The 72,089-nt window shown below is 37.7% G+C and overlaps 2 protein-coding genes, 1 long non-coding RNA gene, 1 other non-coding gene and 1 pseudogene across 4 annotated transcripts; 1 reads left to right on the top strand and 4 right to left on the bottom strand.

Annotated features, from left to right (window-relative positions):
* Window positions 1–24,573: 24,573 nt before the first annotated feature.
* On the bottom strand, window positions 24,574–25,574 carry LOC115982764 (annotated as a pseudogene).
* Window positions 25,575–32,690: 7,116 nt separating this feature from the next.
* On the top strand, window positions 32,691–32,762 carry TRNAN-GUU. Its single transcript has one exon. It is a non-coding gene; the product is annotated as a tRNA-Asn (tRNA).
* A 6,373-nt stretch (window positions 32,763–39,135) lies between these two features.
* On the bottom strand, window positions 39,136–40,174 carry LOC115981244 (late embryogenesis abundant protein D-7-like). Its single transcript, XM_031103406.1, has 2 exons — window positions 40,121–40,174; window positions 39,136–39,471 (listed from the first exon to the last, which is right to left on the bottom strand). Exons 1-2 carry the CDS (start codon window positions 40,172–40,174, stop codon window positions 39,136–39,138), a joined length of 390 nt encoding a protein of 129 aa, XP_030959266.1.
* An 18,012-nt stretch (window positions 40,175–58,186) lies between these two features.
* Window positions 58,187–58,981, bottom strand: LOC115981242. The gene has a single exon (XM_031103403.1). It carries the CDS (start codon window positions 58,979–58,981, stop codon window positions 58,187–58,189), a length of 795 nt encoding a protein of 264 aa, XP_030959263.1.
* A 1,235-nt stretch (window positions 58,982–60,216) lies between these two features.
* Window positions 60,217–70,886, bottom strand: LOC115982765. The gene is made up of 3 exons (XR_004089726.1): window positions 70,565–70,886; window positions 61,439–61,527; window positions 60,217–60,316 (listed from the first exon to the last, which is right to left on the bottom strand). It is a non-coding gene; the product is annotated as an uncharacterized LOC115982765 (long non-coding RNA).
* Between the last annotated feature and the right edge of the window lie 1,203 nt (window positions 70,887–72,089).

The raw sequence follows: 72,089 nt of genomic DNA, 5'->3' as shown, positions 1-72,089 counted from the left end.
CACTCCCATGAGCTCATCCACTAAACTGAATGTTGATTCGTCTGGATTCGAAATAAGTCCTACATTGTATAGGAGCATCATAGGGAGTTTGCTCTATCTTACAGCCAGTAGACCGGACATTGCTTTCAGTGTTGGCGTTTGTGCCAGGTACCAAGCTAATCCGAAGGAATCTCATCTGACTGCTGCTAAGCGAATCATTCGATATATGAATGGTACTGCAAACTATGGTCTGTGGTATTCAAAAGACTCAAATGCTTGTCTTGCTGGGTATTCAGATGCTGACTGGGCTGGCAGTGTAGACGATCGGAAAAGTACTTCAGGCGGTTGTTTCTACCTTGGTAACAATCTTGTCTCGTGGATGAGCAAGAAGCAGAATTCAGTGTCTCTATCTACTGCAGAAGCAGAATACATCGCTGCTGGAAGTTGCTACACTCAGCTTCTTTGGATGAAGAAATTACTTCATGACTATGAAATTCCTCAAGAAATGATGTGTGTCTTCTGTGACAACAGCAGTGCCATCAATCTTTCCAAGAATCTTGTCCAGCATTCAAAATCTAAACACATAGAGATACGTTACCATTTCATTCGGGATTTGGTAGAGGAAAGAGTTGTGTGTCTTGAGTTCATACACATCGATAATCAAAAGGTGGACATCTTCACCAAGCCTCTCGATGGTTCACGGTTTGAATCACTCCGTAAGACCATTGGTGTTGGTACAATTCCTTGACTCTCTTGTATGTTGTGTGCTTCACACATTTATAATATGATAAGTTTGTTTGTGTTGGGGCACACACTTCTTTGTTAGCTCTTTGTGCAACATGTTTATTGTTTGTTTGTCTATTTGTGAATACTGTTGCTTCTTTGTTTGTTTGTTCAATCATTTTCTTTTTTTATGTCAAAAATCCAAAAATCACATAAAAATTAGAAAATCAAAAAGCTTGATTGACATTGTTGAGTTTTTGTTTCAAAACTTGTTTTGCCTTGTACCTTTGTGCTAATGGCTTTGTGCATTTTCGAGCATTGCTTGTTTCTTTGCACTCATGTCTCTGTGGGAGAAATCTTGAAATCTTTGTGATTGTTGTAAATAGATCTTCAAACTTGTCATGAATGATTAGTGAATGGTTTTGTTGATCTTGAGACATGCATAGACTTGTGTCTATATATCTTCCCACTCTTTATTTTTGATTTGCTAAAAAGAGCTCACAAAATGTAAATCTCCAAATGAAAAGAGATATTGAGCTGCAAAAGCCTGTCGCAAATTCTAGTATTTGACTAGGAAAAAGGGTAAGCGACCTTATATTAAAGTGAATGTTTATTCAAAAAGCCAAAGGCTTGTTCTTTAAAGTGAATTATCATATATCACTCTCACAATGAGAGATGATTGCCTCAAAAGATCAAAAAGATCAAATGTTATGATTGAAAGTGGAGTCAAATGTTAAGCTCCAAGTTATATTATCAAGTTGTGTGGGAGGTCATATATACATATTTCTATAATTGAGATGGGTCACATGATCTAGTGCTAATTGTGTATGCCTTGGTTGAATTGATCATTGAAGCTTCACATTAGACGAAGGACTATCTCATTGTTGATATCCACACACAACACACAAGTTTATGTTCAATAAATGCCATATTCATTTGTGTGATTGTACTTGATGAAATGTGTTTTCACATGCTCAATCTTTGTTAATTCAAGCACAAAAAGATTTTTGAGTGTTTTAGGTGTTTTTGGAAAGTATTTTGTTTGAAAAATCTGAAAATTTCAAAAATCCAGTTTTGCCCTGTTTTGGTGGCTCAGTCGCGGGTATGTCAAGTCGCGTGCCTCAGTCGCGTCTTCGCAGGTCATTTTTGGCGACTTGTTCATGAGTGGAAGGTCCAGTCACGCGGTTTACTCAGAGATTTTCGTGGCTCAGCTCGCGACTCACTCGCGGGTAGACCTTCCAGTCGCGAAAAACACTTAGAAAAATTTTTCAAATTTTTGTCCTTGAGTGTTTTGGCGACTTGATCTGGCGATTTTTTGGCGACTCGTTTCAGTCGCGAAAATCGCGTGTTTTGGAAATACAGGGGCAGTTTTTAAACTTTTTGTTTTTCCCTTGATCTCTTTGTGACTGTTCATTGTCTTTCTCATCTGCTCTTACACATTCACACCATGCCTCCATTTTCGATCTCCATTGTTTGCCTCTTTTCAGCTCAAAATCATCGAGTAACAGGTATGGTTTTTCTGTCTTGAACTCTATTCTACTTGTTGTTATGGTTTTCCCTCTGGATTATTCGCATTTGATTGTGATTTTGTGATGGGTTTTTAGCTCAGCTATTACTCTTTGTCCATGCTTAGCTTATGGAAGCTTTTGTTTCTGTTTTGAGCTATTTTATTTTGTTGGTTTTGTTCTTCATCATGTGCTTAGCTAGGGTTAGCTATTTTTGTCTGATCTGCTGTTGATGTCGTGTTTCAATATGATCCTGTGTGGTATCCTGTTGATGTGTTGTTGAATGTGGGTCCTTTTTCAGTTGATTATGTGGTTTTATTTGGACTCCCTCTACTGTGTAGTTCAATTTGGGCCATTTGTGTCCCTTATTGCTATTTTCTGGCCATTTTCATCCAGCTATTAGGGTTTCTTCATTGTCCCTAAATTTCCACTAACCCACTGCTAATAAAGTCTGTTGGATTGTATTCTGCCATTTCCCTTGTTCAAAATGCAGACTAGTCATGTCACCATTCAAGAAAGCTGCTGTGAAAGGAGGTAGTTCCAAAGGGAAGGAACCAGTAATTGATGTTGATTATTACCCACCTCAAACAAAAGGGACTCGCTCTTCATCAAAGAGATTCGATCCCAACAAGTTCAGATCATATGCAGCCTATCAGTTTTATGAGAATTACTTTCTACATGCCACACCATTACTAGAAAGAGCTGTGGATCAGCCCTCACTTCATGACACTGAAATTCCGAAATGGTTTGCTCACAAGGATTGGAACTACCTTCTCTCTGATCTAGATGACGCATATGAAGATTTGGTAAAAGAATTTTATGCTAACGCAATTGTGGAAGGAGATGAACTTAAGTGCTGGGTTCAGAAAAAGAGCTTTTTTGTCTCTCCTGCATATCTGGCAGAAATTTTTCACATCAACAGACCAATTTTCCGACATTCACCGGTTTATGATGATCTCTGTCCTGATGAGGAGCTTCTCAAAGAAAGTCTTGGTCAAGACTTGGAGTTCTCACCCAATGGGAAATCCATCAGTGTTTCCTCTCTTCCTCCAAAACTGAGAGTGCTTACAATTGTGATGTTTCACAATTTGTACCCTTTATCAAGCACTGGGTATATGAACCTCGGACGTGCTTTGTTTCTTCATGATCTAATCTCTGATGTGGAAATAGACATCTGTGCTCATATCTTTCATGTTCTGCGCAAAACGGTTCTTCGAACTGAGTCTCGGATATGCGTTCCTTTCTGCAATCTCATTTCACGGATCTTGAAGCTTAAGGGAATTTATCCAACGGCAGAAGAATCTCCTATCTCAAAACCAAGTCCAATCAACATGCGTACATTCAATGCAAGCATTGGACATAGTCGGAAGAGAGCCAAACCAGAAACTTCTGCATCTCACAGTGGCTCTCATTTCAGCTCTCTCTCCCTAGATGAGAAACTTGATCGCATTGTATCCTCTGTCCACGAGTTAAATACAAAGATGTCTGGACTCACAGCTTCTCTACACCATCAAAGCACTCGATGGGATATGAAGTTTACTTCTCTTCAAACTCAATTGGATCAAATTCAGAGAAAGCTGGAAGAGGATGAATAGCCTATTCCATGACAAAAAGGGGGAGTGATAGGCATGATCAGAGGGGGAGGATATTACCTAAGGAGGAGTGTCTTTACATTCTTCTTCAGTTTAAGTTTTCACTTTAAGTTGATATATTGTGTTTGTAAACTGTTATTCAGGATGTTTTGTGTTTGTACCCATGTGCTTTTGTAAGCTTTTAGGGTTAATGTTTTTTGCATAGTTTGTAGGCTTTATGGTATGTACCTTGCTTATTGCAGCCTTTATGCTATGTTGAAATCAGTACTTTAATCTAAATGTCCTGCATTTTGGTTTATGTACTGTCACTCTTGTGCCCTTGTAGGATTGTTCCTAGATGCATATACCTTGTGTACTATGCATTGGTTGAGTGTTGAACATACAAGTATCTTGCCTTGTGCTTGTTAACTTGTATGTCCTTGTGTTCATTCCAAGTGTGAATGAGCACTGTGATCACTACCTTGTCGTGTTCACTTGGTTGATCAAGTTATGGTTTGTTTCTTAACTCCATCTTTGCTTGATCACATATTGCCTGTTTCATATGCATTTTATGATTTTCTGCTTACAATGATCATGGTGTATTGTTGTGTTTCAAGAGTATTATGTTCATATGATTCAAGTGCTTCACAGCTTCTAGAGTTAGGTGTGAGTGAGTTTTGTTCAACTGTTCCCAACTCATATGTTAAGTCTAGAGTTTGTTTTAGGGTTATGTCACGGAATAGCCAAAGGGGGAGATTGTAAGGTTGAATTTATTCAACCATCTAATTGGCTTTATTCCGTGCCAAATTTGCTTGTAATTCAGCATTTAGTAACCCTGTATTTAGGTGGGTTTGATGTAAGGGTAGTGAGTGAGATAGAGTGAAGATTGCTCAAGAGTGTGCAAGAAAACAGAGACTCGCGGCTGGGACTCGCGGGTGACTCGCGGCTGCAAGCCGCCAGACGCAGCACACGTGCCAAGCATGCTGGAAGATGAACAGTCATGCAAGCTGGAGCACTACAGGACAAAACAGGACAACTGGCCATACGGTTATCTCGCGACTGGATCTCGCGACTTAGTCAAGCCGCGAGGTCAAGCCGTGAGCCACCCCTGTTTTGTAAAACCTGACGTTTCACATTCCTCTCCCACTCCAGTATAAATACCCCTTTTACCCACAATTGAAAGAGCGCTTCCAGAGAGAATTTTGAGAGAGAAACCCTAAAGAAAAACCAGATTGATTCACCCACAATCTATACATTAGAGTCTCTTCAAATTCCTCAACTCTCTTCCTCTCCATTTTCAAATCCTTGAGAGGCATTATACCAAACCTGGTTCTCACCATCATCATCACTGTGAGACAACTATTTGGATTTCTGGGAAGCAGTTAGGAAGGAACCAATCTTCATTGGTTGATGCTACGGTCTAGTAGCGGAATCCGGGAAGCTAGAAAAGAAAAAGGTTCGGCGCAACCTCGTTGGAACAAGAAGCTTGGAGGGCTTAGGTGCACTGGGTAGATTAGGCTTGGAGGGTCTATTGCTGTCCATGTATCCCAACTGTATTTTCTAGTGGATTGTTTACCGCTTGGAGGGCAGCGGAGAGGTTTTTCGCCGAGGGCTTCGGTTTCCTCTTCAATAACACATCGCGTGTTGTCTTTGTGTTTGCATCTTCCTTCCTCTCTATCTTTGCCTTTTTATTATCTGCTGTGGATTAAGTTTTGTTTTGGCTTAGATAGTTTTTATCAATTCCATATTATAGCATATGTTAAGTTTCCGCACTTTAGTTGTTTGACATATTGCTTGAATTGGTTAAAGTGTAATTTGGGAGTCTAAACGTTCAAAAGTGTTTATACACGTTTTTGAACTTTCACCCTCGATAACTCCTTGACAGATCCTCGATCCATCGAGCTTCTTTTTGCCTTGGACACCTGCTTGATAGTTGCATCTGTTGAACCCTTTAAAGCTCGACACCTCTCGACATCTCTCGATCTGTAGAGAATTACTGAGGTCCTATATATAGGGTCAACGCGATTCTAAACTCATTTCGCTTGATCTTTCTCGATCTCTCTTGACTCCTTACCTCCCAAAACCTCTCTCACTCACTCTAAACAAACCTCTTCCTTAAAAATTTTTCAGCCTTAATCAAGTTTTTCTTCACTTGGTCAGTGTCTTAATCCTTCTTTTTCATGCATTTTCATATCTTTTGACCTAAAAATTGGGGTTTTTGGAAAATGTTTGGGATTTTTCAAATTGATAAGGTTTTTGCAAAAATTTTGGGATGGGTTTTGTAGTTTTGATCTTAAAACTTCATGCATTGCATCTCATTTGCATTATAACAATGTTCATGCATTCTTAGATGTGTGTTTACGTTGTTGCATACTTGTGTGTTGGTAGGATTGGATTGGGCTAAGCTCATGATGCAATTACCTTTGCATGTCACATGTTCATGCATTCCCATGCATATGTTCTTTCTATTCAATATATTCTCCTACTTGAGACTTTTCTGATTGTCTCTTTCTCCCTCTCTCTCTTCTGTTTGCGTTAGTCTGCTTCTATGGCACCCAAAAGCAAATTTACTCCATCCCGAAACCCTCTTCGTTTCGAGGCATCCAATTCTTCTGATCCTACACCTTTTTCTATTAGGTTTCATGATAAGAAGGCCAAATCGGTGACCTTAAAATCACCCGGTGAGGTTTTTGCCGCGTAGGTTTTTCCCATTCAAAAACAAATCACTGTGTCGATTTAATTTCCGCCGCATACTTAGTTTAATTGGTAATTTGTTTGTGCTACCACGCATCTTGTATGTTAATTTGATTAATTAATAAACTTGACTAATTAATCAATTAATTCATCACAAGGAGTCAATACATTTTTGGCCTTTCAATATGGTACCTATACTAAAATAAGATAGTTCTATAAGTTGAAACTAAAAGGAAAGCATTTGAAAATTGTTAAAAGAAAACAGTTAGGATCCAAAATAATTGACAGCACAAACGACCCAAATTGTGTTATAGGCAAAGCCTTAAAAGTTTATGTACTTCCCTGTGGTTGATACGAATAAATTAAAAGTATACTACAAAGCAAGGATATATATATATATATATATATATATATATATATATATATATAAAATTTATTTTTGGGGAAGGAGAGGAGGGACTAGAAGATGAACATATTCTGCCGCTAGTGCATAAAGAAACTATTCTACTTAATCTTCTAGAGGGTCTCATGGCTTAAAGAAACAGGAAGATGAAACTTATTTCGGAGTTTTTTATGCCTCAAAAAACTCAGCTCGTGATGCCGGCTTGAAATGATCTAGATCTTGAGCCCTTAAATTCGTAAGCGATCTGGAAAATATTATTGATATTTAGAACTTTACTTCCGTTTTACATTTTGGAAGCTTATTTAATGGCTTCACAAAACTTATTTTTCAAGAAAAAATATTCTTAAAGATATCGTAATTTATAAAATAACATAATAGGACTTTATTTTTACTAACAAACCCTTATTTTTCAAGAAAATAAAATCATCTATCTTAAAATTTCGAAAATTACACACAAATTCAAAAATTAACAAGCAATAAAATTAAGCCCTGCATCTCGTTTTATATCAAACCCCTCCACTTGAATAAAACTGGACCTCAAGTTAGTATGGAAATTCTTTCTCCAAAAAAAAAAAAAGGAAAAAATTTAGTATGGAAATTGAAATCTTTCACTTCAAATAAAAAGATACTTTGAATGCTTGACAATGTTCAAAACCTGTTAAATTTATTTTCCACAATCTTCATAACTCAGAATTTCTTACCCTTCAATTGGTTTTCCAGATTAACAAATAAATGATATAAAAAAGAAAGACAAGATCATATTAGAATTTTGGTGTGGTAAATATCAATGTAGGAAAAAAAGAAGAAAAAGAAAGTTAGTGTTAGTATGGTAAGTGAAAAATACGGTTTACATATATTACCTGGATAATAGTAATTTCGAGAACTATTGTATTTGTAGTTGTAAAAAAATGACAATAAGCTTATATGTAGTATGACATCCACTAGGAACAAATGGCTTAATCCGGGTGATTCAAAAATTCCATATTTTCACTACCTTAGTAAAATTAAGCAATCAAAGAATTGTATCAAAGGTTTTCTGGATAATAAAAGAAAAAGATTGGAGGATGCAGAGCAAATTAAGCAGTTAGTAGTGAATTTCTACCAAGGACTACTTGGAACTCCAAATGCTACATCATTGAGAATTAGAGTTCATGGCTATAAGCAGAGGCTACTGACTATGAAATTGGGTAGGCTCTATTCTTCACGGGAGATGATAAAGCCTCTGGACCGGATGGCTTCATTGCAAAAACTTTCAAGCAGGTCTAGCAGACTGTCAAACCTGATGTGGTGGCTGTCATTACATCCTATTGTCAATTCTAGAAAGCTTCTCTTTGAGGTAAACTCAACCCCTATTGCCTTTGTTCCTAAGGTCCCAAATCCCTCAACAATGGCTGACTGTAGACTAATTGAATGCTGTAATGTAGTCTACAAATGTATTGCTAAAATCCTTTTATAGACTCAAAGGTTGCTTGGGTTTCTCAGTAATCTCTAATCAAACAGCTTTTATAAAAGGAAGAAACATCTCAAAAAATTTGTTGCTAGCCTATGAACTTGTAATGGGTTATCATAAGAATAATTCCCTTAGTAGATGTGCCATCAAAGCTGATTTGAGGAAGGCTTATGTTTTTTGTCACTTTGTGACTATTTATCCTGATGTATTTGATAGCTGCTGCCTACCCAATTAATTTTGTTATCTAAGTGAGGAAGTGCTTCACAAACACAAGCTATGTAATTGGCGTAAATGGGAGCATGATTGGCTATTTCAAGGGAGGCAAAGGCCTCAAACAAGGGGGGCCACTTTCCCCTTTCTCTTTGTCATTGTCCTGGAGGTCTTCACTAGAACAATGCAAAACAAGGTTCAGAAGAGTAGCCAATTCAAGTTTCACCCTTATTGCAAGGATTTGCAGTTAACTCACCTAAGCTTACAGATGATCTTTTAATATTCGCTGCTACTGAATAATCCTCAATTAAATTAGTGACAGCAAACCTTGAAGAGTTTAAGTACATGTCTGGTTTGTCAATAAATCCCAACAAAAAGTGAATTTTTCTTCTCAGTTGTACTGTGCCTCAAGCCATAAGAAGCACATCCTAGAAGCATTGTAATTTAAAGAGGGGTTTTGCCTGTTAGATAAATCTTTCTAATTTGCCCCCACACAAAAAAGAAGTATATAATAGTGAACTCACTGGGCATGGCCACGACACGAATCATACCATGGGTTAAATGCTATCAATTCATGTATAAGGGGGAGAGTCACATTGTTGACATCCAAGAGGTTGGTCTTGGTTCTGTATCTGCTGTTAGCTCTACATATGTTGATCTTGGTTCTGTATCCTTTAGCTGGGTCTATCGTGAGGTGAATTCAGCGGCCCATGAACTAGCAAGTGGTCTAAGTCAATTTTATTTGGTAGTTCTACTGTTAAAGGTGTAATTGTAAAGGAGGCCGACCCTTTTGCGTAGTTTTCTTTTCTTCTTCAATAAAATCCTTTATTCACTAGAATAAAAGAAATCCAAGAGGTTGGACTCGATCATTAGAGTTTAATTCACTTTCTTTTTAGAAACAACTTCTTAATTTTTATACATGAATATTGGCTCTGTTTCACAAGAATTTGTACCCTCTTCATTAAGTAATCACCGCTCTGGGTTAATGCCCACATCAAGAAAGGTGGCATCAATTTTTTCATCCAGCCAGCACCTAGAAATTGAATCAATCATAGACTAACCTTAGCTTTCCTTTGATGGTGTGTGAGACTATGGAAGTAACACGTGGATGAGATTTCAAAGGGAGTCAACTATTGAACCATATACAGACCGATTTGTCATTCCCAATTCAACAAGATGCTATTCTTGGAAATTGTGACTTCAAGTTACATTCTATGTGTGTGTAAATGTGCGTACAACAAAGTGTGTGTAATAAGTTTAGCCCCTTTTGATATCATCTTTGTCTATTTTAGAGTGCTCTTCCAAGCATAGGATGCTTTTGAACTCACCTTTGCCTCAAGCACTTGTTCCATTTGATAAAAGTTTTTCTTTAAAAACTTTATAAAACAAAGATTGATGATTATGAAGCCTCACCATGTTTGTTAATGCTTATGTATCTTTCCTTTTTTGGGTCAATTAATACTAATTTATATTAGTAATTCTCACAATCTTTACTTTTCTCATTTGGTGGTATGTAAAACCTTTTTTTTTTTTTTTTGGTGATATTTTAAACTCAAATTAGAGACCCTCCACTGTGGGGGGAAAAAGAGAGAGAAAAATTGATCCTATTTTTTAATAAACAATACCAAAAAAAAAAAAAAACATAACATTTCTATAAGCCAATAAGATCATGAGATTTTTTTTTGAGTTTCTGCCCTAATTATTGTTGTTGTTATGTTTATGTTTTTTGTAAACATATTATTTATGTATATCTTAACTGGATTGATATCCATAATAGATAGAATACACCTTTTTTTTTTGGTCAAAAGGCTTGATATTAAAATTAAAAAAGCACAGTACAAACAGAGAACATTACAAGTTGGCCACAGTGGCCAATGTCATGGCCACAAGCCTCATATCAGACCGGCCATTTACATCTGAAGCAAGCATTTTAACCAAATCAGCAGAGGGTGGGGCATCAAAAATAACAAAATCTTCCCTCATAGAGCATCCCCTTCTAGCCAAAAAATTGGCGCATTTGTTCACCTCTCTAAAAACATGGACCACCCGAGCCTGCGTGAACCTTGCCAAGAGGGACCTGCAATCATGTAACAGAGGAGAATGTTTTCTATTAGAACAATCAGTGCTATTGATCATCTCCACTATTACCTTGGCATCAAGCTCTATTTCAAGAAGATTAATTCCCAGCTGAAAGGCTAAGTATAGGCCATCTCTTAAGGCCCACAACTCAGCCATCACACTAGTTGTAACTCCAATAGATCTTGAAAAACCTTTTATCCAATTCCCCTGACAATTCCGAATAAGACCTCCACTTCCAGCCTTACCCGGGTTACCAAGGGATGCACCATCAGTGTTTAACTTATGCCAACCCGGCGAAGGTTTGGTCCAGCTGACAGAGATAGTAACTTTGGGTGCTAACTCCTTGACTCTACTCACGCAGTAAAAATATTCCTTAGCTTGGCTAGTGCAGACTCTATCTAGAACCGAGTTTGGGGTGGTGTTGTCAAACATTACATTGTTACGGTTCTTCCATAAAGACCATACATCAAACAAAAAAACCGTAGGCCAAGGGACGACACTTTTATGCCCCACCATGCTTAGACAGTTCACTTTTAGCCAACTATCCAAATTTTCAATAAATGAACTAACTAGTGAGGGAGGTACCTCCAATTTCCTCCAAAATTCTCGGGCAATTCCACAATCCCGAAGTAGATGCACAATTGTTTCATCTTGGCATTTGCACACTGGGCAAATCTTGTCACAATTAATGCCCCTTGATGCCAAGACATTTCTCACAGGAATACTACCGTGTAAGCATAACCAAAGGAAGTTAGTAATCTTAGGTAAAATATCCAGTTTCCAAATCCACTGCCCATGAAATTGAGTGTCTACGATCTCTCCTTGGTTAGCAATTTGATAAGCTGATTTAGTGGTGAACTCCCCATCTTTTGAGTACTTCCACAAGAAAGTATCTTTCCCATCCCCAAACAAACGTATTGGGACAGCTCTAATCCTATCTTTAATACATTCAGGGAGTTTGAAAGAAATGCACTCCCAATTCCAATCATGGCCACACCTCAAATCAGCCACCTTCATGGATTGCTCCTCTTGCCTTAGAGGCCCTTCAATCATTGCTCTAAGGGAGTCACCATTGATCCAATTATCCACCCACACACTAACTCCTGAGTCGTTTCCTATTCCCCAAAAAATTCCTTTCTTGAAGGTGGGAAAACCGAGATTAATAGCTTTCCAATTTGGAGAAGAAGGGAGTTTCTCCGGATCTCTCGATCTCACTCTTGATGCGGAGCAATATTTGCTAAGGATTACCTTTGCCCACGGGGCCTCTTGCTCTTGATACATTCTCCAATTTAGCTTTGATAACAAAGCGATATTTTTAGCTCTAGCCCCTTGTATCCCTAAACCCCTTTCTTCCTTGGATTTGACAATTTTATTCCAACCCACCATGTGCATTCTCCTCTTTTCATTAGTCGAGCCCCATAAAAAATCTCTATTAATTTTATCTAACTTCTCACAAACATGAACTGGTAATGCTACCCATTGCATCACATAATTTGGAATAGCGGACATGACTGATTTGATAAGAACAGCCCGACCAGCGAAGGAGAGGAATTTAGCTTTCCAACCAGCAAGCTTGCTCATGACTGTCACGCCCCAAACCCGATACCCGGATTTGTGACCATGACCGGCATGCTAATATCAAGCCTAAACCTGATATTAACAAGAAGCAACTTAACTTTTTGAAAACTTTTACAAAATCTTTCCTCTTTCCTTTCATTTTTTTTTCTTTACTTAAATGATATAACCTTTCACTTGACATTCAGAGCATCTACATTGTACTCCAAAGAATAACATAATTCACCAGTTACTCAAATTCTGAGTTTCACACAATACGTCTCTTAATACTTTAAGGTACACAACTTTCTCTAGATCCTAAAATACACAATACTACAAAGCTAAACATCAAATTGCTAATTTAGGATCTATACATATAAAACTAAACCAGCTCCTTCCAAAACTCGACTAAGGCTCCCTCTGCTCCAAAATAAAACCTGCTAACTGAAAGAGTGGAAGGGGTGAGCTACACAGCTCAGTAAAGGTAAGATATATGAGAATTCAATAAGGATGCATGTAAATCAGATCATTTCATTCTATGAATACTCGAATAGGAGAATATCTTTTCATGGTATTTAATACTATTCATAATAATAACTTATACGCTCTTCATAGAAAACAATTGTTCTCCTTTTCTTATTAGGTTAACATTACCAAACCTTTCGGATTAAACTTCTTTCATTTCCTACAAAGTCGCCACATATATATTTTCATTACAAAATAATTATTTTAACTTAAATCAGATAATCGGCAACTTTGTATTAAACTAGAAACATCTTGACTAATAAGAAAACTTTTCTATATAAACTTCTTCTCATAAAATTCTATATCTTTCATGGTCATAAAACTTAACATTTCATAAAAACAGATATCTGATAACTTTTAAACGTAAACTTGTATTTTCATCAGAAGCTTTATCATTATAATACAACAGAACTTCAGAAACTTTTATCTTTAATGAACAGCTTTCTTTTCATCAGAAACTTCTTGTTTTCATGAGAGCTTTTAACTTTTCATAATGCATTTAAACAAAATAATTCTCTCATGATTAATAACATAACATAGTTGTTTATATCATATTGGTTAGTCCATATCTGATAAGCTGTACAGAGAAGGCCTCATCACATTTGGGTGCCCCCGTGTGTATGATATTGTCCCCTTTGGGAGGCCTGATGGCACATCCCTTCTAGGTTTTGTTCCTCCCCGCTGTCCGAACACATTGGGGAGAAGGCCTTAATCAGATTAGAGTTACAGGCAACCCCATTTCCTCTACTTTAAATGGCCTAGAGTTACGGGCAGCCCCATTTCCTCTACTTTAAATGGCCAAACAGATAACATTTTTCCATGGAAAGCCAATAATTAACCCCTACTGGCTGAGTTCAAATTATCAGAGGACATAACCCAAAAACATTTCATACTTTACATCATACTGAAATTTCTTATTTTGCATAACATTTCCATTCTTTTCTTTAAACATCATGTTCGTGGAATCAGTAATAGCATCAATATGCTTAAATCCTATACATAAGTTTTCAAAAAAACTCACGAACATATCTTTGTCAGAATAATGATTATATGCCATATCTCTAATTAAAAACATTTTAATGCATAACATACTTTAAAATAATCTCATGACTTACCAAATGCCCATATAACTTATCCCTTACCTGATAGCAGAGGAACCGAGAGCCTAAAGTCGAAGGAGTTTAGACTTGGATACTGGTAACACCTAAACCAAATATCAAAGCTTATTACTATCCATAATTCCTTATCATAAACTTCACATTCATCTCAAAGCCTATCTCTTAGAATCAAGGAAATCCTAATTCCCATCACATAAAGTTCCCCAAAACATATGATACAATCTTCAAACACATTTGCAGCCAAACCATAGAGAAACCAATCCATAAAATTTATATATGCTTCCAACATATCAAAGGATGAGCATATTAAATTATAGCTCAAAACATACACCCTAACTTGAGAATTAAATCCACAAAGTCGGGTGTAGCATATGTTGTTCACTGCTCATTCCAGCAGCATATGCTCCATTTGTAAAATACAAACGGGCTGTCCAAAGACATCCAATTGCCATGAAATTTTACATAACTACTCCCCTGTATGTCCAGTATATACCATAAAAATTTCGGAGTCAAAGAATAATCCAATAATTTACTAAAAATCACACAAGACAGCATACTCAAATCTGTCCTGACAGAATTTCATGCAACTTATAAATTAAACCATTATTTTTATATTAATCCAAATACTGTGAGACCAATTCAATAACAACCAAAACTGTCTTAAGTTTCATAGTAATTATCCCTAGTATCCAAATTCACTATATAAAATTTAATACATAATTTAACATGCATGAACACAGAATCTGTCACAGTGACAGCTTCAGAACATATTCTTACAAAATCATCAACAAATAGCAATAGGCTTTAATTTAATTTGGGTATTTTTATACCTATAATTAACATACTAAAATATGTTATTAAACATTAAATAAACCATAATATCATCAAACCTTCAAATCACTAAAACAGAATCACCAATTCAACTTCCAAAAACAGAGCAGAGAACAAAGAGGGAAAATAAGCAAACAATTATACTATCCAAATACACAAAATCAGATGAGGTTTAACTTACTTACCCACACAATTTGAAGATGAAACCTTAGGGTTAATTGTTTAATTTCTTCTTTAAAGAAACTAAAATTTTTGGTGAGAGAGGAAGGGAGAGATGTTGCCGTGTAAGGAAGGAAGAAGAAAGAAGAACAAAGAAAGGGGAAATAGAGAAAGAAGAAAAGCAGCTGCTGGACTTCAGATGCAGCCAAGAAAAATAAGAAAAGTAAGAAGACTTTTGGGGCACAAAAGAAGATAAGAGAAGAGGAAAATTGGGGTGGATACGTGTATGGCTACGGAAAAACAAATATCACACCCACTTTTCCAAATTTTCTTGCATTCACACTTATAATATATATATATATATATATATATATATATATATATATATGTATATGCAAGGAATTATTTTGGTAGAAAAGTAAGCACCTTACCTTTATAAAATTGTATTCATCACATTAAAATAGCATATATGTTCTATAATATCTCATGCATCATACATAGTTGAAACACCAATAACTATATATATATATATATATATATATATATATATCTCATAACTTAACCACTTAATATAGTTTTGCACATACTAAGTATATATTTATAATACAAAAAGCCATTTCAATTATTTATAATCTTTACAATTCTTATTCAATGACATTATAAAATAAAATGTTTATTAAATATTCTTATATTAATTTTTGTAAGTAAGTAGGTTAAAATATTAATAATACTTAACCACTTAAACACATAGTTTAATTATAAAAATTGGGTCGGGGTGTTACAATGACCCTCTCCGCAATGAAATTATAAGGATTTCTAGAGATCCCTCTATGCCTAAGGGGAAATCCAAGATACTTCCCCATGTTATGAGTCTCTCGGATCCCCAATCTCTCACACACTTCCTCCTTCAATTCACTACTAACATTAGGAGAAAAATATACCCATGATTTATCCTGGCTGATTCTTTGTCCAGACTCACAACAAAATTTCTCCAACACTTCCACCATTGCATCACAAGCACGAAGGTCCACTTTGCTAAAAAGGATGATATCATCCGCAAAAAGAAGGTGGGAAAAACCCAAATTATCCTTTGAAGCCTTCAAAGGGACCCAAACACCATCCACACATTTTTGTTCAATGAGATGCCCCAAATATTCCATACATAAGATAAAAAGATACGGGGATAAAGGATCCCCTTGTCTTATACCCCTTGTTGGTTCAAAGGACTCCAAAGCACCAACATTAACCAAAATGGAAGTGCTAGAAGAAGTGACACAACCCATGATAATCCTTGATAATTTATGGGGAAAATGGAAGGCTTGAAGTGCTCTATGGATGAAACTCCATTCCAAATGGTCATAAGCTTTCTCTAAATCCAACTTCACAGCCATATAACCTGCTTTTCCTTTCTTCCTATCCAAAGCATAGAACAACTCTTGAGCGATAAGCACATTATCAGTGCCCCTATGGCCAGGAACAAAGGCCGTCTGCATGGGCGAAATTAGCTTATTAAGATAAGGTCTAATGCGACCAACTATAATCTTTGAAACAAGCTCAGTAATGTATTGTAAAGAAAAGCATGTCTACAAAAAGCTAAATTTCTATTAAGTGTTTTGAATTTATTTTGTCATATATTAATTTTATTTATTATTTACAATTTTGAAAACTCGTTAATACTATATTAATGATAGAATGAGTTTTTGTTTAGTATTAATGAATTTTTGTGTTTTGAGTTTTTTTTTTTTTTTTTTTAAGAAAGTCTGTCTCAAATGCTTCATAGGCATTGATTTGCCATTTACAGTTAATGTTTTTTGATCATCTTTGCTTGATGTTTTCCAATATGTGATGCCACAACCCTAACTCCCAAATGCTCTCTCCGCCCACTAAAACGTTTGTTTATTTTAGGTACAATTCCTCACTGATGTGAGATATGTTGCAAATTTTCAATGAGTTGTGCATGGTTTTAAAGTACAAAGTCAATCATAATCAGGTGTATAAGAGATCATGATGGATTTTAGTTGTAGAAGACTAGTAGAACTGTAAACTATTTCTGTAGAGTTTGGCTTACCTTTAGTATTTTTATTTATTTGGAAGTGTCCTTTTATTTTAAATACACAATAACAAATAGTAGTGAGTTCTAATCTCCACTTTTTATTTAGTTAGTGAGTGATGTGATAGTTTTTCATTAAAATAAAATGAGATTCTAGTTAAAAAAGTATTGGAGATAAGCTATCAATAAACTTTGGAATTTTGGGCAATAAAAGAAAAGAAAAATGAAATTTTATTTAGCATACTTGTTCATTTTAGCAAGCCCCCTTAATATCTGTAGGGTTGGCCTCATTTGTAGACTTGCGTTCTTCCTCCTATTTGGGTTCTCTTGCAGTGGTGTCTTAGATGTACGGTTTCCTTGGTCAGCCCTTAAAGTTTGGGAACATTGTGAGTTGATAATTGGAATGTTGAGAACAACTGCATCAGAGGTTGTAAAATTGTGCAAAATACAAAAAGTAGTTAATTTTACACATTTTAACTCAAAAAAAACTTACATTAGTACTTACAAAATTGTGTATATATACAAAAGTGTTACAGTAACAGTGCATATATGAATGGTTATTGTAGCTTTGTATACAATATTTTATTAATTTCTCTCTCTCTCTCTCTCTCTTTGTCTGTGTCCATCCTAGGTTGCTACAAATCCACCAAACTATGTCCGTCCCAGTTTGCTTCAAATCCACCCAACACCGTCCAACCACCACCACAACTCATCACAACAAATGATATTCCAATCACAAAATCAACCAAAAACAACGAAAATCAAACCAAAAATCAATCCAAACCCAAAATCAAACCTTCAACGGAAAACTCAACAACTTAGAACCCAAAATCAAACTTTCATCAAAAAACCCATCAACCCAAACCCAAGTGCTTGAGAGCTACGGTGAAGGAAAAGATTAAAAAATAAATAAATAAATAAAGAGAAAAGATCAAGGGAGAGGAAGTAGAGATGAGATGTGATTTTGTGATTATGTGGTGGGGGTTAAAAGTGAGTGGGAAAGGAAACTTCTTTGAAGCTTCCTAGTTTACAAATATCTCTACAATATGATTTAATTACAAAAGAATCATAATTGAGTTTTTTTTTTTTTTTTTTTTCAAACAAAGTTGATGATTTTATTTGGAATTTTATTAAAGTCTATATTAAAATTTTTAATTCAAATCAGTACTTTTTTTTAACTAAAATTTTATGTCATTCACCATACTAATTGTAAATAATATATATATCCAGTGCATAATCTTGAAACGACACATTGAAATATTTCATTGATGGCGGTATGATGGTCGGAGACACCAATCTGTCAGAAATTGTTGGAGCCACTATTTTGGTGGTCTAGCCACTGGTGTTGGCAGTATGGTGGGCGGAGGCACCAATCCGGCAGCAGTCGTCGGAATCACTATTTTGGCAATTTGACCACTGGACCTCTAGCATAAGTGGCTCCATTGGCTGAGCTACCATTTTTGGTAGTTTACTTGAAATATACGTTTAAATTAAAAAATATAACCATTAGAGAAAATAATAAAAAATTAATAAAGAATAAATATTTTATTTAAATATCTTCTAAAATAGATTGACCGATGTGGGTGTTCTGAAAAACCGATTGTGTAAAATAGAAAAAATAGGTTCTTATGTTAAAATAGACAGAAAATTTTACATATGTCTTCTCTCTAGGTCTCTCATGAAGCCTAGAGGTGAAAAAAGCTCTACTTGGTGCAAATTATTTCTCCGGTACGGTAGAAACTTTGAGTAGATATGGATGAGATCACGAACAGGTACACTGGGCTAAGACTATTGGCAAAGGAAAGTGCTGAAGTTGAGGTACAAACTCCAGAAATTGAGTCTGGACCGATTCTAGTCGGAAAGTTCAATACTAAAAGATGGGTAAACCTGGAGTCGTTAGTGAGGGTGTTGAAACTAGCATGGAAAACAAAAGAAAGCTTTGAGGTGAGTGATTTGGGGGAGAATAGAGCTCTGTTTCTTTTCAAAACGATGGATGATCTTGATAAAGTATTGCTACAAGGTCCTTGGTCATATGACATGTACCTTCTCATCCTCCACAAGCTCCAAGCCGAGGAATCTGCTCGGAAGGTGTGTCTGGATAGGGTGTTGTTCTGGATTCAAATCCATGGACTACCCATGATGAGCCAGACCAAGGAAATAGGAATGAGAATAGGGGAAACGCTAGGGTTGGTGGAAAAAATGGATGTGGATGACAAAGGATTTTGTATGGTTGGTTGTCTGCGCATCCGTGCATCGGTGAAAACTACTGAACCATTATGTCGGGGCCATAAGATTCGGCTGGGAAATGCAGAACCAATATGGGTAGACCTCAAATATGAACGGCTACCCATATTTTGCTACTGGTGCAGATTGATGGATCATGATGAAAAGGAATGTTTACAGTGGATAAGAAGCAAGGAGCCACTGAGACCGAAGGAAAAACAATTCAATGTGTGGATGAGGGCCACCGGAAAGGTCTCAGAAGCCACAGTTGGTCGACGGGATGAGAAACGGAAGCCGTAGAGAGGATGGTGATGTTGACAAGACAGTTGACAGGATGGTGAATATCCCAAAGAAGTCTACGTAGGGGTGGCAGGTGGTTCGTGGTCTACAGGTAGGTGCTTCAGAATCTACCAACCTCAACTGGGACGACGCGGAGAATACGAGGAAACTAGAGAACTGTGCTGAGTAGAGAAAGCTGGATTTGGCGCTGGAAAAAGACTTTGAAAAGCAACTTGAAGAGATTGACGCAGGAATCCATGATGAAGAAGCCGGATTGATGAAAGTAGTGGGAGATGAACCTAAAGGGATGGAAAGCAGCCTTTGCTAGGACCCAATATTAAAGTACACTCACATGAATGGGTTCTGTAGTGGGGTAAGTAGTGGGCCAACTCAGTAAGCCCTTGTGGGCTCACCTGATGCAAATGGGCCCAATAAGCTGGTGAATAAGGAAGGGGATTCGAAACAAGCCCAACTCGGACACAACATTATTTTTGCCTCAGTCAGCCCAGTGACTTAGAAGGACACCAATTCAGTGAAAAAGCAGGGAAAGGGCCCAAAGAAAATAAAGACAGCACCCTTAGCAACAAGAAAAGAGAACATGGCGGGGTTGTGTTCAAACTCTTGCATGGACACCATGAATGTTCGGGGTGTGGATATGGATGTTGATAGAGAAGAGGTAGGTAATAAAAGAAGGTGCCGCACACCTCTGATGGAAATAGAAGGAGGAAATGGGAATGGAAAGAGAGTGAAGTGGAAGGGGAGGTAAAGGAGCTTGGAATAGCTTTGAAACAGTATCTTGGATCGGTGGAGGCTGCAGAGCAGCCCCACCGGGCACAATGAGTGCCTTAGCTTGGAACTGTAGAGGGCTTGGGAACCTCCTAACAATTAAAACACTCCAAAAAATTGTCAAGGAGGAAGATCCCACTCTAGTCTTTTTAATGGAGACTAAGTTTAAGATAACGGAGATGGACGGAATTAAAAGAAAAGTTGAGAGACAACATGGGTTGGTGGTGCCAAGCCAAAATCGTGGAGGCAGTCTAGCACTAATTTGGAAGAATACTTTACAGGTGGAACCTTTGACTTACTCATAGAGGCATATTGACGTGATAGTGAATGAGGAGGGTGGTAATAAGAGATGGAGGTTTACTGGTTTTTACGGCAACCCAAAGACGAGCAAACGGGAGGAATCGTGGTCCTTGATTAGGAATCTCAGTAATAGATGTGATCTCTCTTAGGTGATTATTGGCGACTTCAATGAGCTGCTTCATGCAAATGAAAAAGAGGGAGGTAACGCATGACCTAAGGGTCAAATGAAGTTGTTTCGGGACACCGTTAATAGCTGTGAGGACATGGGCTATTGTGGGTCGGACTTTACATGGAGTCGAAAATTAGGCACAAAAGGGTGGGTCCGTGAACATTTGGATAGGGCCTTTGTTTTCACGGACTGGTCAGGAATGTTTCCTACAACCAAAATTTACCATGTTGCCAATTCAGTGTCCGATCACAGCATGCTGATTCTCAAGAATGCAAAACCAACCAGATGGAGGAAAAAGGGGCAGAAGCAGTTTAGATTTGAGTCGATGTGGCTGAAGGACGATCGGTGCTCAGGGGTGGTTAATGGTGCTTGGGAAAGAGGTAGACTTATAGGGAATGAATGGCCGCTGCTTCAGTGTCTGGAGGAATGCCATGCCTCATTGACCGAATGGAACAAACAATCTTTTGGCCACGTAGGTAAACAGATCACCAAGTTACAAAGGTTGCTTTAGGTGTTAGAGAACATGAGGGGTGGCGAATCAACCCTAGAGGACATTCATGCTATAAAGAAGGAGTTGAACAGGTAGATGTTTATGGAGGAGGACATGTGGCACCAACGGTCTTGAAATAACTGGTTGAGAGCAGGCAATAAAAACACTACCTTTTTCCACACCAAAGCCTTTAACCGGTGGCAAAGAAACCTCATAAATAGGGTACTGGACTCTAATAACATTTGGCAGGAAGATGAGGAGCAAGTCGGCAGGACTTTCCTTGATTATTTTGAGCAGCTGTTCACATCTTCAAGGCCTATTATGGAGGAGGAACTACTTGAGGCTATTCACACAAAAGTCACTAACAGGATGAATGCTTCCTTGCTCAGAACCTTTAATGCACAAGAGGTGGAAAAGGCTCTTCATCAGATGTACCCTTTAAAAGTGCCTGGACCCGATGGTATGCCCCCTATTTTTTACCAACATTTCTGGCCTACGGTTAAATCTATTGTCATTACTACTGCATTAGATTTTCTTAATCATGGCACTGCTCCCCCACATTTTAATAATACCTATATTGTACTAATCCCTAAAACTAAGAATCCGAAAAGGGTTACAGATTATAGGCCTATTAGCTTATGCAACGTGGCTTATAAGCTTGCCTCGAAAGTGGTGGCAAACAGAATGAAATATGTCTTGCAGGAGATTGTTTATGAGAATCAGAGCACTTTTGTGGCAGAAAGGCTCATCACCGATAATGTACTTGTGGCCCATGAGATGATGTCCCATATAAGTAGAAAAAAGAAGGGCATATGTGGCGAAATGGCCTTAAAGCTGGACATAAGCAAGGCATATGATCGAGTTGAGTGGGTTTGTTTGCAACAAATCATGAAGAGATTAGGGTTTCATGATGAATGGATTTCTATAGTGATGAGATGTGTGACTTTGGTGACCTATGCAGTGAGAATTAATGGACAACCTTGTGGCAAGATTCAACCAACCTGGGGACTGAGGTAAGGAGACCCATTGTCTCCATACCTCTTCCTCATTTGTGCAGAGGGCCTTTCTGCACTCTTACACAATGTTGTCCAATAGAAAAAGCTTAAAGGAGTGGCGGCATCAGTAAAGGGACCTAAAGTTTCACATCTTTTTTTCGCTGATGACAGCATCATCTTTGGACGAGCTACAAGGAAGGATGCAGCTGAGATACAACGATTATTACAGGTATACAAAGTCTCTTTGGGCCAGCAGCTAAATAGAAACAAGACTTCACTCTTTTTTAGCCCAAACATGGAGGTGGGGATAAGGGAAGATGTGAAAACCATGTTTGGCGATGATGTGATAAAACCTCATAAATCCTATCTCGAGTTCTCCTCGCTGATTGGGAGATCTAAGTCCAATTCTTTTGCCCACTTGAAACAAAAAGTGGTGAATAAGGTGTCCGGCTGGAAGGAAAAATTATTGTTTAACGCCGGAAAAGAAATCCTGATTAAAGCTGTGGCATAAGCGGTGCCGTCGTATACCATGAGTTGCTTTCTCTTGCCAAACAATCTCTGCGATGACCTTACTGGGATGACCAGACAGTTCTAGTAGGGCCAAGCAAGCAAGGAGAAAAAATTAGCTTGGTTAAGCTGGGAAAAGTTGTGCATGCCAAAAGATAGAGGTGGTTTAGGCTTCTGAGACTTGAAACTCTTCAATATAGCTCTTTTAGCGAAACAAGGTTGGAGGCTGCAAACAAATACCTCCTCCTTGTTCTGCCGAGTCTTTCGAGCTAAATACTTCCCCCATTGTAGCTTTATAGATGCTAACATAGGAAGAAATATGTCCTATGCGTGGAGGAGTATGATGGCAGCTCAAGGGGTGGTGCGAAAAGGAATTAGATGGTAAGTGGGTGATGGAGCAAGCATTAGAGTGTAATGCGGCAAATGGGTGCCAAGACCGAGCACCTATATGGTGGTTTCTCCAGAGAAACCGTGGCTTCAAGTTGCTCTGGTCAAGTACCTCATAAACAGAGGTGAATGTGAGTGGAACGTGGAGTTGGTCAAACAATGTTTCAGCGCTGAGGATGCTTATGCTATTCTAGGTATACCACTAAGCTTGACAGGTAGACATGATAAACTAGTTTAGGCTGCTAATAAGTCTGGGAAATTTTCAGTTAAGTCGGCGTACACTTTAGCGTATGAGGAAAAGCTTGAACAAAACAGGGGAGACTACTCAAACGCCTCAATGCGCAAACGGGTGTGGCGAAGTATTTGGCAGTAGAAACTCCCCCACAAGCTGAGGCATTTCGCTTGGAAAGCTGGCCGAAACATACTAGCCATTAAGGACAATCTCATACGAAGGAAAGTCATAGAGGATGCTACTTGTGTCTTATGCGGTCAACCTGAGGAAATAGCTTGTCACCTTCTATGGTTTTGCAAGCACGCACATGAGGTATGGGAATCCAGCAAGTTTGCTTTGCCATTTGTCATAGACCAATCATGGTCCTTCTTGGATATTATCCAGAACCTGCAAAACCATGAAGTAACACATCCCGACTTGCTAGAGAAGGTCATCTCTATTTGCTGGGGAATATGGAAGGACTGAAATGAGAGAAGAATGGGGGGCTCGAGCAAACCGAGAAGAATGATTCTGAAAACCGCTTTGCATCTAGTGGAAGAATACGGCGTTGCAAATGAGTTTAGACAGGGTGACAAACAGGGGATGGGTCCAGCAAAAATTTGGAAGCCACCTGACCCAGAACGGTACAAGGTAAACGTAGACGGTGCAACTTTTGAAAACCGAAAAAAAGCGAGAATAGGAGTGGTGATTTGGGATGAAAAAGGGGAGGTAGTCGCCGCTTTAAGCAAGTTAGTGAATGCACCGTTGGGGGTTGTGGAGATCGAAGCAAAGGCTATGGAGGCTGGGGTTGTTTTTGCAAGAGATGTAGGCATAAGGGAGGCGGAGTTTGAAGGCAACTCGTTGATTGTATGCATGGCTCTTCAAGGAGGTGCGAGAGCGCCGTCTTCCATTCAAAACATGTTGGAAGGAACAATGGAACTTGTATCTGGCTTTAGGAGTTTTGCTTTCTCTCATGTAAAAAGACGGGGAAATGTCCCTACTCACTTGTTAGAACAGTATGCTAAAGAGACTGAGAACTATGTAGTTTGGCTAGAGGAATTTCCTAGCTTTCTTGAGCACGTGTGTGCTCATGACATATCTGTAGTTTCTCACTCTTATCTATAATGGTATTTCAATATTTTCCTATCAAAAAAAAAAATTACATAGAGTGATGTGAATGCTCTAAGAAGGGCTACATGCTGGATATACACTGATTTCTAGCTTAAGAAAAATCTTACAGCCATACAATGACAATGACTATTGAGAGGTATCCTTGAGAAAAGTCTATCTTCTCTCTCTGCAATTTTAACAAGCTGCAATTTCTAACTTTAATGGAAATCTTTCTAACATGTGCGAGTTTTAAGCATGGAACAGTAGAAACAAAACACTCAGCCAACCCTTTATAGAAACCAAACAGTAGCACCATAGTTCTGCTTACATTTATTTTTTTGGCTAAGGGACAGGATTTATTTCTAACAACTAAAAGGTACAACCATCATCAATCAGAGCTTGATACATGGTAAACCTGTCTTTCCGCTTCAATATTAAGCTTGAGTAGAATTAAGCCAGACTCTGAGCATGGCAACCAATTTTTCATGAGGCGGTAGTGTCTCCTCCATCAGAGGGCAGTTCTTCAGAGCATTGACCCATGAGAGAAACTTTGGGTTCTTTTCTGATAAGAGTACCTCATCCATGGCCTCATGAACAGCTTTGTATTTGCATCCATGTGAGCCAATAGAGATACCAAGATACCCTAAGCTCTCGCCATTGAAGAATGGGTTCTGCCCGGAAAATCCTTGTCAATACCTTCTTCAAACACCTTAAGCACTTGGCTCAAGTCTTCAATGGCTTTCTCTCTTTCCTCCTTGCCTTTGGCCCCGAAGATGATGTAGAAGATTGGCACAACCTGATGATACCAAAATGCTTTTATTAGTGTTCAATACACTGTAGCATCTGCCGTTTACCCTCAAAAAAAAAAAAAACACTATAGCATCGAAATTGTGTGTGTGAGAGAGAAAAAACCCACCTTTTGATCATAATAGTTGGCCCAAAAACGGACTTTTGCCCTTTGGTGAGGATCCTCAGGCAATAGTTTTGGGGTGCTATTCCAGCACTCTATGTATTCGAGAATAATTAGTGACTCAGCAATGGATTTCCCATTGTGAACAAGTACAGGTACTTTCTTGTAGACTGGATTGTGGCGAAGGAGCAACTCACTTTTGTTTTTCAAATCTTCCTCCACATACTCATAGGGTATGCCTTTTAGTTTCAGGGCTAGCTCAACTCTAGTGCAGGGATTACTGGCCCATGTTCCAAACAAGACAACTTCACCTTGCTTCTCCTCCATTCTCTCTCTCTCTCTCTCTCTCTCTCAGTTAGCTTTCTTTTAGACTGAAAAGCCTTAATTTATAGAGTTCATATGAGAAATTTCTTCCAATCATTTTCATCTTTTTGGTCAGCAAGTCTTGTCTTGGTTGAGGAGGCTGACCAGGAAATTAATGAGGATGACCCATTAGAGATCTAGGATCCATGTGTTATATAGTTTTTATAATATAAAGAAGCAGGAAAAACGTAAGATTATTGGCCTTCGGCCCGTTGTCCAAGCTATTAATTGAGTCCACTATTTCCACTCAGCCATATGGAGTGCTCCGAAGTAGGAATGTCTATTCATTTTTTTGGAATAGGTAAGTAGGGGAGGGGGACGTGAATTCAAGTCACAAATATGGAGTTTTTCAAAAAAAAAAAGTCACAAATATGGATTATTACCCCCAAAAAAAAAAAAAATTGTCATTATTACTAAACTATCAATTGAAATACACTGCAAGCTCATCTATATTCTATATATTACTAAAAACATTTAATGTTGTTACACTCACATTGAGTCACATTAGCAGCTACATCATCATTTTTTGTTACCAATTTTTTTTAAACATTTTCTCATTTAAAGTGACTTAAAAAGTCTATTATTTATAAATTAAGATATCTTTTAATCATTATTTTTATTATTAATAATTAATTTTCCAAAACTCTCCCTCCCTTTTACCTCTTCATCTCTCCACTACTTTCTACTTTAATATCATTCTTTCTCTACCTTTTTATCTTCCTTTATTTTGACTCTTCTTATTCTCAACATCTTACTATAAATTTGACATTTTCTTTTTCATTCTATACATAGTTTTCTCACACAAAAAATGTTACTTCTCTCTCTCTCCCTCTCTCTCTCTCTCTCTCAATTTGTTTTTCATTTTTTGTTTTTTTTTTTTTAATTGCATCAATTCTTTAGGTTCATGAATTTTTGTGTTAATTAGAAATCTACTTTAGGTTAATACAATTTAGTTTTGTGTTTTAAGTTGTTATCTTTTATATTCTCTTTGATTAAATATTATCCTACTGCATTATACATATAGTATATAATAATATAATGTTCTTATATTACATAGAATGACTTTGATAATTTGATTTTTATTGCTATATATTTGATTTTTAATCTTTTTTCCTTTCATCTTATTTTATTCAATATTTAAATCCAATCACATCCTCCATACTATTAAATTATGCAGCACAAATTAATAAAATGGCTAGACACAAACTTGCCTTCCTTACTATACATTGGGGGAATTAAAATATTTATGTGATAAAGGGTCATATAATTTATAATTTAGATAGCACCCTTTGAATGTGTCTAGGCCCATAGATTGAGCAATTTGGAGACTTAAAAGGCTATTTAGAATGAACTTTTTGAATCAAGTCTAAAAAAATATGAACTACCATATATTATTTAGATAAAAACTTTTATCATAGATACATTAATATTTTTTTCCCACAAATTTAAATCATGCAATATTAATAATTTTATATTATGTGTTAGCATCGTCTTTGCTTCTTCTTCTTCTTCTTCTCAAAAATATTATGTATCCTTTTTAAAGGATGCCAAGTTGCCAACAATATTGATCTTATGGGAAAAGTTAAATAAAATATTGAGAAAAAATGTTTTATATTACAATCTACTAAAAATGTTTTTTTTTTAAATATTTAAGCCTTTCTATTTTTCATATCACTAACGTGTTTTACAACTACCACGTGTTAACTTAAGTTTTAATATTCTTAAGTTGTTTCGGCAAAAAAAAAAAAAAAAAAAAAAGCTGTCACAAAAGAGTTTATGTAAAGTTTTTTGCAAAATGAAATATTTTTTTTATAAGGCCACTAAACTTGATAATTTGCAAATGATGGAACCATTTGCAACAATATTTGTATAGTTATATAGTTCTAGGCTTCCAGTTAAAGCAATTGTATATACTTTTAGTCTTCAAAAATCACACATCTACCCGTGGTTAAATGTTCATCTTGGGTAGTTTTAACTTTTCATATAATTTTACTTTTACATATTCATCTATTTTCATTTAGATTTTTTTTTTTCAAAAAAAAAAACTTTAATTTAGATATTTATAAGTAAACAATGAAATAATGATTCATGAATAAAAAAAATAAAAAATAAAAAATCTATACATATTTATCTTGTGTGGTCGTAAGTTTACATATAATTTTGCATTTATATATTCATCTACTTTAATTTAGATGTTTATAATTTAATAATGAAATCTATAAACAAGGTAATTAAAACAATCATATTTCTACAATTCAAAAAGTCACAATTTCTTTTTTCAAAAAAAGGCCTTTTACATTTCCTTGGAATTATTTTTAAATTTTTTTTTTTAATAAAACCTTTGATGTACCACTAACCTAACCACTTTATACATTAAAAAAATTTAAGGCTCATTATTACTTCCGTTAATATATTATGGATATCTTAATTGATTGAAACCAAACTAGAGAAATGCCTTTCGTATTTCCTTGAAAATTCGGAAGGAAAAAAACACCTTTGACATACCACTAACGTAACTACATCTATAACTATTTAAGCCATCCATGATATCTATTTCTTATTGATAACCATAAAATTTACAACTAGCAAGGGAACATACAAAGTAATAAAGAATAAATAAAGGAAGAAAAAGAAAGAAATGAAATTAAACATCAATTAATAACCGTTATTTGGAAAATAAAAAGGTGGTCAAGAGGAGTAATAAATAAAATAGAGATGGTTATACAGAGGACATTGAAAACTTTATAGTGCTATAAAATCAACCATTACATTCACTTAATTAAATCAATAATCAATTATGTAGAGAGTCTCTCCAACCTAAGGCGGCGCTAAAACCCTAGGTTTGGTAGAAAACGTGCCTACTCCCTAAGTGAGGCTTTTGTTCCTATTCTCTGGTTTCCTGACCGGCGCGGTAGTGAGTTTTTTCTAGTTTGGCTATGGATGGAGAATCTGTTTGTCCTTTGGGAGTCTTTTTTGCTAACAGAGCCTGAAGGGAGGAAGTATCAAGTTGAGGACGATGGGCTTGAAGGGAAGTTTCTCCTTGCGGCACGGTTTTTCACTGGTAGAGTGCTGAATATTGAGGCCATCGCTCGCACTTTCAAAATACTATGGCACACTAAGAAGGGCTTTGAAGCACGTGATATGGGTGATCACCGTTTGTTGTTTATTTTCTCTGAGCAGAGTGATATTGACAGAGTGCTTGCGAGAGAGCCATGGTCTTTCGACAAAAATTTGGTTGCGTTGAAGAGGATTGGACGTCAAACAGAGATAAAGGGATTGAATTTTGACAGTGCATCTTTCTGGGTGCAGGTACATGATCTCCCTATCAGTAGTTTGAAGCTGCGAGTGGCACAAGATATCGTTTCGGTAGCAGGGGAAATCGTAAACATGGGGGCGGTGGAGGAGGACTATGAACGCAGCTACTTTGTGAAAGTTCTTGTGCGGATAGATATTACCAAGCCATTGTGCAGAGGTAGAAAAATAGGGCTGAGCAATGGAGAGGAAGGTTGGGTGAGCTTTAAGTATGAGCGTTTACCGAATTTATGTTATTGGTGTGGACGGCTTACTCACCATGACAAAGATTGCTCAACATGGCTGTCAAGAAAGGGATCAATGCAGGGTAATGTTCAACAGTTTGGTTCGTGGTTACGAGCGATCACTCCGAACCTGGCCAAGAAAACTGTGATCCGGGTTGCTGGGTATGATGAGGTGATACATGGTGATGATGGGTCCACTTCACATTCGGAGCAGAGGGAGGGAGAAGAGGTGGAAGGTTTGAATTCCATGCAAGGCAATGGGATGAGCACACATCATTGTGATGACAATGTGGAGGGTGGGAGTGCAATCTCTGATACGGTGCATGGTCAGGAGGAAGTATCAGTAGATACGGCTGGGGATGGAAATCTTGTGGGGAGCATTCCGAATAGATGCATGGATCAAGGCCATATTCAGGGTAGCACTAGTCAAAATTTTCAAGATCAGCTAGATGAAATTGATGCCGAGTTAGAAAGATTTGATGATGGGAAGGAACTTGGGCAGCTGAATCGGGTTTGTAGGGGCAATGGAGTAGGGGATCGGCTAGAGAGGTCAGTAGGGGGGCGATAAATTATGCACTTTAATCTGAGGTAGGCAGTTCACCTTCTATAATTCCAGGAGAGCTGTGTTCATTGAAGTGTCCAAGGGAGGTGTCAAGTGAGGAATTGGGTCTTGCAAATGATAGTAGAAAGAAACAAGTATTAGTAATTAAAACTCAAGCGGTGGAGGCTGATGTTCAGCCCCGCTGACAGCCATGAAAATCTTAGCTTGGAACTACAGGGGGCTTGGGAACTAGCGTGCAGTTCAAGAGCTTGTCGACATTGTGCAAGCACAAGATCCCATGATTGTGTTTCTCTCACAAACATGGTCATCTAAGGAGCATATGTTATGGGTAAGAGATTGGATTTCATTTGATGGGTGTTTTACGGTTTCTAATGATGAGAGCGGGGGAGGTTTAGCTCTTTTATGGAAAGTAGGGGTGGATGTGTGGGTGGATAGTTTTTCAAAGTACCATATTGATTCTATTGTGCATGGTGGTTCAGAGAGGGCATGGAGGTTGACTGGGTTTTATGGGGAGCCAGATTCTGGTTGTCGGAATGAGGGATGGAGTATGCTTCGAATGCTAAGCTCTAAACCAAAGCTGCCATGGTGTGCTGTGGGTGATTTTAAGGAGGTGCTTGAGGTGCAAGAAAAGAGAGAAAGGGTTCCTCGGGCTCATTATTTGATGCAAAACTTTCGTGATGTGTTGGACCATTGTGGGTTTACTGATTTGGGGTTTTCTGGACCAGATTTCACTTGGCATGGCAGGCGAAGGGGAGAATGGATTTGGGAGAGATTAAATAGGGGTGTTGCTAATTATGAGTGGCTAACTCGTTTTCCTACAAGGAGGATAAAGCATTTGCATTGCTTTACCTCAGATCATAGGCCACTCCTTCTATCTTTAAAGGGGCATGGAGAGTATCAAAAGTGGCGTAGGAAGCCTTTCCGGTTTGAAGCAATGTAGATTGATGATCCTGAGTGTAAGGAGGTGGTAGCAAGGGCTTGGGATTGTGCCCCCACTGGTACTCCCATGTTCGTGGCAGCCACTAAGCTTAAGAATTGTAAGAAATAGTTAAAGTCTTGGAGTCGGGTTCATTTTGGAAATGTGAAGAAGCAGATAAAGCAAGTAAAGGATCTATTATGGCAAGCTAAAGAGGTTTCGGCTAGGACTGGGGAGAATGAGGAGGTTATTCATTTTAAATCAGAATTGAATGCACTATATGAGAAAGAGGAGAAGATGTGGCAACAAAGGTCCAGGGTCCAGTGGTTGAAGATTGATGATCAGAACACAAAGTTTTTTCATGGGACTGCTACTCAAAGAAAGAGGAAGAATTTTATCAAGGGGTTGCGTGATGGGAATGGAGTTTGGCAGGAGGATGAAGAGGTATTTTCGGCCATCATTACTGAATTCTATACTAATCTAATTACTTCTTCAAATCCACAGGGGCTTGACAGTGTTTTAGATGGGGTCGATACTGTGGTTACTGAGACTATGAATGCAGAGCTGATGAGGCCTTTTACTAGTGAAGAGGTGGGGATGGAAATCAAGGAAATGGCCCCACTAAAAGCTCTTGGTCCAGATGGTATGCAGCCTTTATTTTACCAAACTTATTGGACTGATATCGGTACGGATGTTGCTCAAGAAGTTCTATCTTGCTTAAATTCAAGGTCTATTCTTAAATCTATCAACCATACCTTTATTACTTTGATTCCCAAAGTTCCCAATCCTGAAAGGATTTCAGATTTTTGACCTATAAGCCTATGTAATGTGATCTATAAGATTATTAGTAAGACGATTCCTAATTGCCTTAAGCCTATTCTTAATTCCATTATATCTGAGACCCAGAGCGCTTTTATTGCTGATAGATTGATCACTGATAATATTCTAATTGCCTTTGAATCTTTGCATCATATGAAGAATAGTTGTACAGGGAAGAAAGGTTTCATGGCTATGAAATTAGATATGAGCAAGGCATATGATAGGGTGGAATGGGTGTTTCTTGAAAAAATTCTTCTGAAGATGGGTTTCCCAGGTGCTTGGGTAGCTTTGATTATGGAGTGTATTACCACTGTCTCGTACTCTATCCTTATGAATGGAGAGCCGAAGGGTATGATAGTCCCTTCTAGAGGCTTAGGACAAGGAGACCCTCTCTCTCCTTATTTATTTCTTTTCTGTGCGGAGGGGTTGAATGCACTCTTACGAGGTGCTGCAGGGAATGGTGAAATTCAGGGTTTCTCCCTTTGTCGAAATGGGCCTAAACTAACTCATTTATTCTTTGCAGATGATTGCCTAATCTTTTGCAGGTCTACCTTAGATGAGTGCAATAAAATTCAAGAGCTCTTAGATTATTATGAGACTGCGTCAGGCCAAGTGATTAATAAGGAAAAGACTACTCTTTGTTTCAGCAGGAATACAGATGAAGTAACTCAGGAAGCCATAAAAGTAGCCCTTGATGTTCCAGCCATTAGGCATTATGAGAAGTATTTGGCTTACCCTCTTTTATTGGAAGAAATAGAACGGCGTGCTTTACTCAAATAAAAGAAAGAATATGGGGACGTATGCAAGGTTGGAAGGAAAAGTTGTTGTCTCAAGCTGGCAGGGAGATTATGATTAAGGCAGTGGTCCAATCCATTTTGGTTTATTCGATGAGTGTGTTCAAGCTTCCAGTTAGCCTGTGTAAAGATATTGAAGCCATGGTTCGAAAATTTTGGTGGGGTAATGGGGATGCTAAGAAGATTCATTGGGTGAAATGGAGCTCTCTTTGTTCCCTAAAATCAATTGGTGGGATGGGGTTTCAGGAGAGTGAGTCTACTTAGCGAACTGGCAGGACGCGGGGATCGATTGATCATTATAAATCTTGAGAGTAGATGGTTGACCGCAGCCCCCTTGTCCTGGGGCCTCTTCGGCCGGGGAGGGGCTTGCTATCGTAACCTTTTCTCCCGGTGTATCTGAAAAAAAAAGAGTGACGAACCCATTTTTGTTCGTTCATAGGTTGGTTCCAAAGAACAAGAGTCGGCTTCCTTAAGTCCGTTGTTCCTCAGTAGCTCAGTGGTAGAGCGGTCGGCTGTTAACTGACTGGTCGTAGGTTCAAATCCTACTTGGGGAGATTTTGAGTTATCGCTTTTCTGACCTCCCTCTTCTCCTTCATTGTCGTTGGTCCTTTTGACAAAAGATTCTCAACTACTCAAGAGACTGACTATCTCTCTATTTATTTATACGCAATATCTTTTAGTAGTAGAGTTACTACTGATTTCTGCTCGTAGTTCCTCTCTTGTGTTAGCAAAACAGGTTTGGCGTCTTATCCATAATCGAGACTCCCTTCTTTTTAAAGTTTTTAGTGCTAAGTATTTCCCTCATGGTAATATAATGGAGGCGGAGGTTCATCCTAAATGTTCTTATGCCTGGCGGAGTATTCTTCAAGCACGTGGAGTTATTGAACAAGGGGCTATTTGGAGGGCTGGTGATGGAAATTTGATTGATGTGTGGTGACATAGGTGGCTACCTGATCCTAATCACAGTAAGATTATTTCTCCCAGAACTGACTCTTCAATTCATCGAGTTTGTGATTTGTTCTTCCCTGATACAAGAGTTTGGGACCCGGGTCGTCTTGAGAGTTGTTTAATTCCATGGGAGGCAGAATTGGTGAGGAGGATTCAAGTATGTGAGGATGGGGCAGAAGACACTCTGATTTGGCCTCTAACCAGTGATGGGGATTATAGTGTTCAGAGTGCTTACCGAATGCTAGTATCTGTTGATTCTATTCTTCAGCCGAGCTCATCAGTTTCGGGTAGTCTTGGGTTGGTGTGGAAGAAAATTTGGAAGATGAGAGTTCCAAATAAGATCCGGCACTTTATTTGGCGCGCTGCAAAGGATTCTCTGCCTACGAAATAGAACTTAAAAGCTCGGCATATCCCAATTGATGAGGTTTGTGATGGGTGTGGTGAGCATATGGAGTCGATTGTGCATTGCTTATGGCTCTATGATCAAGTGCAGTCAGTATGGATGTCGCTCCAGGATTTTCGGTCTTTGGTTCATAAGAAGTTTCAGACCTTTTATGAATTATTGGAGGAAGTTCTCAGTACGGAGTCGAATAGGAAGGTAGCTATGTTCGTCACTGTGGCATGGTGTTTATGGCAGCGTCGACACCGTATGAGGGAACGTCAGCCATCTTGGCAGCTTCATGAGCTGGGTGAACATGCGCATAGGATGGTTGATGAGTTTTGGAACGTGAATTCAAAAGAGCATGGTGCGTCTATCCCTTGTTCAGTGGTTTGCTGGTCTCCTCCGCCTGAGGATTGTTTCAAAATAAATTTTGATGCAGCTTATTTTGAGGATTCGGGTTTAGCAAGTATTGGTGTAGTTTGTCGAGATCATTCCGAGCAAGTTATTACGGCTCTGTGTCAGAATTTGGGCAAGGTGCAGTGAGCTGAGATGGCGGAAGCTTTGGCTGCTCGAAGAGCTGTGATTTTCGCCAGGGAGATGAGTTTGTTTGACATTATTGTTGAAGGTGACTGCCTTACTGTTATTCAGGCTTTGCTACGTGTTGGCCCCTGCCCGTTGCTGTTTGGTCATATCATTGATGAGACAAAAAGACTTGATGGAGTATTACGAAGTTGTATGTTTCAACATGTCAGGAGGGATGGGAATAGATTAGCTCACTATTTAGCTAAAAAAGCAATTTTATCTATAGGTTTTGAGATTTGGGTAGAAGACTTACTCGAGGACATGAATGTTGTTTTCCAGTCGGATCTTTCTTGAGTTTGGTTTTTTGTTTCGTTGTTTTTTTGTAGTTCGTTATATAATTAATAAAATTTCGCTTACCTTTTTCTCAAAAAAAAATTAAATCAATAATCAATAATCAACAATTAAATATAATAATACAAAATTTAAACTTAAAACTAATCAAACTCTAACTAGGGAAATTTTATATATATATATATATATATATATATATATATATATATATATATAATCATAATCTTCATGCACCATGACTTAAAAAAATTTAATAAATAGTTTTACACTTTATTTAATGTCAACTAATAAATATATGATAATGGAAAAAAAAAATGTTATAGACAAGACTATGAAAAATATGATAAATTTTTTTTTTAATTTTTTTATAAAGCTCTTTCTAAAGTTTAGGGACTAAAATAATATTTTATCTAAAAAATTATCACGTGCAACGCACGGGTCTTTGACTAGTATAGTTAAAACTTAAACCATATCGCAACAATGAAATGATGATGCCAAGAATTTAGCTGATGTAGCAACTCATACTTTAGCTAAATAGTTTCTTAAGTGTAATGTTTTTGGCTCTTTTGATTTGGGTAGCTGTCTCTCTTGTTTTGAGTCTATTATCAGAAGTGAAGCCGTATATATTGTTTTACCTTTTCTCTTGTAAATACATTTTTTTATTCATTAAAAAATATTATACAATAAGAAGTGGCTTTTTTATATATCAATTATTCAATAAACACCATAGGATATTCATATCCCTTTTATTTAGTGGCGGCTCTAGAATTGTTTTTCAGGGGTGTCATTAAGAAATTTAAATTGATAATAATTTAATAAAAATAGAATTTGAATTTATTGAATTATCAACAAAAAAAAAAATGCAAATACATGAAGTTTAAATATATATATATATATATATATGAAGTTTTACAATTTCCTTTTAAGAGTTTTCATGTTCTAAAATATTTACATGATAGTTCATTATTAATTGTCATTATTTATTATTAATATGGATAAGTGTGACCATTTTATTTTCTTCAGTTTGTACAACATTTTTATTTTTATTCAATTGTTATTTCCTACTTGTCATTTTTTTTTTTATAAAAAATATTTCATTGTTTTTATAAAAAAATATTTAAACTAAATGAAAAAACTAAATCCATTGGCATTGTATTAATTATTGACCCATATATCCACATTCTTTATACATAAATAATACTAAGTGTCTACTTAACCAATCAAAAACATGATTTGTTTTTTTAACAATATACACACATGTAACAAACTCTCTGTATTTTCTAATTATTAAATTATATAAAGTTATATTATATTTATAATACACACTCACATTCACACACATTACAATTCACACAAATAATATTATGACAAAATAAATAATTAACGCATACAATCAATATTACACACATATAATATAAATTTATAATAAAGAGAGATACTGATTTAGATAGTTTAAAAAAAAAAAAAAAAGGGATGAGATGAGATTCATGGGAATGAGATTAGAAATCAAATCAAAGAGAGAAAGCAATAGTATTTTGTATTGTTTTGGGTTTTGAGATTGGCTGATCTGTGTTGTTACTTGATTTTGGATTGTGCTATGATCAAAGTTGAAAAATACTTTTAAATGTAAATCAAACTAATAATTTTTATATATATATAATATTTTTTAATTTCCAAATCAGGAAATTCATTTGAACCTCTAAAGATAACATACAACTGCCCTTGCTTTTATTTAAGTAGCTAGTATATGATTGGATTTTCTTTAGCCTAAGCATCAACCTCAAGGAGATTGGCCCAAATACATTTCTCTCATCTCAGCAACCAACTTGTCACTAGGTGGGAGCATTTCCTTCATCAATGGATGGTTTTTTAGTGCTTTCAACCATGCCATAATTGCTGGGTTCTTTTGAGGGCTAAAAACCACAGCAACAACCTCATGAAAAGCTTCGTAGTTCCATAAAGTTGTGCCCATTTAAGACAACGTATCTCTTAGTTACAATCTTTTGTTTCAAGGGAAGATTTTTTGATTCCAACCACGTTGCGTTTGTACTTAAGTTTATTTATTTTTATGTTTGGAGGGATATGTGTTTTTATTCATTTGTGGTTGCACCTAATAATTTATTTAGATTGCCTATGTATCCTTGGTGGTGGGGATCAAGCTAATTCGTAGTTCTTAAATTGGGGTTTTAGATTTAAAATCGTCAAATATGATTTTGTCCGATATAAATGATGGACATTTAAGTCAAAGACTTGGTATTTAATTAAGTATTGACTTAATTTTGTTTTGGATGAGATAATTTATTTTAATCTCAAAGATAAATCAAGGACCCATGTTTTTACGGATTTTGAACCAAGGATTCTCTTTTTGGGAAATTGAATGTCCGAGTAAATTTCTCTTTCTTTCATTTGCTTCTTTGTAGGAATTTTAACAAGCAATGATGTTTTGATTGAAGTTTCCAACTTTTATTAAGGGAAAGAAAACTCCTTTGAAGCAATTTTAATTTTATGAACATGTTTTAGAAATTGGGAATCAAAAAATTTCCTCACATCAATTTTATGTTCATTTTATTTTGTGAATTGGAAACTCCAATTTTGTTTAAGGAATTAGGAATCTTAAGAATTAATCATATTGGATTTTGAAGTAATTAAAGACCCCACTTTATTTAAAATAATTTTAGGAGTCAAGGACTCCATTAAGTGTATTATTTTAAATTGATAGAATCAATAATTCCAAATTGTTTAATTGGTGGAATTACTAAGTATAATGGTGGAACCAAAGATTCCATCAACCTGTTTAAATGGAGGAGAGTTGAAGACTCCAATTTTTAAATTGGTAAAGTCAAGGACTCCATATAATGGTAGAATGAAGGATTCCATAAATTTGATTCAAAGTCGTAAAGTCAAAAACTTTATTTGTTTGTTTGATTTGTAGAACTTCAAGTTTCATATATGGAATTAAGAACTTCTCATAAAACTTCACTCTATTTGTTTTACCAAACAAAAATTAAGTTTTAAGGAAGAGGGATAGTAAGGGTCATCAAATAGCCCATGACCCATGGCCCGACCTAGAAACCCCGTAGCCCATCGAGCTAATGGGCGACCCGGCCCGTTGTTATTGAAGCCCATGGGTAACCCACTAGCCCAGTAGGTTAGGCCATGGGCTAGTTTTTATGCCCATGGGCACCCGATGGGCTAGCCCAATAGATTAGCCCATTGGCCCAACCCGTTGCCCAGTCCAATAACTTAGAATTTATAACAAAAATATATAGGAGGTGAATGAAGGATGGATCTTGAGATATTGTAGAAGAATTTCTTAAGAAAACTCTCCCAACCACTAAGATACTTAAAGTAATTGTGCTAAACTTAGTTTATTAAATATATATTTTTCTAGTAATCTAGCAAATTTGAATTAACCATTTGATTTTTTTTTATTAAAGATAAAAATAAAAAACTATTTGAAGCTTTAATAAAAAAAATTAAATAAGTTTCCATCAACAAAACAAAAAATTAAATTGATTTGGCTGTAAAATAAATAAATAAATAAATAAAGTTGTAATTAAAGTATTAAATTCTTTGATTCTTTCCTTTTAAAAAATAGATTGATTATTCCCTTATAAAAAAATTATTCTTTCTTTATAAAAATAATAAAATAATACGCCAACACAATCCCATTGGTAACCCATTAGGCCTAACCTAGTAGCCTAGCCCGTTTTAGACAAAATGGGCATTGCCCATGGGTAGGGTCGTGGGCTGGGGTTTTCTCTTTCGGCCCAGCCCGACCCAGCCCGTTAACTAGTTAATAGCCCATTTTGCCCAGGCCTTTGTGCTCCTGGGCCATGTAAAAATGGGTCAAGCTAGCCTGACCCGACCCATTGATAACCCTTAAGGGATAGAGAGAAATTTAGAGAAGAAAGGGACTAATAAAATCTCATATATAAACCTATTACTGCGTGCTCCTCCTCTTCACTTGCTCTCTCCTTTTCTTTTCTTTCTTCGCTCTCTTCTTTTCTTTTCTTTTTTCAGCTTGTAAATGCTCGGTCCGTGTATCTCTTTTTTCTTTTTGGTGTGGACTGTAAGCTTAGGCTACCATAAACAACCCCACATCTTTTGCACATTATGTAAGTGTGGGATTTATTTAGTATTTTTTTTTCCTTTTATATCATCTTTATATTTATATATATATATTTTGTTTGCACTATTTTTTTTTATAATTGATTTTTAAAAAAAAAAAAATTGGAGGGTATTTTTATGGTCCTACAAACTTGTCCAAAATTTATATTCTATAATAAATCTTGCTTCAACATTTTTTAAGTAACCATTTTCTTTTTTGTTGTTGAAAATTTCATACTGGGGCTAGGATGAGATATTTGAATTGGGGGAAATAAATGCACATGGGGTGTGTGCTAGTGCAACTAATAAACAATAATTTAATTAACCAATAATTAATTGGGGAAAGCAGCTAATAATTAATAATTAATAATTTAATTAACCAATACATTATAAAAGACAAACAAATTAAATTATGTTATGCTAAACAACAATTAATAATTTTATAATTAATAAAACAAAAATATAACAAATTAGTTTATAAAAGACAAACAAATTAATGAAACAACTAAACAACAATAATTAATAATTTTATTAATATTTCAAATGAACTTATAGTTTATTGTTTATTCTTTTGCTAGAATTATGGACAAATATTTGGTAAGAAAACCACGTACTCAAGGAACACCCTGAGAAAAATTCCTAGAGTCGCCCCTGCCAGCAGTGTGCTTCAAAGTATCTAGTGCACCTTGGGCCATGCTCTTCACTTGCTCCCCCGTCTTCTGGATTATCCCACCGGTCTTCTCCTTACCGGGCTCGGCTTTCTTGCCGGCCGCTTGGGCCATCTCCTTGGTCTTCTCCTTCGCGGCCTCGGTGGCTCGGGAGGCCTTTTCATTGGCTGACTGGGCTGCGCTTGAGGTCTTCTCTTTGGCAGCCTCGGCCGTCTCATAAGTCTTGTCCTCGTCTTCTCTGGCCTTTTCCCCTAATGAGCCCATAGCAGAGTTGGTGTTATCCTTTGCTTCTTGGGTTTTCTCATAGGTCTTGTCCTTTCCCTCTCTAGCCTTTTCCCCTAATGAGCCCATAGCAGAGTTGGTGTTGTCCTTTGCTTCTTGGGTTTTCTCATAGGCCTTGTCCTTTCCTTCTCTAGCCTTATCCCCTAAATGGCCCATTGTCTGGTTGGTCTTTCTCCTGAATACATAAGCAACATCAAGATTGCAAATTAGAGTCAGGAAAAAGAAAAAGGTTTTTCTATGAGACGCTAGAACCAAAAAGGCAATTATATGATCCAAAGGTGCAAAAAATAGCAAGTAGAAAAGAGAATCTAGATAAACTAATTTCAAAAAACAGCAAGTAAAAAAGAGAATCTAGATGAACCAATTTCAAAATAGTAAGTAGAAACGAGAATCTAGATGAACTACATATATAATGTGTAGAAGAAAACTATATGAATAATGTTAGTTGTCCAAATATAATTGTGATTTTGCATGATGAACGCTCCCAAATTGTACATTAATCCGAACATTTTCATTTTGCCAACCAGTACTTAACATAGAGGAAACTTACAAAACATGCATGATGCATCATTTTGAGTAAGAAAAAAACTACACCAACACAATCATTGGGAACCATATATAAGCACAAAATAGGAACAATTCCCCATACCTCAACTCGGCCTTCAGTTTCACCAGCTCTGTAGCTCTGATCATGGGATGCCATTTTCTTCTCCGAAAAGTAGAGATTGCTATTTAGCTGAAGTTGATGTTTATTTCTTTTTCTTTTTTCTTTTTTCTTTTTTTTGATAATTTGATGTTTATTTCTGAGAACTAATAGAAAGTGTTGTATGATTGTTGTATCAGAAAATCTTTCTTGCATCGATGAGAATAATGCTTTCTAGGATTGTATATTTTTAGTATATAATGTACCGTACTTGATAGACACGTGTTCTATCTCTTGCAATGACAGGAACAGTGTGCCTTAATTAGGATGTATAGTATTAGTATATATATCATGTACCGTACTTGATACTTAGACACGTGTTGAGACACGTGCCTTGATACATCGGTTTTGTAAGTTTCTTTTTAGAGATAATTATAACATATTTCTAATCCCGCAGTTTAAACATGATTATGATATAATAAACAAAAACAACTAGTCTTATTACATGTATTTTGCATGTGCTATGAGACTCTTTTTTATTTTTTTGAATTTAATATAATTTTATAATTTGAATTTGTCTATTGTTAGTGAAATTATACAATAATGAATTTGAAAGAAGAGTGCTAGCTCAAGTGACATGGATTAAACCCCAAGTGGGATGCGTGAAGTTGAACCTAGATGGCTCGGTTTTGGGAAAATTGAAGAAGGCTGGTGGAGGAGCTGTGCTCAGGTGCAGCGATGGGAATTGGATTGCGGGTTGCTTAAGGAAGCTAGGGAACACGTCTTGTACTCTGGCTGAGCTGTGGTCACTTAGAGATGGGCTTCTTTTGGCAAAACAGCTTAATTTAGAGAATATTCGTGTGGATATGGATGTTGAATTCCTTGTTTATTTGCTTTCTAATTCTTTTGTGGTTAACCTTAGCCTTGAACCTTTATTATTTGACTGCAGGAACCTAATGAAGACGTTCCTTAACTGCACTGTGGCACATGTTTATAGGGAGGCAAATAGGTGCTGCTAGATTAGCTAGGTTGGGGGATTATCTTTATTCAGACTACCTTATTTTGTATAACCCACCGCCTATGGTGGAAGATCTCTTGGCTAGTAATAAAGTTGGCCATGTTTGTAATAGACTTGTAGTGCCTTAGTTTATAATATTTGCTTGGTTAACCAAAAAAAAAGAATTTGAAAATGAGTAAACTGAGTTCTTAGAAAAAAAAAATGTATCAAATATGTGTGAGGTATATTTCAATAGAGAGTGTGCTAATTTTTAGGAAAAAAATTCCTCTAGTAGTTTTTTTATTTTTTTAATTACAATTTTAACCATATTTTATATTTTTTTAAGAATAAGGATTATCTAATTAGATTGAGAATATTTTTAACATTTTCTAAAACCATAACTAACTTTTTGAATCCTCTTAATATAGATAAATTAAGAATAGTGGTACGTCTGCAGCACTTTTACAAGTGGTAAGTTGTTACCCATAATAACAAAAAGTAACAATCTTACCACTTAAATTGTCAGAAACCTTTTACATCAAATACCTCCACATGCAAAAAAAAATGTTTAGGAGTTTAAGGAGGGGAGGGAGTTCAAGTTACAAAGTTAGGAACATATTTATCTATATATTTCTATCTAACAAAAAAATTACCAAGAATACCATAGTTCAACTGACACTGTTATCCTAACATAGATGTACAAGGATTCACATCCTCGTCACCAATTATTAAAAAATATCATCATTTCATAACAATGAGGTTTATAATATCTCATTACATAATAAGGAACCCATTAATTCAAGATAAGTCATAGAGCTTAACTTAATAGGATCAAATTTCAAATATTAAAAATAAAAAAAAAATGAATTAAAATCAACAGCACAAATTTCTCACAAAAATAATATCAAATCAAACAGTTAAATTCAAATTCCATATTGTAAGAAGATATATATATATATATATATATATATATATATATATATATATATATATATTTGTTTAAAATACCCAAGAAAAAAAGGTCATTATTTTGTTCACTTACCCGCCCAAAGCATCATATCAGCTGAAGTTAAGTTGAATAGATTGAAACAATTATGTTACAAAATTTGATGGACTACACTTTTTGTCTAGTATAAATAATCCATTGAGGTCTTAAATTGTATTTATAACAAATTTTATTGCAAATTGCATCTGAAAGTTCAAAAACGTGTACAAAACACCTTTGAACGTTTAGACCCCCAAATAACAACTTAACCAAATCAAGCAATATGTCAAACAACTAGTGTGCGGAAACTTAACATATGCTATAATACGAAATTGGTTAAAAACTATCTAAGCCATAACAAAATAAAATCCACAGCAGATAATCAAAAGGCAAAGATAGAGAGGAAGGAAGATGCAAACACAAAGACAACACGCGATGTGTTATCGAAGAGGAAACCGAAGCCCTCGGCGTAAAACCTCTCCGCCACCCTCCAAGCGGTCAATAATCCACTAGAAAATGTAGTTGGGATACATGAACATCAATAGACCCTCCAAGCCTAATCTACCCAATGTACCTAAGCCCTCCAAGCTTCTTGCTCCAACGAGGTTGCGTCGAACCTTTTTCTTTTCTAGCTTACCGTATTCCGCTACTTGACCATAGCATCCGCCATCCTTGGCATCTTCCAATGCTTCCCAGAGCTCCAAAAATACTCAACACTCTAAATGGGTGTGGGTAGTGTTTGGATAGAAATCTCCTCTCAATAGGTATGACAATGAGAGAGGGAATGAAAAGAGACTACAAAGATTTCTCTCTAAGAATGAGTAGCTCTCTCTAAATGGGTGGGTGTTTTGAAGAAACCTCTCTTAGGGTTTTTCTTTCTGAATGGCCACCCATATCTTGTGGGAATGAGGGGTATTTATACTGGTGTGAGAAAAGAATGTAAAGAGTCAGTGTTTTCCAAAAACAGGGTTGGCTGGCAACTTGACCTCGCGACTTAACTAAGTCGCGAGTTCAAGTCGCGAGCTAGCTAAATGGCCAGTCTGGATTTTTGTCCTGTAGTGCTCCAGCTGGCATGACTGTTCAGCTCCCCTGCATGCTCTGCACGTGTGTAACTTTTGGCGGCTTGCAAGCTGCGAGCCACCCGCGAGTCCTAGCCGCGAGTCTCTGCTTCATTGCATTGTCTTGAGCATTTCTTCACACTCTCTCACACACTACCCTTACATGATTCCCACCTAAATACAAGGTTTCTAAGTGCTATATTACAAGCAAATTTGTCATGGAATAAAGCCAACACATGGTTGATTAAATTAAACCTTACAATCTCCCCCTTTGGCTATTCCATGACAAAACACCCTAAAACAGAATCTAGACTTAAACGTGAGTTTGGGAACATTGGTAAAACTCACTCACACCTAAATCTAGAAGCTGTGCAGCTCTTGAATCATATGAACATGAATCTCCTGAAACACAACAATACACCATGATCATTGTATGCAGAAAACATGAAATGCATATGAAACAGGCAATATGTGATCAAGCAAAGATGGAGTTAAGAAACAAACCAAGGCTTGATCAACCAAGTGAACACCACAAGGTAGTGATCACAGTGCTCATTCACACTTGGAATGAACACAAGGACATACATGTTAACAAGCACAAGGCAAGACACTTGTATGCTCAACACTCAACCAATGCATAACACACAAGGTATATGCATCTAGGAACAATCCTACAAGGGCACAAGAGTGACAGTACATAAACCAAAATGCAGGACATTTAGATTAAATTACTGATTTCAACATAGCAAAAAGGCTGCATAAGCAAGGTACATACCATAAAGCCTACAAACTATGCATAAAACATTAACCCTAAAAGCTTACAAAAGCACATGGGTACAAACACATTATATTGAATAAAAACTTAAACAATATAAACTAAAAGTGCTTAAAATTTCTCCCCTTCAAAGTGATGAGAAGCTGTGATGCACTTGGAACATATATATACTTGTACCCTGAAACACTTGCACAAAACACATTAGACCCTCAAGGTAAAGCAAGTAATAAATGACAAGTATAATATAACAAGTATAGAAAAGACTACAATGATCACATAGCAAAGCAAATGATCATCTGAACATGCATTCAATGAAGCATAATAACATAGGGACATATGCATGTCCAAAGCACAAACATGATGCAATGAGAACACCAAAGCATAACACAAAGCACCATAAAGCCAACAAGAAAACAAATAGAACAAGGTTTTCTAGTTAACACAATGTCTTCTCCCCCTTGGTATATGCATCTCCCCTATGGAATATCTCTCCCCCTACAAATGTGCATGAGAAATAAAATTTCTCCCCCTAAGGATGTGCACAAGAGTCATATAGAAATGACAAAATACTCCGAAACATTCTCTAGAGTATACTCTCCCCCTTTTTGTCAGGAATAGACAAAGGGTCAAGAAGAAACGAGGGCAAGAGATGAAGGTACGAACAATGCTAATGATGCATGAGGGGTGCAAGATGAATGAGAAAATGAAGCTCAAACCCATGACAAAGTAAAATGCTACAAAGCATAAGACAGACATGACATGCTAGGATGAAGAAGCAAGGTATAGACCAATGCATGACAAGGGTAGCAAAGGTGTGTGCAAGAGGTGGCTAAGTGCAATGCATGACCAATGCATGAAAAATGCACATGTGGGGCAAAGTGTGTTAAATACACAACCAATGAACCAAACATGTTCCTAATGAGGAAACATGAGAAACCCCAAAGTTTGGTACTCATTGGAGTCCAAACAAGCGAGAAAATGTCTAAGAGGCATTTTATCAAACACCTAGCATGCACACTATGAACAATAATGTGAAACAATGCATGAACATCATGAAATCCACCCTTAATACATGTTCTTTCTGCCACAAGGGGCCAACATCCAATGCATATCAACAAAAGAAACCAATCCCATGAAGAAAATTGACAAAAAAATAAGTTTTCCCAACCCCTATGATGAAAATCCCAACCAAGAGCACAAAACTCTCCAAAACATAATCTAAGGATCAAAATCAATGAAAAGAGTTTATAATTACCTTAGAGATGTTAATGGATTGAAAAACCATTCAAATTGGTTGGGTTTTGATGTAAAAATATTGAAAGAGAGGTTTTAGAGAGGATGGGAGAGGTTTAAAACAAGTTTCCCACGAAAAAGCTGTTTAAAAAGCTGATTCTGGGCGACTCGCGACTGGCGAGTCGCGAGACAAGTCGCGAGTGAGCCGCGAAACCTCTCTGTCTGAACTCGCGGCTTAGACTCGCGGCTTGCAAGCCGCCAAACCGAGTAGCCAAAACTGGCAGCTTGTTGGCAGCTCGCGCAAGTAGCCAAAATGAGTGGCCAAAAATTCTGATACTTGTTTTTCAAAACAGAACATGTTTAAACATTGAAAAACAAAGTAAGCACTAAACATAAACACAAAAAATGATAAAAATCACTTCCAAAAACATATAAAATGATCAAAAATCTTTTTGGATTAATCCATATAAGATTGAGCACACACACATCACATTTAGACAAGTACAATCTAACAAATGAATAAGACATTCATTGAACATTAGGCAAGTGTGTTATGTGTGTGTATCAAATGTGGAATAGTCCTTAGTCTAGAGTGAAGCTTCAATGATCAATTCAATCAAGTCATACACAACTAGTACTAAGTCAAGTGGTCTATCTCAATTATAGAAATGAACATATATGACCTCCCACAAGAAAATGATTACATAAGATTGAAGCTTTTCATTTGGCTTCTTACAATTCATATCATTTGATCATTTTGAATCAATACAACTCATTTTGAGCAATACATCTCATTTTTTGAGATTGATGCCTGAAATTTTTGATATTTCAATTTGATAAACAAGCCTTTGGCTTTTGGGCATCACACATTTTCAATACAAGTCGCTTTCCCTTTTTCCTAGTCAAATACTAGTATATGCGACGGCTTTTGCAGCTCATTATCTCTTTTCATTTTGAGATTTACATTTGTTGAGCTCTTTAAGCAAAAAAAAAAATAAATAAATAAAAGAGTGGGAAGAGACATAAGCACAAGTCTACGCATGTATCAAAACCAACATGACTATTGACAAATCATTCATGACAAGCTTGAAGATCGATTTACAACAATCACACAAAGATGTCAAGATTTTTCCCACAAAGATATAAGTGCAAAAATAACAAGCTAAGCTCGTAAATGCACAAAGCCATTTGTACAAAAGTACAAGGCCAAACTCACATGTGATATGTGCTCAAACATATACGATCAAACTTTTTGAATTTTTCACTTTTTATGTGGTTTTGGATTTTTTACTCACACAAAACTGAAATATAAAAGTAAGATAAAAAACAAAACAATGCATATAAATAAATGCAAGATGCACAAAATACATGAAGATATGACATTAAATGCATGAAGGGTCCTACAAAGATCGAAAGAATTAGATCAATGACCAAAATATCAAAAGCTCAACCATAGGAACCCTTTCTCATCCAAACGGAACGATTGTTTGGAATGAGTGTCTCAAGAGAAATGAGACGAGGGTTGGAAGAATGAGAACCGGAGATGCACATAGTCAAGGAGTTAAGAGCATTAAACATTTTCTTTAACAACATGCTATTTTCACTCAAAACCAGTTTACTCTTTTTAGCACAACTTCCAAAAAGCTTAAGTTTCTCTTTTCTTTTGATTCTCTTAAGAGCTTGAAACTTAGAGCAATGAGGTCTTAGATGACCAAAGGCACCACAATGGTGACAAACAATGTGTTTAGGTTCACTAGACTTTTTGGGAAGGGATCTAGCAACATGGTTTTGTTCCCTCTTCAACTTATGACATTGAGGTCTTATATGACCAATCACACCGCAATGGTGGCAAGTTGGAACAAACTTAGATCCATTCAAAACCTTAGGTTGAGACCTAAATGAAGGCTTTGACTTATCAGCCTTTCTCTCCACCATTTGATTTCTTTTATGTGGAGGAATGTACACCGATTTGTCCTTAGAGGTAGAACACATAATAGGCACAAGATCGGGTACCACAACATGATTGCAAAAAATATTATCATCCCTTTTATCAATGGGTTCATCAATCAAACACTTGGCATGCATCTTAAGAGATTCATTTTCACATTTTAACTCATCAACAAGTTTGTTAGACAAAACAAGTTTAGCATCCAAGTCCATATTCAAACATTCAAACTCTTTTAGCTTTTCAAGAGAATCTTCAGCAAGTTTTTTATATTTCTCAACCAATTTGTTGGATTCATTGAACTTAGCAATCAAATCATCCTTTTCACAAAACAACTTGCTTAAATTCTTTTGAAACTTCTTAGTATTTTTCTTCAAGAGTTTGTCAACAACACCCATAGATTCAAATAACATGTCATCACACTTATGAGGATTAACACTCATAGAGGCATTTTCACAAACACGTGGCATGTTACATTCATCACCAACCAAATCGTGCAAAGAGTCATACAAAGCACAATCCATGGCAAATAAACACAAGGGGTCAAGGATCACACTAAGGGTCAAGGATCACACTTAGGTATTTAAACCACAACAAGTGTACCCGCTCTGATACCAATTGAAAGTTCAAAAACGTGTACAAAACACCTTTGAACGTTTAGACCCCCAAATAACAACGTAACCAAATCAAGCAATATGTCAAACAACTAGTGTGCGGAAACTTAACATATGCTATAATACGAAATTGGTTAAAAACTATCTAAGCCATAACAAAATAAAATCCACAGCAGATAATCAAAAGGCAAAGATAGAGAGGAAGGAAGATGCAAACACAAAGACAACACGCGATGTGTTATCGAAGAGGAAACCGAAGCCCTCGGCGTAAAACCTCTCTGCCGCCCTCCAAGCGGTCAATAATCCAATAGAAAATGTAGGTGGGATACATGAACAGCAATAGACCCTCCAAGCCTAATCTACCCGATGGACCTAAGCCCTCCAAGCTTCTTGCTCCAACGAGGTTGCGCCGAACCTTTTTCTTTTCTAGCTTACCGGATTCCGCTACTTGACCATAGCATCCGCCATCCTTGGCATCTTCCAATGCTTCCCAAAGCTCCAAAAATACTCAACACTCTAAATGGGTGTGGGTAGTGTTTGGATAGAAATCTCCTCTCAATAGGTATGACAATGAGAGAGGGAATGAGAAGAGACTACAAAGATTTCTCTCTAAGAATGAGTAGCTCTCTCTAAATGGGTGGGTGTTTTGAAGAAACCTCTCTTAGGGTTTTTCTTTCTGAATGGCCACCCATATCTTGTGGGAATGAGGGGTATTTATACTGGTGTAAGAAAAGAATGCAAAGAGTCAGTTTTTTCCAAAAACAGGGTTGGCTGGCAACTTGACCTCGCGACTTAACTGAGTCGCGAGTTCAAGTCGCGAGCTAGCTAAATGGCCAGTCTGGATTTTTGTCCTGTAGTGCTCCAACTGGCATGACTGTTCAGCTCCCCTGCATGCTCTGCACGTGTGTAACTTTTGGCGGCTTGCAAGCTGCGAGCCACCCGCGAGTCCTAGCCGCGAGTCTCTGCTTCACTGCATTGTCTTGAGCATTTCTTCACACTCTCTCACACACTACCCTTACATGATTCCCACCTAAATACAAGGTTTCTAAGTGCTATATTACAAGCAAATTTGTCATGGAATAAAGCCAACACATGGTTGATTAAATTCAACCTTACAGCATCCTAGTTAATTCTACTATGAATCATCATTTTATTCACCATAACTTCAATTCTGATTAATCCTAATTTTTTCAACTTGTATGCTAAGATTAGTTATCTCAAATTAATTAGTTTCTTGATTATTGGACTATTGAACTGATTCCAACCTGGTTTTTGCATAAATGCATGTGCTTTTGTTTGATCAATTTGGTTGATTTTGATAGTATATTTTAATTGGGGTTCGTCCCATTTGGATTAGGGGGACCATTCTGGGTACTTTAATTTGCTACTTTTCTTTTATAGTACTAATTTTTAATCTCTATAACTGAATTCAATCGACTCTTATGAAGGTAACCAACGATTGGCTATTGTAAATGAATGTACTCTTATGAAATCCTTGACTCACACACAGGCTTGGGTTGAATTTTGCTGGTGATTGCAATTACTTGTTTGATGATGATGTTGTTGTATTTCTGAACTTTCATGTGATCACAGCGGTTGGTTTAAGTCTTATCAGCTAAAAAAAAAGGTTAACTCAAATTAATTAATATGTGATGTAAGTATTAAGAAAGTATAAACCAATATAAAAATGGGTTATAAACCAATAGAAAGTTATCTCACACATGGCCACTGGACTTGTTGAGATGGTGACACATATCCACTTTTGTACACATGTCACTATTTGACTGGGTCAGTACACTGGATGCACCGGATCTAAACTAAGTCCTATAAAAATATACTTTTTTATTATTGTTATTGTCTACATTGGAATATACTCGGAATTTCTATTTTTCATCTAATATAAACCTTATGTACGCTGATTAATTTCGTAAGAATATAGATATTTTCCTTTGGTCAAAAGAAGTTTTATTTAAAATGAATCCAAATCATTTAAAGAACTAAAAGATCATCAAGTATAAATTGAAGTTCTGACTTCTGACATAGAACTTTGGAACTAAAATTGTAGTCTAAATCATTTTAAGGAACTAAAATTCATCAATTATTAAATTTGAAGCCAAGAATTTTTTAGTTCAATTGATTGATATTTCGTAGTGTTTTTAATGGAGATATTCAGGATTTAAATCTCCTTTCCTCATCTTAAAACATTTTTTTAATAATATATTGTAGGGGTAAGATTTGGAGCCCAAGCCTAAATGTGTGGAATTCTGGTCTAATAAGCCCAATACAATAAATTTTGTAGAGTATGGATCAAAAAACTAGATCTTAATGAGTTGGGCAACGGCTAGTATGGAGTTAAGAGATAATCAAGCACAAATAAAAGACATCAGTTGCCAATAGATGTTTAGTCCAAGGAGACCAAAATTTAACGTATACTAATCAGAATATTAATATTGTTTAGTATGTTACAATATTCTCTATCACTCTTTTTCTCCACCCCCTCCTTATGGGGGCTCTTTCACATTATATAGCTCATTTCTGATCATTTGGACCTTACACTTGTTGATCATCTAGATCTCCACTTGAGTACCCATCCCATCAGATACCCCTTTCAGCCCTCTGTGAGTTGTGGCAGCCAAGGCAACACTATTCAGGGATCCTCTCCATATTAATGTGGCCAGAAAAGTAGCTACAGTGCATTTAATGTGGTGGTGACGGCTTTTCCTTAAATATTTTGAGTTTTCTTCCCTCTCACATGTTCGTGGAGTGCATTTCAACTACTAGAGTATACACTTGTTCTGCGTTTGTTGTGTCCGAGGAGGAGTTCCTCCTCGAACCTTCTTCCCTTCAGCCCCTACTGATGAGACTTGTAATGTGGATCATTTAAGTCATCTTCTCCTCCTCGAACTTGTTAGTGTCCTCGGACAAGACCCAAGCCCCAATACATTATTTTAGGCCCTAGCCCCTACAATAGCCCCTCAAAACTCTGATTTTTCCCTTCAACCCAAGGAGAAAAAGCGGGGTTTTGATTTTTGAGAGATAAGACCAACTGATTTTTGGTTCACGCGTGTGGGAGTGGTTACTTCTAACGCTTCATAGTTTACGAGGCGCTATTAATTACTTCAGGCAGCTTTGTGTCCCTTGCATCCAACAGCGAAGCGCAGATCCAATGGCTAGCGTTTCTCCTAGTATTTTGAGCGGGAGTACTCTTTTCCATCTTCTCCTGCTGTATAAAGCCTTGAAGGAACCCCCTTTGCCTTTCTATTTTATGAATCTTCAAGAACTTCAAAGAACTCCAATGCCCAGTTTTCATAAAACGCACCAAACTCTTGAGTTTCCATAGTCATTTCCTATAAGAAGCTTTTCTTTGAAAAGATCTCTGAAAGTTTCAGAGATTATTATATGAGTACCCGTAAGTTCTCATTTCTTTATATTACCCCTTTTTCCTTTTGGCCTTCCTCCTCGGCCTTTCAATTCATCTAAATGGGTAAATTCAAGCATTTAGTAGACACACCAGCCACTATTGAGGCTTTTAAAGCTAGGTACCGTATTCCACAGGGGGTGATTTTAGAATATATTGCCCTCCAGATCGACTACTGACCGATAGAGATATGGGTCAAGTCGTCATTCCCAAGATCGCTTTCATAGAGGGAGAAATGACACTTCCCATGCATAGGATAACTCGAGACTACTTGATTAACCATAGGTTGACCCTTTATCAGTGTGCCCCTAACCTATTTAGGGTCTTAGGCTGCGTAGATACCTTAAATAAGTAGATGGGCTTAGGGCTCATGTGGCACGACGTGGTTCACATGTACGAGTGCCACAAGCTTGCCAGTACGGGTTACTAACTTAAATCCCGATCCGAGGACATTAGGCTAATATCCTGTCTTCCCAAGTCCAATAAGGGTATGAAGGATGACTACCTGATTACCTTAAGGGAATGGAGCGACAGTCTTCATTGTCCAACTCGAACTGGAGATCCAGGTGTGGTACCTTTAGGACCAGTCCCCTTGGAAGGGGATTTAACCTTTTAGCTTTATTCCTTTTGCTTGGCACTTCATCTTCTTTTGGTAGAAAATATCCTTTTAGCGATCTGACCATAATTCCTTTCTCGGCTGTTTTGTAGATAAAGCCCATGTTGCTTTGCGGCTCAGCCATTCCAATGTTTAGGCCCTTAACTACCTACTGAGGTCGAAGATTTTTATAAGCGAGGACGAACAATTGCGTGCCGCTCATCTGATCTTGGGTTACGAGCCCCTGTCCTGCGTCTTTTAGGACATTGGCCAATCAATAAGAGCCGGGAGTTCAAGGTTATCTTGAATCGACATCTCTAAGCTGGAATTTTTGGCTGGAAAGGACCTTCCATCAATTACTTTGCCAATTCTACAAAACCTTCCACCAACTGCATAGCCACCTCCACAAGACCATCCTGAAGCCGCAGCATTTATTGAAGAGGAGATTGACTCATCTTGCCTTTCATTAGAGGAGGAGATAGACGAGTTTTATTTTGAAGAAGACAATCCAAAGGCTCCTCTAATTAACCTCTCGAACGCCGAGGGTGAGCCAAACAGAAACTCCAGCATTCGAGCCCCTCCCCTTGTGATCGCCTGCCCGGACGATTCCTCTAACGAGGAGGAAGATAATATGGCCTCGAATAAGGGCAATAAGAGCTTAAGGGAGCTTATGGCTACTAAGGGCAAAGGGTCAACCTCTAAGGCACCCACTAAGTCTCAAGCTCCCTCCAACCTTCCTCCTGCTCCTCCACAGGTCCCCGCCGACCTCGACCTAAAAGCTAACCTTGACTTGAAAAAGAAGATGCCAGTCGAGTCACTCGAGGAAGGCGAGGTGGGCCCTCGGCATGGCGCAAAACACCAAAAGGTGACCCGAGAACCTCAAGACGAGAGGGCCCTGTCTGTGGACAACCGCAACGAGTAGGATAGAACTGAAGTGCACGTGGCACAGCGTACTTGGAGCCCTCGACTCGAGGTGGATGGGGCACCAATTCCTTGGAACACCTCGGTCTGAGAATACCAGAAGGGCCGAGCAGGGTACATTGCTGAAGCCCTAAAGTAGCCCATGCTCCTTCCCAGGGACATGGACGCTTACAGGTGTTTCTCGCAAAACAAACTCTTCCTATCCCTGAAGAGGGACCTTGAGATGGTAAGGCAACTTATTCCTTTACAAACATAAATACTGAATCATATTTTGTTCTAACTCATGTTCTTTTATGATCTTTGTGCAGATTACTCATCAAGTTTTTGTGGTCGAGGAATGGTATCGCGATGCTCACAAGCTAGTTGATACTGAAGCCCTTTCTCGCGCTGAGATAGAGAAAACACTAAAGGCTATCAAGTAGGAGTAGTATGAGCTAACTAAGAAGCTAAAGGGGGCACAATTAGCTCGTCTGAGTGTCGAGGCTGGCTTGAAAAACGCGGAGAAGCAAGCTGAGGACCAGCACCAGAAGTTGCACATGACTGAGATCAATCTCACCACTAAGAAAAAAGTTGTCCTAGATCTCAAAGCCGCGTTGTAGAAGGTCAAGGAGGAAAACCAACTAGCCAAGGAAGCAGCCGAGGCCGAGAAGAGGGATGCCTTTCAACTTGGCGTGGAGGAGACACAAGTAAGGCTTGCTGAGGAGTTGTCAGAAGTATGTAGGGACTACTACAGCGTTACATGGGACAAGGCCCTCAACGTTGCAGGTGTCCTTGAAGATTCTGTTTGGAGGTTGCCTAAAAGCGTCTTCTACCCCCTAAAGATCCGGGAGGTTCCTACTGATGCCCCAAAATCTTCCGAGCAGCCTGCAACTATCCCAGATGCCATCCCGATATTTGAAACTACAAAAGGATCTAGCCAAGCTACCGACCAAGGTCAAGAAGCCAAGGGAGAGAAGGGTAAAGGGAAAAAAACTCTCTGCCAAATCAAAGGATCCCTCTAAGGAGAAGGTTACAGAGGTCGAGGGTCATGGAGTTGACCCCTAAGCCAAGGATGTTCCTCCTTCTCAACTAGACCAAAAAGAAAACCCTCTTGCTGAAGCTTAGCACCTAGGGTTTTTCTCCCTTTTTTTTTCTTTTTTCTTTTTTTGTAGTATCATTTTGAAGTAGAAGTGTATTTTGTTTTTGTTTTCAAAGACATCTCGTCCAAGCATATTGTACTATCTTTATCTCTTAATGTGAATGCTCTTCGTTTCATCCTTTGTTCTTTTGCCTTGATGTTGTTTGGATTTTATTGCATAGTTATGAATAAATATAATTGTGCCTTTAGTTAGAGTTTTCAATAGTATTTTGCCAATATGACTAAGTATTAGGGGTAAAACTGTGCAATGAATCTTAGGTAATGAAGGTTGACATGCAGACAGTATATATACTACGCATAAGTATAGGTTTAAATTTGCCTTGGGTTTGTTTAGACTTTAAGTCCTGTTTAAAAATATAAATATTTGCATTTTAAGATTATGAAATGCATAGTTTTATCCCCATATGTGGTTCGAAAGACCTTACCCACTTTAAGACCTGTTTAACCTGTTTAAAACCTGAATAGATGTCATAAGTTATTAATTTCCCTTAAGCCTGTGGTCCGAGGAGCCCTGTAGGATTTAGGTTCTGTTTAACAATTGGATAGATGTGAACCATATGACGTGCAACTACAATAAAACATAGTGTAAGCAAAACTACTTTTATTAATAATAATACATTCTTAGGTTATTTACATTCCATGGGCGGGGTACAGTTTTCTCATCTAAGTCTTCCAAATGATATGCACTTATTCCTACTACTGAAGTGATGTGATATGGACCTTCCCAGTTGGGCCCCAGCTTTCCCTAGGACGGATTCTTGACATTACCTAAAATTTTCCTCAACATCAGGTCTTCTAGCACTAACGGCCATAATTTTACATTGGCATCATACCCCTGCTTGAGTTTCTGGTGATAATAGGCCAATTGAATCATTGCCTTTTCTCTTTTTTCTTCAATTAAATCCAAACTTCTTCCTAGCAGTTCATCGTTGTTGCTTGGAGTGAAGGTGCCCTTTTTCAGCGTTGGGAAGCTAGTCTCTAGAGGGAGGACAGCTTCAGTGCCATAAGTCATAGAAAAGGGAGTCTCTTCCGTTGACCTTCGTGGTGTAGTCCGATAGGTCCATAGTTCGTATGGCAGCTCTTCCACCCATCTTCCCTTCGCATCATCCAATCTCTTCTTCAACCCATTGACTATGACCTTATTAATAGCCTCGGCCTGCCCATTTCCTTGGGGGTAGGCCGGAATGGAATATCGGTTCGTAATTCCCAAGTCGTAATAGTATCTCCTGAAGGTCTTACTATCAAATTGAAGGTCATTATTTGAGATGAGGGCATGAAGGACTCCGAATTGAGTAACGATGTTTTTCCAGATGAATTTCTTTGCATCCACGTCCCTAATGTTGGCCAAGGACTCGGCTTCGAGCCATTTTGTGAAATAGTCTGTGCCTACCATCAGGTATCTTTTACTTCCTTTTGCTTTAGGAAAAGGGCCTACAATATCCAGGCCCCATTAAGCGAACAGCCAAGGACTGGAGAGGGGATTAAGGAACCCTCCGGATTGGTGGATACTTGGAGCAAACCTCTGGCATTGATCACATTTCTTGGTGTATTCTTGAGCTTCCTTCTGCATACCCGGCCACACCAGTATCCTTGAGTGAGGGCTCTATGTGCCAGTGATCTTCCTCCTGTATGACTCCCGTAAATTCCCTCATGCAACTCTTCGAGTAGTAGCTTTGATGCTTCGGGGTGTACACATAGCAAATACAGCCCCGAATAGGAACGCACAGCTTGTGATCCTTGGATAGCCATAACCAAGGAACTTTTCTTTGTATTTTCTCAACTTCTGATTTCTCTTTTGGTAGTGCATCATCTTTAAGAAAGCTCACTATGGGATCCATCTAGCACGGACTCACTCTGACTTGATGGATTCGAACCATGTCCTTTTTTCCTACGTCTGCCCTATACAAGTCCTCGACAAGGATGATTCAAGGTAAACCCTACTCCGAGGATGTGGCAAGAGTGGCCAATGAATCCGCATACGTGTTCCTACTCCTAGAGACGTGTGTCAAGTTGAAGAATTCAAAGTTCGATTCCAAGCGCCTGACCTGACTTAGGTACTCTTGCATTCTCACATCTCTGGCTTCTAGCTCACCCTTCACTTGGCCTACAACCAATCTGGAATCCGAGAACACTTCTAATGCCTTCCCTCCTATTTTCTGCACCATGGCCATTCCTTGCAATAAAGTTTCATATTCGGCTTCATTGTTCGTGACCGAGAACCCTAGTCTGAATGACTTTTTTATGGTAATTTTCTCAAGGGATATTAGCCCTACCTCAGACCCTCTTTGGTTTACCGCGCCATCAACATACACTTTCTAGCGTGAGGCTCCTTGTGCAGAGATTGTGCCAACCGATTTTCCATCCATGTTTTCCTTCTTTGCTACTGCTTCTATTGGGGGCTTGGCAAATTCGGCTATTAAATCAATGAGGACTTAGCCCTTGACGGAGGTCCAAGGCATGTATTTAATATCGAAATCCCTTAGAACCATGCTCCATATGGCAATTCTTCTTATGTAATCAGCACTCCAGAGTACCGACTTGAGTGGAAGCTGAGTTAGAACAACCGTGTGCGCCTGGAAGTAATGAGGGAGTTTTCGCATAGCATGCACTACTGCCAAAATTGCCTTCACCAATGATAAGTAACACACCTCAGCCTCATGTAACGATTTACTCACATAGTAAACTAGCCGTTGTATGCCACCATCAATCTATATTTATACCAAGCTTACAACGTGAAGGGCCACCGCGATGTAGGCAAACAAAACCTCATCGACCTTAGGGCTAGACATGATGAGTGGCCGCAACAGGTATTCTTTAAGTTACTAGAAGGCTAAGGCACAGTTCTCGGACCACTCAAGTCCTTTCCATTTGTTCATCAGGAGGTAAAAGGGTCGGCATCGGTCCGCAGATCGCGAAATAAACCGATTCAAGGCCGCGATCATTCCAGTGAGTTTCTAGATTTCTTATGGGTTCCGTGGAGCTTGTAAATTGTGAATTGCATTGATCTGATTTGGGCTCACCTCAATTCCCTTGTGAGTCACCATATAGCCCAAAAGTTTTTCAGACCCGACACCAAATAAGCACTTAGAGGCATTAAGATGTAGTTTGTGTTTCCTTAAGATGTCAAAAATGACTCCGAGATCTCCCACATGCTCGGACACCACTTTACTCTTTACTACCATGTTGTCTATGTAGACTTCATTACTCTTGCCCAGCTGCAGCTCAAACATTCTAGTCATCATTCTTTGGTAGGTAGACCCTGCATTCTTCAAATTGAAAGACATCACTTTGTAGTGGTAGTGTCCAATAGGAGTCACGAATGTCCTTTTTTCTTGATCACCCAGGGCTAGTGATATTTGATGATAGTCTTGAAAGGCATCCAAGAAGCTCATTTGAGGATGACCTACAGTTGCATTCACTAACTGGTCTATCCATGGCATTGGGAACGAGTCTTTTGGGCACACCCTGTTTAAGTCTGTGAAATCTACGCAAACTCGCCACTTCCCACTCTTCTTCTTTACCACTATTGTATTGGCCAACCACTCGAGGTAGAAGACTTTTTTGATAGCCCCTGCTTTTTTGAGCTTCGTTACTTCATCCCTAATAGCGTTGGCATGCTCTTTTGATAGGCGTCAGGGTGGTTGCTTTTTGGGAATGGTGGATGGGTTAACGTTTAGGTGGTGGTAGATGAAGCTCGGATCAATCCCTAGGGCCTCGTAGGCATCCCATGCAAACACATCCACATTTTTTCTAAGAAACCCAATCAGTTCTTCTTTCTCTCAGAGAGGTAGTTTTGAGCCAACTTGAAAGAACTTCTTTGGATCAGCGTTAACAATCACTTTTTCTAGATTTTCGCATTTTACCTCCTTGGCTGGTTCATTAGCAGGCAATGCCGGGTTGGCCGATTGCTATAAGTCCTTTCCAGTAGAGGCTGAGGGCTCAGCATTGGATTGGCGTGAGATGGCAGCCACCATGCACTGTTTGGTCATGGCCTTATTCCCCACAATCTCCTCGACTCGGCCTTCCTACGAGTATTTCACCTCCTAGTGAAGTGTAGAAGAAACGGCCCCTAAGGCATAGAGCTAAGGTCTAGCCACAATAGCTATGTAAGGCGAATAGGCGTCGACCACAATGAAATCTACCTCCACCATGTCCGAACCAGTCTATATGGGCAGTCTGATCTGGCCCCTTGGTGTAACGGTTTTTCCTTCGAAACTTACTAAAGGGGAATCATATGTCGTTAAGTCTTCAGGTTTTAAATTCAACCCCCTGTAGAGGTTGGGGTACATTACTTCCACAGCATTACCCTGATCTACCAGTACTCTTCACATCAAACCACCCAATCCTGAGTGTAACTACCAGAGCATCGTCGTGGGGTTGGATGGTTCTGATCTTATCCTCGTCTGAGAATTCCCAGCACAGATGAGGCTCCTTTCCTAGATTTTTTGGACTCCCGATCGTTGTCCTCAGTGGAGAGCCAAGCCACAGACATTACTCTAGAGGGACAAGAGCCGATCCTTCTCGGAGCAACAAGGATGACATTTATCATGCCCATGGGAGGTCTTAAAGATATGTCTCTCCGGGGTTCTTGGTTTGTCTGGCCTAGATGACCACTGGAAGGATGCAAAAGGTGTCTCAATTTCCCTTCTCGGACCGACTGATCTAAATGGTTCCATAGGTTCTTGCAGTCTTCTGTAGTATCTCCGTGGTCTTGGTGGTACTGACAATACAGACTCTGATTGCACTTTGTGGAGTCTCCAGCCATCTTATTCGGCCACTTGAAGAATGACTCATTCTTGACTTTCTCTAAAACCTGGTGCATCGGTTCTCTGAATACGGTGTTAACCGTCTGCATGTTGGCTAATCCTAATTGCCTTATGAAATCTCTCCTCTGATGGTTATTGTTGTATCGTTCCGACTTGAAATCATTCCTCTTTTGAGGGATGATCTTCTCCTTTCCTTTCCCTTGCAGTTGGTCCTCTTCCACTCTTTTGTATTTGTCAATCCGGTCCATAAGATGACGAACGCTAGTGACAGGCTTACCAGTCAAGGATTTCCTCAAACCATGCCCGGTGGGGAAACCGCTTTTAAAATTGCTGATGGCGGCGTCATCAAAGTTGTCGTCCATCTCGTTGTACATTTCCCAGTATCTATACAAGTATGCTTTTAAAGTTTCTTCCTCATGCATGGATAATGACAATAATGAACTCAGAGGTAGAGGAGCCCTGCAGTTCGTAATGAAACGAGAGCCAAAGGCTTGAGTGAGCTACTTGTAGGAATCTATGGAGTCCGTTTTCAAGCTATTGAACCACCTCATCGCCACGGGTCCTAGGCTGGACGGGAAAACCTTGCACATCAAAGCTTTGTTCTGAGAGTGGACGACCATTCTTTGATTAAACTGGCTCATATACTCCACGGGGCCTGTTTGACCATTATAAATGATGAACATAAGTTGATGGAAACATCAAGGTAGTCTAGCCTCTTCTATCTTACACGTGAAGGGTGACTTAGAGACCTGATCCAGGGCTTTATTCATGGCATCATTACCCAGGCTTTTACTAGATGGTCCCTTGTGCTTCCGTTTATGGCAGTGCCTATCTTCATAAGAGAAGGTCTCGCTTGGGGGAGTTCTTGATCTCCGCCTGTAATTGTCGTCCTCTTTATCACTAGAGGATATGTTGGAGCTGGAAGGGGACTGCCTTCGTTGTGCATAGCGTAGTCTCTTTTTTAAGTTGTCTATCTTTTATTGCATGGCTTAATGGTTGTTTTGTCTTCGGGATATGCGACTGCCCACTTGAGAGGGGCTTCTGTTCGTCTAGGAGACATGCACACCCCCTTCTAGATTCCTTTCGTTTTCCTGATTTCGTTCAAGTTCAGGGTCAGGGGAATTACCCTGTCGTTGAGACCCTATGGGTTCTGTCTGTTAGGGACTTGCCTGGCGCGGGTTTTCCTGGTGTAGAACTGATCCTTCCATGTCTAACTATTGCACTCACTAGCATACAAGTTCTTTCCCACAGACGGCACCAATTGTAGGGGCAAGATTTGGAGCCCAAGCCCAAATGTATGGACCCTGGTCTAATAAGCCTAATACAATGAATTTTGTAAAGTATGTGTCACGCCCCAAACCCGGTACTCGGATTTGTGACCATGACTAGCATGCTAATATCAAGCCTAAACTTGATATTAACAAGAACCAACTTAACTTTTTGAAAACTTTTACAAAATCTTTCCTCTTTCTTTACATTTTTGTTTCTTTACTTAAATGATATAACCTTTCACTTGATATTCAAAGCATCTACATTGTACTCCAAAGAATAACATAATCCACCAATTGTTCAAATTCAAAATTTCATATAATACATCTCTTAATACTATAAGGTATACACTTTCATTAGATCCTAAAATAAACAATGCTACAATCTAAACGTCATATTGCTAATTTAGAATCTATACATATAAAACTAAACTAGCTCCTTCCAAAACTTGACTAAGGCTCCCTCTGCTCCAAAATAAAACCTGCTAACTAAAAGAGTGGAAGGATTGAGCTACACAGCTCAGTAAAGGTAAGATATATGAGAATTCAGTAAGGATGCATGTAAATCAAATCATTTCATTCTATGAATATTCGAACAGAAGAACATCTTTTCATGCATAGTATTTTATATTATTCATAATAATAGCTTATCTTCATAGAAAATAATTGTTCTCCTTTTTCTTATCGGTTTAATATTACCAAAACCTTTCGGATTAAACTTCTTTCATTTCCTACAAAGTCGCCATATATATTCTCATTACAAAATAATTATTTTAACTTAAATCAGATAATCGGCAACTTTGTATTAAACTAGAAACATCTTGACTAATAAGAAAATTTTTCTGTATAAACTTATACTTTCATCAGAAACTTTATCTTTATAGCACAACAGAACCTCAGAAACTTTTATCTTTAATGAACATCTTTCTTTTCATTAGAAACTTATTATTTTCATGAGAGCTTTTAACTTTTCATAATGCATTTAAACAAAATAATTTCTCATGATTAATAACATAAAATAGCTGTTCATATCATATTGGTTAGTCCATATCTGATAAGTTGTACAGAGAAGGCCTCATCACATTTGGGTGAACTCGTGTGCATGATATTGTCCTCTTTAAGAGGCCTGATGGCACATCTTCTCAAGGTTTTATTCCTCCCCGCCATCCGTACACATTAGGGAGAAGGCCTTATTCAGATTAGAGTTACGGGCAACCCTATTTCCTCTACTTTAAATGGCCTAGAGTTACGGGTAGTCCCATTTCCTCTACTTTAAATAGCCAAACATATAATATTTTTCCATGGAAAGCCAGTAATTAACCCCTACTAGCCAAGTTCAGATTACTAGAGGATATAACCCGAAAACATTTCATGCTTTACATCATACTGAAATTTCTTATCTTACATAACATTTCATAATAATAGCATTTTCATTCTTTTCTTTAAACCTCATGTTAGTGGAATCAGTAATAGCATCAATATACTTAAATCCTATACATAAGTTTTCGAAAGCTCACGAACATATCTTTGTCAAAATAATGAATATATGTCATATCTCTAATAAAAAACATTTTAATGCATAATATACTTTAAAATAACCTCATGACTTACCAAATGCCCATATAACTTATCCCTTACCTGAAAGCAGAGGAAGTGAGAACCTAAAGTCGAAGGAGCTTAGACTTGGATACTGGTAACACCTAAACCATAAATCAAAACTTATTACTGTCCATAATTCCTTATCATAAAATTTACATTTATCTCAAAGCCTATCTCTTAGAATCAAGGAAATCCTAATCCCACCTCAAAGAGGTTCCCACAAATACAAAATACATTCATCAGACAACATGATGTACTAAATCATAGGAAAACCAATTCATAAAATTTATATATGATTATAACATACCAAAGGATGAGCATATTAAATTATAGCTCAAACCATTCACCCTAACTTTAGAATTAAATCCTCAAAGTTAGGCATGTCCCTTACCTTTTACTGTTCTATTCCAACAGCATATGCTCCATTTGTAAAATACAAACGGACTGTCCAAACACATTCAATTGTCATGAAATTTTACATAACTACTCCCCTATACGTTCATTATAAACCATAAAAATTTTGGAGTCAAATAATAAACCCATGATTTACTAAAAATTACACAAGACAGCATACTCAAATCTGTCCTAACAGAATTTCTTGCAACTTAAAAATTAAACCATTATTTTTATATTAATCCAAATTCTGTGAAACCAATTCATCAACAACCACAAGTGTCTTAGGTTTCATAGTAATTATCCTTAGCATCCAAATTCACTATATTCAATTTAATACATAATTTATCATGCATAAACACAGAATCTGTCACAGTGACAGCTTTGTAACATTTTATCGTAAATTCACAAACAATTATCAAAAAATGGTATTTTCATATGTGTATTTTTATAAACTCATTAGACATGTTATAAAACACTTAAATATAGTCATTTAACCATTTAGAGCAAAATACACACAACCAAAAATCCCAGCAGCAGCATCAAAATACTCATCCTAACTTTTTCTTACTTCCTTTATCCTATAAAATCATTAATTAGTAAAAACCCTAACCTACCTTCAACAAATCCCCAACACAACTTCAAAGCTTCTTAAAACAGCATTGTAGGGACACAATTTGTAATGACCCACACATGATAATGGGCTCATACACAAAGGGCCCGAACAATACAATTTATAAAGCGTGGGGTTGAAAGGCTAGGCATTAGTCACCGGACAACGGTTTAATCGTGGTTTTAATGGAGGTTTATATGAGGGTGGACCTAGCTAAACCTTCCGTCAATGCGGTTTGTAGGATTTAAGTCCTCGAACCATGTCCGAGGAGCGTAGTACTCTTCTCATTCTCCCTTTTGTAGGACTCCTTTTCCTGGGGATCTCCTTTCCCCTTGGCTCTCTTTCCCTTTTATACTAGTATTCACTTTCTTCTCAGTGTCCACATGTAAGTTTTACTTTCTGGGATGTAGACCTGTCCCATCAATCCATACCTAGAGTGGTTGGGGGTGGTTTTAAAAGCTAAATAGCATGGTGAGGAGTATGGGTCTCTCAGATGCAAGGTTCTATACTACAGTTTTGGCAGCTTTCTCCCTTGTCCTGCCCCTGTACTGAGTTTGTCCTTTTCTTTAGACGTTGTGTGAGGTGCCGAGTATAAGATCGTCCTCGGCCATATTCTTAAGTCTTTTTTGGACTTACTACGCGTCCTTGGAGATTATTCTCCTCGGCTTGGGTCTTGGGCCCTATCGTGAAGTGGGCCAGGACCACAAATTCTTCGGCCCCACAATAACCCCTCAAAATCCTGCTGCCCAACCCCCTGGCTGGGGAGGAGGGTTTTGGTGATATCGGGCTCAAACCATGGCTTGCCCAGCTCTGTACTTTATAAATGTCGGTGTTTCTCCATTTGCATGGGAGGTGCGCCGGATTACGAAACATCCCTCTAGATTTACTCACGTGGCATCCTCGACATTTCAGTGCTCGAGACGCGTTTATAATATGTCCCCTTTACGAGGCTATTCAAATCTTATGGTTGCAGACGGTGTTGGAAATTGAACCAAAACCGTCTTGTCTGTAGCATTTCTTGGAAATCTGCGTAGATTAAATGCCACCGATTTGCCCTCCATATAAGTAGGATAGGAGGTTACTCCCTTTACATACAAACCCTTCGGCCCCTTCAAATTCCTAATCCTTCAGCCATACTTAGAGTCTTCATCTCCAGTGCAATCAGCCCTTAGAGCAATATGTTTGAGGCATGAATGGGGGTGAAGGAACCACACCCGCTTCAGAGGCATTGGATCCTTCCGAGACTTAAGGTGGTGCGGTCTGGACGTGGGAGACACAGACTCAAGACAATCCTCCGCTTTTACAAGTTGGGGGCGATATCTCCATCTCTTTTAGTCAAAATTCGAAACAAGTATTGGTCGCGTCAAATTTTTGGTGCGACAGCAGTGAGGTTTCTCGTCGTCAGCACCATCCGCTCTATCACGAGCGCGGCTAATATGGGGGTTCATCAACTTCCTAAGTGGCCACCTACGAATACCCCGCTCCCTGCACCTTTTCTCCAAAGGTACTAGCCCCACGTTAAGTTCTTTTGCTGCCTGAGTTATGGGCATGTAAAAGTATTGAGAAATAGTTTCCTTAGACAATGATTTGGAATTGCTGCATCTCTCTTCTCTGCACCTCTTCTTCTGCTTCTTCTTCACTCCCTTGTATCTTTTCTTTTTACTTATGTTGTTAGTTTTTAATATAAGCTTATTCAAGCTCTTTCATTGTACGTTGTACTATTTCTTTGTCTTAATAAAAGATGAATTTGTTTCCTTCTAAATATTTTTCTTTTCTGCAGCAATTACTTTGTGAATGAGTGTACTACATGTGTATTTTCCTTTAATGATACTTAGGGCAGGAAACCTTGTAACAAAAAGCTATTAATTTGAACTTATTGACATTATCAAATATAATAACGCCAACCCACAGTAGATTAAACTTATGAGACTAACCGAGGTAACAGCTGAGTGCTCCGCAATGCGCGTGAGGCAGCCGTCCGAGAATGAGAAACTCAAAATAAACCATCTGAGAGGGTTGTCGAGTAGTGAGGGACTTTGGCTGTATTTTTGATAACACTTGGCCCTAACACAATCGCATTAGTTCCCTTGGTATTGAGGATCCGAGGATAGACTTGGGATTCCATTCGATCTAGGGATTAACCCAATTATTAATGGGTAACCCCTCCATGGGATAGAGTTTGAGAACCATACAATGTCCAGATTGCGTCCAGAACCTTTGTTTTTTCTTTCAGGTTATTGGTTTCCCCATAGGCTTGAGTCCGAGGACCATACAATGCCTTGGTTCTATCCAAAACCTTTGTTTTTTTCTCAGGTAGTTGGTTTCCTCATAGGCTTGAGTCCGAGGACCATACTGTAACACCCCAACCCAATTTTTATAATTAAACTATGTGTTTAAGTGGTTAAGTATTATTAATATTTTAAGCCACTTACTTACAAAAATTAATATAAAAGTATTTAATAAATATATTATTTTATAATGCCATTGAATGAAAATTGTAAAGATTATAAATAATTGAATGGCCAATTGTATTATATATATACACACACACACTAATTATGTACAAAACTATATTAAGTGGTTAAGTTATGATATATATATATATAGTTGTTGGTGTTTTAACCATGTATGATGCATGAGATATTATGGTGGAAATTCCACCCACATGCAATCAATTGAAATTCAACACATGTAAAGCCTAGAACCATGCATGATGACAAACCCCATAGACCAAGACTTGGCCATGCAATCACCAAGCTCCACCTCACCTCTTCCTTGACTTTCTCAAACAATAGAACATCCAAGAAGCTCCTTACTTCTCCATTTCCTACGGGTAAACACCCAAGTCTGAAATTTCAGCTTACTTTGCTCTCTTTTTCTCTTGAGGAAAGTGCTAGGAACCTCCCTTAAGTCTTCCTCTCAAGTCCACCGGTTCACACACCAAAAGAAAGACAAAACCCCACCCAAAAGTCTTCCCCTTATCCCATTTTCTTGGCTGCACCAGACAGAAAGTCCAGCAGCAAGAAGGAAGCTTCTTTCAACTCTCCTAAGCTCTCTACCTCTCATATTTTCTGGTCCAGCCACTAGGAAAGGGAAAGCCTTTCATGTAAGTCTATATATATATATACATATGCTATTTTAAGAAGCTTTGAGCTGTGTTGATGGTTTGTGGAAGGTAGATTAGGGTTTTTACTAATTAATGATTTTATATGATTAAGGAAGTAAGAAAAATTTAGGATGAGTATTTTTGATGCTGCTGCTGGGATTTTTGGTTGTGTTTATTTTGCCCTAAATGGTTAAATGACTATATTTAAGTGTTTTATAACATGTCTTATGAGAGTATAAAAATCCCCATATGAAAGTACCATTCTTTGATAATTGTTTGTGAATTTATAAGAAAAACGTTGCAAAGCTGTCACTGTGACAGATTCTGTGTTTGTATATGTTAAATTATGTATTAAATTGTATATAGTGAATTTGGATGCTAGGGATAATTCCTACGAAACCTAAAACACTTGTGGTTGTTATTGAATTGGTCTCACAGTATTTGGATTAATATAAAAACAATGGTTTAATTTATAAGTTGCACGAAATTCTGTCAGGACAGATTTGAGTATGTTGTCTTGCGTGATTTTTAGTAAATTATGGGTTTATGCTTTGACTCCGAAAATTTTATGGTATATACTGGACATACAGGGGAGTAGTTAGTAAAATTTCATGACAATTGGATTTGTTTGAGCAGCCCGTTTGTATTTTACAAATGGAGCCTATGCTGCTGGAATAGAACAGTGAATAGTAAGGGACATGCCTAACTTTGTGGATTTAATTATCAAGTTAGGTTGAATGTTTTGAGCTATAATTTAATATGCTTATCTTTTGGTATGTTTCGATAATAGATTAATTTTTTGTAACTTGTTTTGAGGTTTAGTACTCAAAGGAAGGGGTTCTAAACCATGAGATGGTTGTATGTATGAAGCTGTTTTGCCCGACATGTTGTATGTTATCATATGCATGTATATAATTACATGATCATGCTTAAAAGATTTTATATTTATGCATGCATTATTGCCCTAACCTTAAAGCACCTTTTGAAATAAAGTTAGCTCTTTTAGAGATATGGGATTAATATAAGAATGTTGGTTTCTCCAAGATTTTGTACTTGTTGTTGATGAATGTATTTTTGTTTGTGGGAACCTCGTTGAGGTGGGATTAGAACTTCCTTGATTCTAAGAGATAGGCTTTGAGATGAATGTGAAGTTTATGATAAGGAATTATGAATAGTAATAAGCTTTGAATTATGGTTTAGGTGTTACCAGTATCCAAATCTAAGCTCCTTCGACTTTAGGCTCTCGGTTCCTCTGCTTTTAGGTAAGGGATAAGTTATATGAGCATTTGGTAAGTCATGAGGTTATTTTAAAGTATATTATGCATTAAAATGTTTTTGATTAGAGATATGGCATATAATCATTATTCTGACAAAGATATGTTCGTGAGCTTTCGAAAAACTTATGCATATGATTTAAGCATATTGATGCTATTATTGATTCCACGAACATGATGTTTAATGAAAAGAATGGAAATGCTATTATTATAAAATGTTATGCAAAATAAGAAATTTCAGTATGATGTAAAGTATGAAATGTTTTCGAGTTATGTCCTCTGATAATTTGAACTCAGCCAATAGGGGTTAATTATTGGCTTTCCATGGAAAAATGTTATCTGTTTGGCCATTTAAAGTAGAGGAAATGGGGCTGCCCGCAACTCTAGGCCATTTAAAGTAGAGGAATTGGGGTTGCCCGTAACTCTAATCTGAATAAGGCCTTCTCCCTAATGTGTACGGACGGCGGGGAGGAACAAAACCTAGAGGGGATGTGCCATCAGGCCTCCCAAAGGGGACAATATCATACACACGGGGGCACCCAAATGTGATGAGGCCTTCTCTGTATAGCTTATCAAAAATGGACTAACCAATATGTTATGAACCGCTATGTTATGTTATTAATCATGAGAGAATTATTTTGTTTAAATGCATTGTGAAAAGTGAAAGCTCTCATGGCAAGAACAAGTTTCTAATGAAAGAAAAGCTGTTCATTAAAGATAAAAGTTTCTGAAGTTCTGTTATGCTATAAAGGTAAAACTTCTGATGAAAGTATAAGTTATGCTTAAAAGTTATCAGATACCTGTTCTTTATGAAATGTTAAGTTTTATGACTATGAAAGTTATAATATTTTTCGGAAAGAGGTTTATAAAGAAAGATTTTCTTATTGGGCCAAGATGTTTCTGGTTTACTACAAAGTTGCCAATTAATTGATTTACGTTAAAACGATTATTTTTGTAAAGAGAATATATATATATGGCAACTTTGTAAGAAATGAAAGAAGTTTAACCCGAAAGGTTTTGGTAATATTAAACCGGTAAGAAAAAGGAGAACAATTGTTTTCTATGAATAGTGTATAAGTTATTACTATGAATAGTATTAAATACTATGCATGAAAAGATGTTTTCCTATTCGAATATTCATAGAATGAAATAATCTGATTTACATGCATCCTTATTGAATTCTCATATATCTTACCTTTACTGAGCTGTGTAGCTCACCCCTTCCACTCTTTCAGTTAGCAGGTTTTATTTTGGAGCAGAGGGAGCCTTAGTCGAGTTTGGAAGGAGCTGGTTTAGTTTTATATGTATAGATCCTAAATTAGCAATTTGATGTTTAGCTTTGTAGTATTGTGTATTTAGGATCTAGTGAAAGTTGTGTACCTTAAAATATCAAGAGATGTATTATGTGAAAATGTGGAAATCAAATGATTGGTGGATTATGTTATATTTCGAGTATAGTGTAGATGCTCTGAATGTCAAAGGAAAAGCTATATCATTTAAGCAAGAATGAAAAGAATGAGGAAAGTTTTTGTAAAAAGTTCCAAAGGTTAAGTTGGTTCTTGTTAATATCAGGTTTAGGCTTGATATTAGCATGCCGGTCATGGTCACAAATCCGGGTACCGGGTTTGGGGCGTGACACATACAATGCCTTGGTTCTGTCCAAAACCTTTGTTTTTTCTCAGGTAGTTGGTTTCCCCATAGGCTTGAGTCCGAGGACCATACAATGCCTTGGTTCTGTCCAAAACATTTGTTTTTTCTCACAGGTAGTTGGTTTCCCCATAGGCTTGAGTTCGAGGACCATACAATGCCTTGGTTCTGTCCAAAACCTTTGTTTTTTTCTCAAGTAGTTGGTTTTCCCATAGGCTTGAGTCCGAGGACCATACAATGCCTTGGTTCTGTCCAAAACCTTTATTTTTTTCTCAAGTAGTTGGTTTTCCCATAGGCTTGAGTTCGAGGACCATACAATGCCTTGGTTCTGTCCAAAACCTTTGTTTTTTCTCAGGTAGTTGGTTTCCCCATAGGTTTGAGTCCAAGGACCATACAATGCCTTGGTTCTATCCAAAATCTTTGTTTTTTTCTCAAGTAGTTGGTTTCCCCATAAGCTTGAGTCTGAGGACCATACAATACCTTGGTTCTGTCCAAAACCTTTGTTTTTTTCTCAGGTAGTTGGTTTCCCCATAGGCTTGAGTCCGAGGACCATACAATGTCTTGGTTCTGTCCAAAACCTTTGTTTTTTTTCTCAGGTAGTTGGTTTCCCCATAGGCTTGAGTTCGAGGACCATACAATGCCTTGGTTCTGTCCAAAACCTTTGTTTTTTCTCAGGTAGTTGGTTTCCCCATAGGCTTGAGTTCGAGGACCATACAATGCCTTGGTTCTGTCCAAAACCTTTGTTTTTTCTCAGGTAGTTGGTTTCCCCATAGGCTTGAGTCCGAGGACCATACAATGTCTTGGTTCTGTCCAAAACCTTTGTTTTTTCTCAAGTAGTTGGTTTCCCCATAGGCTTGAGTCCGAGGACCATACAATGTCTTGGTTCTGTCCAAAACCTTTGTTTTTTCTCAGGTAGTTGGTTTCCCCATAAGCTTGAGTCTGAGGACCATACAATGTCTTGGTTCTGTCCAAAACCTTTGTTTTTTCTCAGGTAGTTGGTTTCCCCATAGGCTTGAGTCCGAGGACCATACAATGTCTTGGTTCTGTCCAAAACCTTTGTTTTTTCTCAGGTAGTTGGTTTCCCCATAGGCTTGAGTCTGAGGACTATACAATGCCTTGGTTCTGTCCAAAACCTTTGTTTTTTTTTTTTATTTTGGGGGGGGGGGGGGGGGCTTGCTCCTTGGGTGATTCGCCCCAATCAAGGTGTAAGACGTTGACCTGACGTTGAAAGCCCCTAGAACTGTTCGCGTTGTTAACATTTCAAAGCGCAGCCCCTAGTGGAACTTTACGTTAGGATACGGCAGCGGGCTGCTGGAAATAATGGGAGGACTTTTCATTCCACTGCCTGGACCACCGCACAAGCCTTTCCCACAGATGGCGCCAATTGTAGGGACATAATTTGTAATGACCCACACATGATAATGGGCTCATACACAAAGGGCCCGAACAATACAATTTATAGAGCGTAGGGTTGAAAGGCTAGGCATTAGTCACCGAACAACGGTTTAATCGTGGTTTTAATGGAGGTTTATATGAGGGTGGACCTAGCTAAACCTTCCGTCGATGTGGTTTGTAGGATTTAAGTCCTTAGACCATGTCCGAGGAGCGTAGTACTCTTCTCATTCTCCCTTTAGTAGGACTCCTTTTCCTGGGGATCTCCTTTCCCCTTGGCTCTCTTTCCCTTTTATACTAGTATTCACTTTCTTCTCAGTGTCCACATGTAAGTTTTACTTTCTGGGATGTAGACCTGTCCCATCAGTCCATACCTAGAGTGGTTGGGGGTGGTTGTAAAAGCTGAATAGCATGGTGAGGAGTATGGGTCTGTCAGATGCAAGGTTCTATACTACAGTGTTGGCAGCTTTCTCCCTTGTCCTGCCCCTATACTGAGTTTGTCCTTTTCTTTAGGCGTTGTGTGAGGTGCCGAGCATAAGATCGTCCTTGGCCATGTTCTTAAGTCTTTTTTGGACTTACTACGCGTCCTCAGAGATTATTCTCCTCAGCTTGGGTCTTGGGCCCTATCGTGAAGTGGGCTGGGACCACAAATTCTTTGGCCCCACAAGCATATATATATATATATATATATATATATATATATGTAGACTTACATGAAAGGATTTTCCTTTCTTAGTGGTTGGACCAAAAAGTATGAGAGGTAGAGAGCTTGAAAGAGTTGAAAGAAGCTTCCTTCTTGCTGCTGGACTTTCTGTCTGGTGCAGCCAAGAAATGAGATAAGGGGAAGACTTTTGGGTGGGGTTTTGTCTTTCTTTTGGTGTGTGAACTAGTGGACTTGAGAGGAAGACTCAAGGGAGCTTCCTAGCACTTTCCTTAAGAGAAAAGAGTGTAAAGTGAGGTGCAAATTTCTGATTTGCATGGATCCGTGGGAAATGGGAGCAAAAGAGTTTCTTGAGTCTTATTTCTTTGAGAAAGTCAAAGAAGAAAATGAAGTGTTGCCGTGTAAGTATAAGGAAAGAACAAGGAAATAAGACAAAGGAAAGGAATAGGGAAAGAAGAATAAGAGATGAACCTCTTGGTGTAGTCAAGAAGTCAAGCAAAATATCTTGGGCAAACTATCTTGGGTGACATACGTATATTGCTAAGGAAAGGGAGGATAACTCATCTTTTCAACTTTCTTGCATTCACACTCACTTTTCTACCAAAATAATTTCTTGCATTCACACTTACTTTTCTACAAAAATAATATCACTTTGCGCATATATATATATATATATATATATATATATATCTCATAACTTAACTACTTAATATAGTTTTGTACATGCTAAGTATATATTTATAATACAAATAGTCATTTCAATTATTTATAATCTTTAAAATTCTTATTCAATGACATTATAAAATAATATGTTTATTAAATACTCTTATATTAATTTTTGTAAGTAAGTGGCTTAAAATATTAATAATACTTAACCACTTAAACACATAGTTTAATTATAAAAATTAGGTTGGGGTGTTACAGTATGGGTCAAAAAACTAGTTTTTAATGAGTTAGGCAACAACTAGTATGGAGTTAAGAGACAATCAAGCACAAATAAAAGACACCAGTGCCAATGGATGTTTAGTCCGAGGAGACCAAAATTTAACATATATTAATCATAATATTAAGATTGTTTAGTATGCTACAGTATTCTCTCTCACTCTTTTTCCCCACCCCCTCTTCATGAGGGCTCTTCCACATTATATAGCTCCTTTCTGATCATCTGGACCTTGTTGAGCATCTGGATTCTCACTTAAGTACCCATCCCATCAAACACTTCTTTCAGCCCTCTATGATTTGTGGCAGTTAAGGCAACACTGTTCAGAGGTCCTCTCCACATTAATGCGGCCAGAAAAATAGTTTCAGTGCATTTAATGTGGTGGTGGTAGCTTTTCTTTAGATATTTTGAGTTTTCTTCCCTCTCACATGTTTGTGGGGCACATTTCAATTGTTAGAGTACACTTGGTCTGTGTTTATCGTGTCTGAGGAGGAGTTCCTCCTAGGACCTTCTTCCTTTCATCCCCCACTGATGAGACTTGTAATGTGGACCATTCAAGTCATCTTCTCCTCCTCAGACTTGTTAGTATCCTCGGACAAGGCCCAAGACCCAATACATTATTTTGGGCCCTAGCCCC

This window comes from Quercus lobata, chromosome 3 (assembly GCF_001633185.2).
Source record: "Quercus lobata isolate SW786 chromosome 3, ValleyOak3.0 Primary Assembly, whole genome shotgun sequence".
Classification (NCBI taxonomy): Eukaryota; Viridiplantae; Streptophyta; class Magnoliopsida; order Fagales; family Fagaceae; genus Quercus; species Quercus lobata.
This window is presented reverse-complemented; position numbering and strand designations above follow the sequence as displayed.

What these genes read in the sequence shown, in the direction of transcription:
- LOC115981242 (XM_031103403.1), bottom strand. Translation starts at nt 58,981, where the DNA reads ATGCATGAGGAAGAAACTTTAAAAGCATACTTGTATAGATACTGGGAA.
- LOC115981244 (XM_031103406.1), bottom strand. Translation starts at nt 40,174, where the DNA reads ATGGCATCCCATGATCAGAGCTACAGAGCTGGTGAAACTGAAGGCCGA. An exon ending in AAACTGAAGGCCGAGTTGAG is followed by an intron (nt 39,472 to 40,120) that starts GTATGGGGAATT and finishes CAAGAAGCAAAG; the next exon opens with GATAACACCAACTCTGCTAT.